The sequence below is a fragment of the Astatotilapia calliptera genome, chromosome 2 (assembly GCF_964374335.1).
Source record: "Astatotilapia calliptera chromosome 2, fAstCal68.1, whole genome shotgun sequence".
NCBI lineage: Eukaryota > Metazoa > Chordata > Actinopteri > Cichliformes > Cichlidae > Astatotilapia > Astatotilapia calliptera.
In genome coordinates this window covers 9,912,640-9,983,532 of record NC_137423.1, presented here as the reverse complement: position 1 = coordinate 9,983,532, position 70,893 = coordinate 9,912,640, and the positions used below count along the sequence as shown (strand labels likewise).

The 70,893-nt window shown below is 42.5% G+C and overlaps 2 long non-coding RNA genes and 3 pseudogenes across 2 annotated transcripts; all 5 read left to right on the top strand.

Moving 5' to 3' along the window:
* Positions 1-10,526: 10,526 nt before the first annotated feature.
* Positions 10,527-13,117, top strand: LOC145420460 (uncharacterized). The gene is made up of 3 exons (XR_013901773.1): positions 10,527-10,859; positions 11,141-11,207; positions 11,375-13,117. It is a non-coding gene; the product is annotated as an uncharacterized LOC145420460 (long non-coding RNA).
* Positions 13,118-18,420: 5,303 nt separating this feature from the next.
* On the top strand, positions 18,421-19,693 carry LOC113018280 (uncharacterized). Its single transcript, XR_003271743.2, has 3 exons — positions 18,421-18,783; positions 19,065-19,131; positions 19,299-19,693. It is a non-coding gene; the product is annotated as an uncharacterized LOC113018280 (long non-coding RNA).
* Positions 19,694-39,274: 19,581 nt separating this feature from the next.
* On the top strand, positions 39,275-43,162 carry LOC113009577 (TBC1 domain family member 2A-like; annotated as a pseudogene).
* An 8,216-nt stretch (positions 43,163-51,378) lies between these two features.
* LOC113009568 (TBC1 domain family member 2A-like) lies at positions 51,379-55,264 on the top strand (annotated as a pseudogene).
* Positions 55,265-63,433: 8,169 nt separating this feature from the next.
* LOC145420634 (TBC1 domain family member 2A-like) lies at positions 63,434-67,314 on the top strand (annotated as a pseudogene).
* Positions 67,315-70,893: the final 3,579 nt, after the last annotated feature.

Genomic DNA, 70,893 nt, shown 5'->3' with positions numbered 1-70,893 from the left:
TGGTTATTGTTGAGTTATCACCTCCAGCTCCTTGCTCATAACCAGGTAGATACTGGGCTGGGCCTGATCTCTGAGCTCAATAACAATGACAAAAATGCCAAACACTTTACTCTTCATGGTAAAAAATGTTTATAATACAGTAAAAACTGGATGTAGCCAAAATCAGTGTTTTATATACAGTGTAAGTGAACAACATTGCTACACTGCTGGTGTTTGATTGATAGAGGCTTTCTTTATAAGAACTATGATATCATTTCTTTTGCTGATTAACAGTTTTTATATAATTTTTATATCATATATAGCTTTCAAGAAGCCAAAGATCACTGGACGAAAAGACTACAGACCTGTGGCTCTGACATCTGGTCAGGAAGTCTTTTGAGCGCCTGGTTCTCTCCTATCTTAAGACCCTCACGGCCCCCCTCCTGGACCCCCTGCAGTTTGCATACAGAGCCAACAGGTCTGTAGACGATGCCATCAACATGGCCCTACACTTTGTCCTGCAGAATCTATGCTAGGATCCTGTTTGTGGACTTCAGCTCTACCTTCAACACCATCCTTTCAGACCTTCTTCAAGGATTGCTTTCCCAGATGAATGTGCCTGATCCCATCTGCCGGTGGATCACTGACTTCCTGACGGACAGGAAGCAACCAGTGAGGCTGGGGAAGAATGTCTTGGACTCCCGGACCATCAGCACCAGCTCCCCTCAGGGCTGTGTTCTTTCTTCTATGCCCTTCTCCCTGTACACCAACTGCCGCACCTCCAACCACCAGTCTGTCAAATTAATTAAGCTTGCAGATGACACCACCATTATTGGACTCCTCTCAGACGGGGATAAGTCTGCCTACAGGATGGAGGCTGAACATCTGGTGTCCTGATGCAGCCGCAACAACCAGGTGCTGAATAAGTGTTATTTTCATTTACCACTGGCCCAAGTACATTTTTATTGGCTTGTGAACAAAGCTGTAGTTTTTGTATTTTTAAATATTAACGCAATTTAATTGAGACATTATTTATATTATTTCACTTTCAATGTGAAAAATGCTGTAAAAACGTTGAAAATAATGGTCACCCCTGTTCGCTGCAATGTAAAATAGTACAACTGCTGTCAGCCTTCATTAAGTTGCATCATTTGAACATTTGCATATTTTTATTCAACTTCTGCAGGATGCTTTGATGAAAGACTCCCTTTTCCCAAGTAGAGGCTTTACTAGAGGTCACAGGAACAGCGCTGCTGTTTTGGATGCGGAAAAATGTTGTCTTTCACTCTACCTGAGCTCAGTGTTTCAGTAAGGGCTCCGCCTCATTGTAGCTGACGCTGAAATGTTTGTGTGGGTTGCCATGACAACACCAGAAGTGCATCTGAGATCGTGTCCAAATTCATGGGCTGCATCCTCCTGAGGACTCGGTGTTCTGACAAAACGTCTTACTTTGGCAAAACGTCCTACCGTAAGTAGTTCATGCATTCTCGGCGGCTCTAGTGACCCTCGAATTCTCGGCTAGCTATCGAGGTGGTGGATAACATACGTCTCCCCCACAAGAGCACGAATCTACAACTTTTCTACTACTGTTTTTACAAGGCGTACACGGTAAAAACATTATGCTGTTATTTGTTAAGCACTTGTGCACCTTGTGAAAAGAAATAAGTGGCTGAGATGGATGTCATATGTGCTATTGATATTATTTTACTCGTTTCTAGTTTTCACGGTGCTCCATGATTGTGAGAGGAATAAAAAAGAATTGTGGACATCAGTACGAAGCATGGATTCTTTTGACCAGAGTAGATACACTGGTCCCTTGAATATACTAATCTTTTTGAGGTGGGTGACTGTTCCTGTGTATTTACAGAAACAATGGTTGTGATAACCTCAGCTGTTTCAGAGGGTGACTGTTCGTTGCTTTGCGCACTTTTAAATCTGTATACAATGGTTTGTTCCCTTTTTGTGTTCTGAGGTTTAAACAAAGATGTACTAGATGTATTATACCGGTCCCTCGAATCTACAAATCTTTTAGATGTGGATGACTGTTCATTTTCATCTAGTTTACAGAAACACTGGGTGTTGGAACCTCAGTAGTTTCTTTTTGGCTGACAGACTCTGGAGCTGTACAAGAGGAATAAAGAGCTGCAATGCTTTTGTGAACCTGACCTGGGAAGGGAGAGAAATATATTTTTGTTTTGTTTTTGTTTGTCTTCTTGTTTTATTTGATTCCTTGTGGGATTTGGATCCAACAAGTAAAGTATGCATATTATGCACACACACAAACACACATGCAGCTATTACCATTTCTTGTATTCTTGAATAAAGACATTGATCTGACACATTTAAAATGCAGCCAATTGTTTTTATTGTTATATTATTAAGAAAAAAGAAAAGGTGGGGTTGGGGGGATGTAAAGAAGAGCTTAAAGGAAAGGGCTAGAGGAGAGAAAACCCCAACAATTAGCAGGGCATTTTTTACTTGGACAAATTGTTAATAAAGTTTCCATATCTGTAACAATGATGACAGTATAATTGTTTATAAACAATTATATTGACAATTATATGTGTCCAGTATGTTGGCTCATTTTCTTTTACTTTTTGCATTTGAAAATAAAAGTTGGGCTGATTTTGACACCATTACAAGAAGTGTTGTTAATGATTCTTTTTGAATTAAAATCAGGTTACCACAAATTGTTTTTTAATTTAATTTAATTTGAAATGTTTGTCAGTGGGTAAACAATTCGTAATGCAAAGTCAGAAACATCGAGTTATTCTTGTACTGCATGCTTGCAATAAATAAGTTGTCCTAACAGTCAGTCAAAGGAGCTTGGAAAGAAAAGCGTCTGGACTTCTTTGAGTTGAAGTGACTGATATATATATTTTTTGTCTGTTTGTTTTGTTGGTTTTTGTTTTTTGCCCTTTATCACCATTCCTCTTCCCTGCTGTTTTTCTTTCCCTCTTTCTTTCTCCCCTTTCTTTCCCCCAGTCATGTCTGTCCTATGTGTAGCAAGTGAAAATAAAATAAACAATAAAAACAAAGGTGAATCAAATAGACCAATACGGCAAGGCCGGGATGGTCCATTTGGTAAAGTAAATCCGTTAGTTATATTTAACATAATGTTAAATGGTAACATTCTGTTTACAATGTTACCATTTTACATTGTGTTAAATGGTAACATTCTGTTTACAATGTTACCATTTTACATTGTGTTAAATGGTAACATTCTGTTTACAATGTTACCATTTTACATTGTGTTAAATGGTAACATTCTGTTTACAATGTTACCATTTTACATTATGTTAAATGGTAACATTCTGTTTACAATGTTACCATTTTACATTGTGTTAAATGGTAACATTCTGTTTACAATGTTACCATTTTACCTTGTGTTAAATGGTAACATTCTGTTTACAATGTTACCATTTCACATTGTGTTAAATGGTAACATTCTGTTTACAATGTTACCATTTTACATTGTGTTAAATGGTAACATTATGTTTACAATGTTACCATTTACATAATGTTAAATGGTAACATTCTGTTTACAATGTTACCATTTTACATTGTGTTAAATGGTAACATTATGTTTACAATGTTACCATTTTACATTGTGTTAAATGGTAACATTCTGTTTACAATGTTACCATTTTACATTGTGTTAAATGGTAACATTCTGTTTACAATGTTACCATTTCACATTATGTTAAATGGTAACATTCTGTTTACAATGTTACCATTTTACATTATGTTAAATGGTAACATTATGTTTACGATGTTACCATTTTACATTATGTTAAATTGTAACATTATGTTTACGATGTTACCATTTTACATTATGTTAAATTGTCAGTAGGCCTGGTACCGGAACCGGTACTGGACCCCCTTTTACTTTCAGCCATCAGAAGAGGGTACACTGTGGTCATAACAATACTCAGACTGTAGCATTTAAAGGTCCCAAAGTGTACCAGGAAAATATCCCCCGCACGATTACACCAGCAGCCTGAATTGTGAATGTGAGGGAGGATGGATCCATGCTTTCATGTTGTTCACTCCAGGCTGATATAAAAATGATATAACTAATACTACTTCTACTAATAATGACAATAACAACAAAATAATAATAATAATGTCAAAAATACCAGTAATAATAATAACAATAACAACATAAACAACAACATTACTACTAATAATAATAAAGATAAACAAATGTATTAAAAAATTAATAATGATAATAATAATAATAAAACTGATCATAACAGTAACAATATCAATCATAACAACAACAGTACTAACAACAATAATAACAATAACAATGAAGGTGTTGCTGCAGATCTGAGTCCCGACTCTGCTGCCTTTCTAGTGCGGCAAAGAAAGTAAGAAATAGAAAAAGAAAAACACAAATAAACTGAGTGTGAGGGTTTTTCTACAAGTTACACTGAATATTTGCACAGACATGCTGACTGTTTGCTGGGAGACGTCACCTGTCTTTTATAGAATAGCAGGTAAGCTGTTCTCTGCCGCTGCTCACACACAGACTCACACGTGGTCTGGCAGACCAACTCGTCATCGTACGTGAGCCGGCTGTCTGTGACGTCGTCTCTTCCGCTCATCTGGTGAACGCCGTCACAGACGTAATGTCCTGAGAGGAGAAGGCGCACTTATTAACGTCTCATAAACTTTCAAAGCTGACCTGCATTCAGCACATGTGTCTGAAAGCACCCACTCACCGCTGTAAGCTGAGGAGCCCAAACGACTGATCACGCTGACCAACAAATAGCGAGCAGTTTAGTGGGAGAGGGCAGCGGCACCACCCGTTAGCTTAGAAATGGGCTCCATCCATACTTGAAATGAACGGTGTGCCTTTTCCCTTACCTCTTCAGTAAAGGCTGTGTCCTGGCTGATCACCAGCTGCTGTGTCAGAACAATGGGGCTGTTCTTCTTCTCCACGGTGAACGATGGAGTGAACGTAAACCACTTCAGCTGGAGGATCAGCACACTGAAAGAGATGAGACAAAGAGGAGAGGCTCAAAGGAAGACGCAAGGAGGACATGACATGAACAAAACTGACACCGACTGAACTGTGGTGGTTTGAGGCCTTTGGGGACCGATTTGAGGTTACTCACTTTGGCAGGTTCAAGAACAGCAGCTCCTCTTTGATCTTCTTAGCTCCGCACTGGCATTCGTAGTCCAACAGGCCGCCCTGCAGCAGGGAGCAGGAGGAACAGGTGCATTAGAGTTAAACTCTTTTACAGATGAATTCACATATTCGTGGGAGCAAGCCTGTTCACAGAATAGAGTCTAAACGAGCTCTTACTTTCAGACTCCAGCCCCGCCCTTCAGCAGCTCCGCAGCATCCTGCTGGCTGGCACAACCTTGCCATTGGCTGCTGCCAGGGACTCAACAGGTTAGAACAAAAATATAAATATTATATCTGAGTTCTTATGTGGACCCGCCTTCCAGACACAACGTCACCTTACATGAATGTCCACAGGTTAGCGGCCCTCGCTCTGCTGGTCCTCCAAAGTAAGAAAAAATGAGAAAAAATAAGGAGCAGACCAAGCAAAAGAGGGTATTTAAAGAGACAGTGCTCTTAAGGTTCATTTTTGGCGAGTTTTATTATCTAAATGTCATTGTGTCACTTTCTTATGAGGCTTCAGTGAACTGAAAAAGCTTCTGGGATGAGAAGCGAAACGTCTTCAAAAAAGTTAAAGAAGTCCGGTTGCTTTTTTTCCCCAAGCTCCTTAGAGTTCTCTGAAAATGGTCAGGTAGAAGGACTGGACTGAAAATGAGTAAAAAAGCAGCCAAAGCCCAAGGAAGTTGAAAGACTGGAAACTATTGCTGAGGTCATGTCAGTGTAAAAAGTTACCTACAAGTCTGGCACCTTGGAAGCAAAACATAAAGAAATAAGGTGTAAGGCCAAATGTTTGGTCCTGCAGCCAACCGGACCATGAAATATAGAGCACAGGTGAACAAAGTGAGGCAGCAGTTTGCTGATTTCCACCTTGTGCCTTTCATGTTGATCAGCTTAGTAGTTTGCCAGCTTTCTAGCTGTTAAAGACTTTTGGCGAGAGGTTATTCATATTTGAACTCTAATTGAACCCCTCTTTTTTTTACTGTTTTTTTGTTTGTTTGTTTTTGGGTTTTTTTGTTGTCTTAGATGGCCTGACTCAGCAGGTGGGGGCAGTTTCTGAGTTTACCTTCGTTCAAACAGTGCAGAAATGGTTTCGCTATGCTCCAGACCGGATGGGTGGTGCAGGACGCCCGATATCCAGCCCCGTCATGGAGTAAACTAAAAACAGTAAATAATACATTTAACAAACAAGCAAGCTCTAAATTTAAGCGGAGAGACTGCAGACATAGCCGCACCATTCCAGGGATTTTTGGTTAGCATGAGGGGTCTAGCCAGGACCCTTACTGGATACTGGGTGGGAATCGAACGTGCGACTCCAAAGATGTGTAGTATTACCACTACACTATCCAGCTGCGCTACACTATCCAACAAAAAAAGTTTTTAGAAAATTTGATAAAGTCTGATGCTTAATATTGTAGGGATATTAATCTCCCTATGATATTAATACGGATTAAAATTGTAACATTATGTTTACAATGTTACAATTTTACATTATGTTAAATTGTAACATAATGCTTAACAGATAATGGTTATCCTCTTTTTATATCATACATCATTGTCTCTGTAGGAGGGTCTGGAGCACCCCCTGCTGAGCCGCTGGGCTCAGTACCTTGCAGGCAGGTCCGACGATGACTTCATCATCTCACCTGAGCTCAAAATTCTGGTGCGTGAAGGCGTCCCTCGGGAGTATCGGCAGAGTGTGGCGCTGTTTGGTCTGAGCCAGAACTTTGACAAGCCAAGAGTGCCACACGCAACGCTATCAGCAGGTACAGCTGTAGAGAGAGAGAGTGTGTTGAAATAAGAAGAGAAAATTCTCTCAATTATGGAGACAGTAGGGTTGCCAACTCCCTGAAAAATAAATAAGGGACACCTCGTGGCCAGGGCCGGGCAACCCAGTTGTCTTCACCCTTCCCAGTGTGGTAGCTCTTTTTTTGTGTGTGAAATTATTTTTTAACCATTTGACTTGAACTTGATTTAAGCAGATGCATATTCTTTGTGATATGACCATATGGGAAACAAATGATCATTTAGCCATTTATTTTTAGCTCACAATGACAACATTAACACAGTAAAACAGGTCTCTTTCTTAAACAGAAGCCTGTCATGCTTAACTTTTGAGAATATAAGTAAATCTTTCTTTAAAAGAACTCTGTCCTGCTTAACTTAAAATTATATAAATTAATAGAAAGCAATAGAACGAAAAATATTCTTGTAACAGTGCACATTTAGTGCATTTAGTACAATTGGCTTCAGTTGAGGTATTATTTCAGCTTTTCTAAAGCTAATCACTAATCGCTAATCTGTTGGCGGCGCGGCAGTAGCACGCAGCGGCCACTCCGGAGCCAAAACTGGTGCTGCATTGTTTATTGTTTACGTTTTTGTGTGTAGCGTGCTTATTTTGCACTATGTATGGATAACGTCGCAACTGGTGTCGGTGTTCGTGCATACAACAGCCAGACACTTTTCAACCTAAATAACCTAGTTGACGACATCCAGGAGGGGCTGCGGGAAACGCTGCGTGAACTCGGCTTGCTCCGCGAACCAGGCCTCGAAGCCTCGGCGTTGCCTGATGCCGGCGGACGGAGGTGGAGACATCGGAAGCGTTGCGCGAGGAAGCGGAAGCGCGGCAAGCGGGCGGGAGTCTGTGCTAGGCTAAAAACAAACCCTAGCCGGCCGGCTCTACCGTCCATCATCTTATCCAACGTCTGCTCCCTGGATAACAAACTGGATTACATCCGACTCCAGCAGGCCACACAGCGTGAGATTAGAGACTGCTGTGTCTTTGTTTTCACGGAAACATGGCTCAGCGAAAGAGTACCGGACGCCGCTATTCAGCTAAACGGGCTGGCCTCGTTTCGCGCCGACAGAAATGCAGCTCTGTGCGGTAAGACTCGCGGTGGCGGCTTGTGTGTTTACATCAATGAGAAATGGTGCAAGAACTCTGTGCTAGTCTCTAGTTATTGCTCATCGCTGGTGGAGTTTGTGACTGTTAGATGCAGACCTTTTTACTTACCACGGGAATTCACCACTGTTTTCATTATCGGAGTGTACATTCCACCTAGCGCTAATGCTAAGGAAGCGCTATGGGAATTGTATACAAAGATCAGTGAACTGCAAAATACACACCCGGATGGACTGTTTATTGTTGCTGGGGACTTCAACCATGCAAATCTCAAGTCAGTGCTTCCTAGATTCCATCAGTATGTGGACTTTGCAACGAGGGGAGAAAACACGCTGGATCTTGTTTACACAAACATCCCCGGCGCATATCGGGCAGAGCCCCGCCCCCACCTCGGCTACTCAGACCACATCTCTGTTATGCTAATTCCAGCATACAGACCACTCGTCAGGCGATCAAAACCGGTTCTGAAGCAGGTGAAAACCTGGCCAGCAGGAGCCATCTCTGCTCTTCAGGACTGTTTTGAGAGCACTGACTGGAACATGTTTAGAGAGGCTGCAACTTACGGCGACTTCACTGACTTGGAGGAGTACACATCATCAGTGTCCAGCTATATCAACAAGTGCACCGATGACGTCACTGTCTCCAAGATCATCATCTCACGACCCAACCAGAAACCGTGGATTACTGCGGAAGTGCGTGCACTTCTAAGGACCCGAGACTCTGCCTTCAAAGAGGGAGATAAGGTGGCGCTTAGAAGAGCGAGGGCTGAACTTTCTCGGGCCATCAGAGAGGCGAAGCGCGCACACGCCCAGAGAATCCACAACCACTTTAAGGACAGCGGCGACACACGACGCATGTGGCAGGGCTTACAAGCCATCGCTAACTACAGGACGACACCACCTGCCTGTGACAGTGACGGCTCCCTCCCAGATGTGCTTAACAACTTCTATGCTCGGTTCGACAGGCAGAACGACGTGGCGGCGAGGAAGACCACCCCTCCTCCGAACGACCAGGTCCTGTGTCTCACTACAGCTGAGGTGAGGAAAACTCTACGCAGAGTCAATCCACGTAAAGCTGCTGGACCAGACAACATCCCAGGCAGAGTGCTCAGAGAATGTGCTGATCAGCTGGCAAATGTTCTCACCGACATCTTCAACATCTCTCTGAGCAGTGCCGTTGTCCCCACGTGCTTCAAGGCCACCACCATCGTCCCCGTGCCCAAGAAGTCTTCTGTGTCCTGTCTCAATGACTACCGCCCTATCGCACTTACACCCACCATCATGAAGTGCTTCGAACGGCTCGTCATGAGACACATCAAGACCCTGCTGCCCCCCTCACTGGACCCAATGCAATTTGCATACCGCCATAACCGCTCAACGGACGACGCCATCTCCACTGCACTCCATCTTGCCCTGACACACTTGGACAAGAAGGACTCACACGTCCGAATGCTGTACATAGATTTCAGCTCAGCATTTAACACGATCATCCCCCAACAACTGATCGGAAAGCTGAGCCTGTTAGGCCTGAACACCTCCCTCTGCAACTGGATCCTGGACTTTCTGACCGGAAGGCCTCAGTCAGTACGGATCGGGAACTGCACCTCCAGCACCACCACACTGAGCACTGGGGCCCCACAAGGCTGTGTGCTCAGTCCTCTGCTGTTCACACTGCTGACTCATGACTGTGTAGCAACACACAGTTCAAATCACATCATTAAATTCGCTGATGACACGACCGTGTTGGGTCTCATTAGCAAGAACGACGAGTCAGCGTACAGAGAGGAAGTGCAGAGACTAACGGACTGGTGTAAGGACAACAACCTGTCTCTGAATGTTGACAAGACAAAAGAGATGGTTGTTGACTTTAGGAGGACACGAGGCGACCACTCACCGCTGAGCATCAACGGCTCCTCTGTGGAGATTGTTGACAGCACCAAATTCCTGGGCGTACACCTGGAGAAGGACCTCGGCTGGTCCCTCAACACCAGCTCCCTGCACAAGAAAGCCCAACAGCGTCTCTTCTTTCTGAGAAGACTGAGAAAGGCCCGGCTTCCACCACCGATCCTGACCACCTTCTATAGAGGAACTATTGAGAGCATCCTGAGCGGCTGCATCACTGTCTGGTTTGGGAGCTGTGCCATATCAGACCGCAAGACCCTACAGCGGATAGTGGGAACAGCAGAGAAGATCATCGGGGTCTCTCTACCCTCTATTGAGGACATCTACACCACACGCTGCATTCGCAAAGCCACCAGCATTGTGGCTGATCGGACACACCCCTCTCACACACTCTTTACACTCCTGCCATCTGGAAAAAGGTACCGAAGCATTCGGGCACGCACATCCAGACTGTGCAACAGCTTTTTTTCCACAAGCCATCCGTCTCCTCAGCAAAAAGGGACTGACTGATAAACATGCACACACACACATACACTAACATTATCACTCAGCTTAACTCAAATACCTCAAAACATTGAGACTGGACTGACTAACCAACATGTAACCCTGGAGAGTTACTAAGGGTTTTAGTGTGTTATGAGTGATGTTAGTATTTTGAGTTCACTGTTAAGTTTTATTAAGTTAAATTATTTTGTTGAGAATTAATAAAATAGAAGATGTCTATAATGTCCTGATGGTCCTTGAAGTATACAGGGGGAAGTACCGCCTCCTGCCGTTCACTGCATAGCAGCTACGGATATCAGGAGAGAGGGAGAGGAAGAAAAGTCAGTTTTTTCCAAGTGAAAAGCGTGGTTTTTTTTATTCAGTCGGATTGTACGGTGGAAATAAACTATCTGGAAATTGTTGTTAACCAGAAAGGAGTTTGTTACTGCTCGGATTCTTCTGGGTGAGTTAATTTGTTGTGAACAAGAATATTGTGAGTTTAAGCCACTAACGATGACATGCTAGCGGCTATCGCGGCTATTGCTATTAGCCATGTGGCTGTACATGTGTGATTGTGAGGATTAAACTGTATGTTAGAGTTTGTTAGCTTCCTATGACGATGCATGTAAAGATTGTAAGTCATATGTATGCTGTAGATGTTGATATGTTCCTATATCAATCCTTAATTGCGTTCATTGTGAGGTGAATACAGTTTAAAGAAAATGGGGTTATGTTTCTTTGTAGTTGTGCTACAACGCTTCACCATCGCCATTTTGAAGCTCCAGGAGAGTCCATTTTATTGGTTACTTTGGTAAGAAGTTATCATTGTCTATGTTTTGGAATATTCTGTCGTTCTTTCTGTATACTGGAAAGGTAAAATGCAAATTTGTTAGTATGTATGAACGAAACATAAGAAAGGATATATGTATAAATGACTAAATATAGATTTTTGAATGTTATTCTGACTGTGTTATACAGGTCAGGTTTTTTTACTTGGGCGTACAGTTCAGTGATGATCCAGTCCAAAGATGGCGAGCCACCCCTCCAGGACCCTTGAGATGATTGCTTTAAGAAGAGAACTAAATTCTTTGGATGAACTGTGAACTGTACAAACTCTACTTAAGTGGTAGGACATTCCTCCTTTGCACATCCTGCAAAGAGAATCCTCATTGCTGGACTCACACTTAAGGGTGTCGGCTGACACGAGAGAGAGAGACTGAGTCAAATCCCCCGGGGTTGTGTGTGTTTTGTTTATTATTTTCCGTGACTTGGGCCCAATTTTTCCTTTCATGTACTGTTATTGTTTTCATTGTATGTATGTAAGATTCTTTAATTGTAAATACAAATTGATCAAACCAAGTTCTCAGAGCGTTTCATTAGTCATCCACTGCTCCAGTAGTCGAACCTCAGCTATTGGCCCAACACACAGGTGACCATTTAAATCTGTATCCCAAGTGTTGAAAGGGGTGTTACAGAAAATTGGCGAGCCAGCCAGGAGCAGGTGGCAGACTATTGACGCTTTGTTTTCATTTTTTCTCCTTTTTGGGCAAAAATTCTTATCTTCAGTCATTATAACAGTAATTTGCCAAATTGGTGACATGGAGGTAGTGACACGTGAGCTGGTAAAGATCCCTAACTCTGTCATGGTTGAAGGGTTAACCTGGACTGAGGTGGACAATGAAGTACAGAGCTATCTAGAGACTCATGGTTCTATTAACCGTGTCTTGCGTATAGATGAACCGAACTCAGAGTTCCATAACAATGCAATTGTTGAGTTCACTTTTGGTACTGCGTTGCAAACGCTTGCCCCTTTGTTGCCATTTAAATACAAAAGCCCCACTCGGCCTGATGTGACTTTCCACGTGTGTGCGCTTGCTAGTGTCTATACCCCTGTGGTTAGCAATAGTGCTACTGAGAGTTACATGTCTGAGTTGCAAAACATTGCTAAGTTAACAGGGAAGTCATTTCAGCTTCTTTTGCAAGATGAACTAACTAAGTTGAGCTCTACAGTTGCAGCCACAGTAGAAAATGCCCCTGTGGACAGGAGTCAACATGAGGGAAGTCAGGCACCTAATTTCAGCTCGGCCTCATTACCGCAAGGTGCAATGCAATCTAGAATTGCTCCTGATACCACTATTCAGGGTGCTGCACTACGCTCAGCTCCAGAGATACAAAACCTGACCAAAGAGCAACATCCGAGAATACCACCAGTGACGGTGAGTTCATGCCCAGATCTAAGCCCCAGTGATCTCAACCCCCCTGAGATACAAAAGGTCGTTGTGGAGCATATTGTGCGAAATGAGGAGGCACCGCCACACCATTATGCTGCCTCACGCCTTCGAGTCTTTTCAGGCCGATTGCCGCGGCCAAATAATGAAACGGATTATGAGACCTGGCGCTCTAGTGTGGAACTTCTTTTAACAGACCCAGCATTGTCTGATTTAAGTCGCTCCAGGAAGATTGTTGACAGCTTGTTGCCCCCTGCTTCAGATTTCATTAGGCATCTTGATTCACAAGCTTTACCTTCTGCATATTTGCAGCTTCTTGACTCAGCTTATGGTGCTGTGGAGGATGGAGATGAGCTGTTTGCTAAGTTTATGGGTACTCTGCAGAATGCTGGTGAGAAACCATCAAACTACCTTCACAGACTCCAAGTTGTGCTTAACACGGCTACAAGGAGAGGAGGGGCCTCTGCTGATGAGTTTGATAAGCAGTTGTTGAAGCAGTTTTGTAGAGGCTGCTGGGATGACTCCTTAATAGCAGAGCTCCAGCTTGAACAAAAAATTAAAAACCCTCCTAGTTTTGCTGAATTATTGCTCCTGTTGCGTACTGAGGAAGACAAGCATGCTAACAAGGCAGTACGTATGAAAAAGCACCTTGGTACTTCCAGACAACAGCCAGCCCCACCCAAACTGCATGTTTGGTCTCAACTGCAAACTGCCTGTGTTTGCTCTGAGTCTAAGGCTGTAGCAGAAACCAATCTCCTGAAGAAACAAGTTATTGAGTTACAGGCTCAAATGGCTCAGTTAACCCCCCACAGGAAAAGCAGGGGTAAGAACGCAAACTCAAATGCAAAGGTGACTGTGCAGACCAATCCTGTTCCTGAGCAGCCCTTGGCAGTGCCTGTTCCAGAGCACCAGCCACCTCCCAGGCCACGCCCGTGGTACTGCTTTCGGTGTGGAGAGGATGGCCATGTAGCCTTGAGATGCAGTAATGAGGCTAACCCCGTGCTAGTAGCAGCAAAAAGGAAGCAATTTCAAAGAAAACGGCAGGAGTGGGAGACGCATAATGGCTCTGTGGATCCACACCATTTAAACTGACAGCAACTCCTGTTGTGGGACAGACAGGAGTTCAGTCTAACACTAGTCCCTCTACCTCCAAGCAAAAAGGCAAAAGACAGCCAAAATGTCAGCCATGTGGGCTGCCACAGAGGTTAGTTGGAAGCAAATGCACTGCTGAAGTGTGTGTTGCAGAGAAAAGGGTAAACTGTCTTTTAGACTCTGGATCTCAAGTTACAACGATCCCCTTGTCCTTCTATGAAAGCAACCTGAGGGACCAAGAAATTAAATCATTAGATGATTTGTTGGAGGTTGAAGGAGCTAATGGACAGCAAGTTCCATATTTTGGCTATGTGGAAATAGATATCACTTTTCCTAAAGAGTTTGTAGGAGAGGAGATTGAGATTTCTACTTTGGCCCTTGTGGTTCCAAACATGAGAGAAAATGCCCAAGAGCAAATTCTCATTGGCACCAATACACTAGACGTGTTGTACTCAAGTGTTGCTACTCACATGAATGAATTTGGCCTACCTGTCCAGTATGGCTACCGAGCAGTCCTCAAAGCCTTGGAGCTTAGGCACAGACAGCAACCCAATGGCAAGCTGGGCCAAGTAAAACTGTCTGGGGGGAAATCTGAGACGATTCCTGCTGGACGGACTGTTGCTTTAGAAGGGGTAGCCCTTGTTGGGAGCTCCTTTAATGAAAAGTGGGCCTTGGTAGAGCAACCAACCACACCCTCCTTGCCTGGTGGCCTACTGGTAGCGAATTGTTTAGTCACATTGCCTAAGAAAAGGGCGAGCACATTGGCAGTGATAGTCAAAAATGAAACCGCCCATGATGTAACGATCACACCAAAAACAGTGATCGCTGAACTCAGTGCTGTTCAACAAATAGTAGCACATAAGTCTGACACAAATGTACCTGACTCTGTCAGAGACAAGAACAATTCTAGTCCAGATTTACAGTTTGACTTTGGAGATTCTCCTTTGTCAGCTGACTGGAAGGAAAGAGTAACACAAACATTGAAGTCAATGCCAGAAGTGTTTGCTCACCATGACCTCGACTTTGGTCATGTAGGTCAGGTCAAGCATCACATCAGACTTCACGACCAGACACCTTTTAAGCAGAGAGCCCGGCCAATACACCCACAGGATGTTGATGCCGTGAGAAAACATTTAAGGGAGCTGTTGGATGCAGGCGTGATTCGCGAATCTGAGTCTCCTTTTGCGTCCCCTATTGTGGTGGTCCGGAAGCGTGATGACTCCATCCGTCTCTGCATCGATTACCGCAAATTGAACTCACAGACAATCAAGGACGCCTATGCCCTTCCCAATCTTGAAGAGGCTTTTTCAGCTCTCACAGGCTCAAAGTGGTTTTCGGTTTTAGACTTGAAATCCGGCTATTACCAAATTGAAATGGAGGAGGCCGATAAGGAGAAGACCGCGTTCGTGTGTCCCTTGGGATTTTATGAATTTAATAGAATGCCGCAAGGAGTCACAAATGCCCCCAGCACCTTCCAGCGCTGCATGGAGCGTTGCATGGGTGATCTGAACCTGAAAGAGGTGTTAGTTTTTATTGATGACCTTATCATTTTTTCAGACACAGTTGAAGAGCACGAGAGGCGCCTTCTGCATGTTCTGAATCGCCTGAAGGAATATGGTCTCAAACTTTCACCAGAGAAGTGTAAGTTCTTTCAGTCTTCTGTCCGATATCTAGGCCATATTGTTTCCCAGAACGGAGTTGAGACTGATCCAGAGAAAACTAGTGCCCTGAAAACCTGGCCAAAGCCATCTAACCTAAAAGAACTGAGGTCCTTCCTTGGGTTCAGCGGTTACTATCGCAGGTTTATTCAGGATTTCTCCAGAATTGTGAAGCCGCTGAATGAGCTAACAACCGGATATCCTCCAACCTGTAAGAACAAGGAAAGAAAGGCCAATGTCAAGTACCGCAATCCTAAAGAACCATTTGGTGAGCGCTGGACTGCTTCTTGTCAACAGGCTTTTGACACCATAATCGAGAGGCTCACTTCAGCACCTGTCTTGGGTTTTGCTAATCCTAAACTTCCCTACCTGCTCCACACAGATGCGAGTACGACTGGGTTAGGTGCAGCCTTATACCAAGAGCAAGATGGTGAGCTTAAGGCTATAGCATTTGCAAGCAGAGGGTTGTCTAGAAGTGAATCTAAGTATCCAGCACATAAGTTGGAGTTCCTAGCCCTTAAGTGGGCTGTCACAGAAAAGTTTAGTGACTACCTTTATGGGGCTAGTTTCACTGTGGTCACCGATAGCAACCCCCTTACATACATTCTAACCTCTGCCAAGCTTGACGCGACTAGTTATAGATGGCTGTCTGCTCTCTCCACCTACTCATTCAAGCTGCAGTATAGGGCTGGAAAACAGAATGTGGACGCAGATGCATTATCACGAAGGCCACATGGTGGACTCATAGATGATCATATCTCAGTGAAAGAGAAGGAAAGGATCTGTAAGTTCACTGCCAACCATCTATCAGAAACGGAAACTTCAGAGGTCATTCAACCAGAGGTGATCAAAGCCATCTGTGAGCGGCATGACATCTATTTTGCTGGTGAAGGTTCTGAGTGCTCTGATCACTCAGTTGCTTTGGTTGAGTCCATAGCACTCAGTCCTGAAGCCCTGCCACCTTGCTTCCAAGGGAATGACAGTCATGGGCTGCCAGTTATCCCCTTTTTCTCATTTGCTGAAATCTCAGAGAAACAGCAAGCAGACGCAAGTATCAGGGAAATAATTACTCAATTGGAAAGTGGTGAGACACCTCCACCTCAAGTGAGAAAGGAGCTCCCTGAGTATGGACTCTTGTTAAGAGAATGGAACCGGCTAGAGCTCAAAAATGGAGTCTTGTTTCGCAAGAGACAGGGAGTGATGGGAGTGACTCATCAACTTGTCTTACCAAGAGAACTGAGAGATATGGTACTTGAAAGTCTACACGACGACATGGGCCATCTTGGTGTTGAACGCACCCTTGATCTAGTGAGAGCTAGATTTTATTGGCCTAAAATGTCCTCAGTGGTTGAAGAAAAGATTAAGACTTGTGATCGCTGTGTGAAAAGAAAAACTCCACCAGAGAGAGCAGCCCCAATGGTTTCAATAGCGACCACCAGACCATTGGAATTAGTCTGCATGGACTTTCTGAGTGTGGAACCAGATCAAAGTAATACCAAGGACATATTAGTAATAACGGATCATTTTACTAAGTATGCCCTCGCAATACCAACGCCAAACCAAAAGGCAACTACCGTGGCTAAGTGTCTGTGGGAACATTTTATATCACATTATGGGTTCCCTGAAAAACTCCATAGTGATCAGGGCCCCGATTTTGAGTCCCGTACCATTAAGGAGCTGTGTGAAATGGCAGGAATCCGGAAGACACGGACAACCCCGTACCATCCAAGGGGTAACCCTGTTGAGCGTTTTAACAGAACGCTGCTGCAGATGCTAGGCACTCTAAATAATAAGGACAAGTCCCGTTGGAGGGACTATGTTAAGCCTCTTGTGCATGCATACAACTGCACAAAGCATGAAGCCACAGGGTTTGCACCTTATGAGCTTATGTTCGGGAGACAACCAAGACTCCCTGTGGACTTAGCTTTCGGGCTTCCTGTTGATCCTCTGCCATTGTCTCATTCACAGTATGTGCAAGGCCTGAAGAACCGCCTGAAAGAGAGTTATGAGCTTTCAAGCAGAAATGCTAAGAAATCTGCAGATCGTAACAAAACTAGGTTCGACCAGAGAGTTACAGGGTCTAGCCTTGAACCAGGGGATCGAGTGCTAGTTCGAAATGTGAGACTGAGGGGAAAGCACAAGCTAGCAGACAAATGGGAGGCAGATGTGTATATAGTTGTGTCACATGCTAATGACCTTCCCGTGTATACAGTGCGGCCTGAGGCTGGAAATGGTCCTTTGCGCACTTTACACAGGGACCTCCTGTTGCCCTGTGGGTTTCTGCCCGTAAGTGCTCCTGAAACCCCAGTACCGCCAACAGTGCGAAGGCCAAGAACCCGTCAAAACCCAGGTCATGTAAACGAATGCTTTGATGATGTCATGTCAGACGAAGAAGAAGTGTATCCTTCAAGGGTTGTACTTTTGGATCCAGCTGCCTCCAACCTAATGCCCAAGGTTGACCACGTTTCATCCGACATTCCACCAGAGCAGCACGCTACTGACAATGTGATCCCTCTTAGCAGAGTGGTTGTTCCCGGAGCAGTTTCAGATGAAATTGAGGTGGAAATTCCCATAGAAGCAGGGGAGGAGTCCCCAGCCACAAGCTCACCTCAGGTCAGCTTTCTTGACCGTGAAGAACCAGGAAGAACTGGAGGTGATGAAAGTGAATCTTCTGGGAAGATTGGTGAGATTTCAGTGCCCCTCATTTCACCTGTTGGGCAATCTCAGCTGCTTGACATTGAAGGTACACAAGATGTTCCTGAAACTGATGACATAGCTAATTTAACCCACATAAAGGAGCCATCAGAGGGGTTAGATGAGGCCGTCAGATGTTCAAACAGGCAGCGAAGTCGACCAAAGAGACTCCATTATGCTGAACTTGGAAACCCTTTAATAGAGGTGGTTCAGTCACTTTTTCATGGTCTGGGTGCTGCTATAATAAGGTCAATGGATGCTGCAGAACCGTTATGGTACAATCAAACCACCATCCCTCCTGTCGATCCAGTAACAACACAGCCGCAGAGAAGGTGCATGGGGACGTGCCACCCTTCAGTGGGGGAGGGTGTAACCCTGGAGAGTTACTAAGGGTTTTAGTGTGTTATGAGTGATGTTAGTATTTTGAGTTCACTGTTAAGTTTTATTAAGTTAAATTATTTTGTTGAGAATTAATAAAATAGAAGATGTCTATAATGTCCTGATGGTCCTTGAAGTATACAGGGGGAAGTACCGCCTCCTGCCGTTCACTGCATAGCAGCTACGGATATCAGGAGAGAGGGAGAGGAAGAAAAGTCAGTTTTTTCCAAGTGAAAAGCGTGGTTGTTTTTATTCAGTCGGATTGTACGGTGGAAATAAACTATCTGGAAATTGTTGTTAACCAGAAAGGAGTTTGTTACTGCTCGGATTCTTCTGGGTGAGTTAATTTGTTGTGAACAAGAATATTGTGAGTTTAAGCCACTAACGATGACATGCTAGCGGCTATCGCGGCTATTGCTATTAGCCATGTGGCTGTACATGTGTGATTGTGAGGATTAAACTGTATGTTAGAGTTTGTTAGCTTCCTATGACGATGCATGTAAAGATTGTAAGTCATATGTATGCTGTAGATGTTGATATGTTCCTATATCAATCCTTAATTGCGTTCATTGTGAGGTGAATACAGTTTAAAGAAAATGGGGTTATGTTTCTTTGTAGTTGTGCTACAACGCTTCACCATCGCCATTTTGAAGCTCCAGGAGAGTCCATTTTATTGGTTACTTTGGTAAGAAGTTATCATTGTCTATGTTTTGGAATATTCTGTCGTTCTTTCTGTATACTGGAAAGGTAAAATGCAAATTTTTTAGTATGTATGAACGAAACATAAGAAAGGATATATGTATAAATGACTAAATATAGATTTTTGAATGTTATTCTGACTGTGTTATACAGGTCAGGTTTTTTTTACTTGGGCGTACAGTTCAGTGATGATCCAGTCCAAAGATGGCGAGCCACCCCTCCAGGACCCTTGAGATGATTGCTTTAAGAAGAGAACTAAATTCTTTGGATGAACTGTGAACTGTACAAACTCTACTTAAGTGGTAGGACAGATTTGCACGTCATTCCTCCTTTGCACATCCTGCAAAGAGAATCCTCATTGCTGGACTCACACTTAAGGGTGTCGGCTGACACAAGAGAGAGAGACTGAGTCAAATCCCCCGGGGTTGTGTGTGTTTTGTTTATTATTTTCCGTGACTTGGGCCCAATTTTTCCTTTCATGTACTGTTATTGTTTTCATTGTATGTATGTAAGATTCTTTAATTGTGAATACAAATTGATCAAACCAAGTTCTCAGAGCGTTTCATTAGTCATCCACTGCTCCAGTAGTCGAACCTCAGCTATTGGCCCAACACACAGGTGACCATTTAAATCTGTATCCCAAGTGTTGAAAGGGGTGTTACAAACACAAAGCGCAAACACACTGACCTACACCACCAAACCATCGCACACACCAACCTGTAAATGCTCTTTTGCACAATATTATTACTAGATATATTATATATTATTTTTTTTTTTTGCACTAACTTGTCTTGTAGCACCTTGGTTCCTGGAGGAACATTGTTTCGCCTCACTGTGTATTTTTAAACTGTATATGGTTGAAGTGACAATAAAGTTGAACTTGAACTTGAACTTGAACTTGATCAGCTGCTCCTGTTTGTAAACCCACTTGTTCCCATGATTACGCATCTTAACTCATCATCATTATTCATCTATGTATTACTTTTATGTATTAGTGATCTATTTGTTGTAATCATCTATCCTTGCAGTTGTTTATTACACAAAATAAATTATATTATTACACTTCTGGCCACATAGCCCTGATATTCACTGCACATGCCCATATTAACCTTAACCAGAGGGTTTTAAAAAAACAAACCAGTGTTTACATACCATATCTGCTTCTGCCATGGCCTGGCGGACAAAAAATTGGTAAAGGGTTCCCCGAGCTTTCACGCCCCTCATGTTCTTCATGTGCCCACCAATAGAAGCATGCCTATGGAAAAAGTGCGCCAGCACACAGTGCAGTGCGCTTTATAGTGCACTTTTCCAGCCAGGTGTTTTCCTTTTCCCATTCCTCCCTGTACTTTTGCAGCCTTTTTTTTTTCTTTCTCTGAGCGAACAAACATTGCTGCTCTAATGCTGGGCTCACACTGTGCGATTTTTGGCCCATTTTGAGCCGATTTTTGAGTCGTGCGACCGATTTGGTGATCAGCCCGATTTTGGCCTTCATCGTGCGTCGTGTAGTATACGTGGGGTAACGAGAAGCGATTAACACCTCACGACCAGCTCCCGATCATCAATCGCTCGTGAGGGTGTCACCGCAGCTGCTCACGCGCAAACACGTTAACGTCGGTGAAAAAGACGTTGCAGCACAGCTGTGCAGCGTGTGATCTGGACACAAGCGATGGAGGCACAACTTGTAGAACTTTGGAAAGCTCATCCGGGCTCAGTACCTTGCAGGCAGGTCCGACGATGACTTCATCATCTCACCTGAGCTCAAAATTCTGGTGCGTGAAGGCGTCCCTCGGGAGTATCGGCAGAGTGTGGCGCTGTTTGGTCCGAGCCAGAACTTTGACAAGCCAAGAGTGCCACACGCAACGCTATCAGCAGGTACAGCTGTAGAGAGAGAGAGTGTGTTGAAATAAGAAGAGAAAATTCTCTCAATTATGGAGACAATCAAATGGTTTATTTATGTTTGATGTGTGCTTTACATTTGTGTGGCTGTTAATAAAGTTAGCGCACTCTAGGGGGCGTATGCGTTCATCAAAAAATGGCCGAAGGCTGATGTGTGATTATTCCTCCCAAAATGTCGTTGATGAAGTTAGCTATGCACGTTAGATTTTACTGCGCATTTTCATACCTCTGCCAACAGGTTATGGGCCCAGGAAGCTAAGAAGTTTTCCAAAAGAGTCCATGTCGTTTTGCCACCGAGAGAAACGCCGCGACGTACTGCGCACTCGGTGAGGATTAGCATACCATGCTAGCGCCATGAGCCGACGAGCCGCTGAGTCAAATAGCCGTTGGGCTCGGCTAGTTTTTGATGGGGATGAAAAGAATTACGAACTATGGGAGACGAAATTTTTGGGCCACCTTCGTCTGCAAGGTTTAAGAGACATTATTTTGAAGCAGCCTACCGACGCGGAGGGAGAAGAAGAGAGAGCAAAGAATGCAGAGGCCTACGCGGAGCTGATCCAGTTTCTGGATGACAAAAGTTTGTCTCTTGTTATGCGAGAAGCAGCGGATGATGGACGGAAGGCGCTGGGGATTCTAAGAAACTATTATGCAGGTAAAGGAAAGCCTCGTATAATTAGCCTGTACACAGAACTCACTTCGCTCCAAAAGTGAGAGTGTGACTGAGTATGTGATACGAGCAGAGACAATAATCACAGCCCTGAGGAATGCTGGTGAAACTTTGAGTGATGGGCTATTGGTAGCAATGGTTTTGAAGGGACTGCCAGAATCGTTCAAACCGTTTGCTATCCATGTCACACAAAGTGAAGTTGAAGTGACTTTTGCTGAATTTAAAACTAAACTGCGAAGCTTTGAAGACACAGAGAAAATGCGCGCCGCAGCGTCAGATGACAACATCATGAAAGCACGTGCACGACTGAGCGACAATCCCACGTTTGAAAAATCGAATGACCGTGGGGCCGGCAACGCAGACATAGTGTGTTTCAGATGCGGACTAAAGGGACACAAAGCCAGGACGTGTCAGCGCAAGCAGTGGTGTAGCGAGCACCACCCATCGGGACTCAACATGCAGACGGAAACGGCGGCAAGACAATGCACGGAAAGTTTCCGAGGAGTGGGGTAGCAAAGACTACGCATTCCGGGTAAGCAGCGAGAGTGCAGCGTTCCAGTCAGAGCATGGCATCAACAAAAAGGGTCTGATGGTGGACACAGGGGCAACTTCGCATATTGTTACAGATATAACGAAGTTCAGGAGATTCGACGACAGTTTCCAGCCCAAGTCACACTACGTAGAGTTGGCTGACGGCACCAAGTGCACTGGAGTTGCAGAGCAAAGAGGGGAGGCAGAGTTTTGCTTGATGGACAGCAGGGGGCAGTGCCACAAAACAACCTTGAAACAGGCACTGTACATCCCATCGTATCCACAAGACATCTTCTCTGTGAAAGCAGCTACCTCAAATGGAGCAACTATGATCTTCAAGCAAGGAAAAGACACCCTGCGACACAAAGACGGTACAAGGTTCCCAATATATGAGTACAACAGACTGTACTACCTACAAACAGTAAACACTGAAGGTAAAGACCAGTGTAAGGGTTGCTATGACATGCAAACATGGCATGAAATTCTTGGTCACTGTAATTATGATGACATTCAGAAATTACAGGGGGTTGTTGATGGTATGGCAATCAAAGGAAAAACAGACAAATCTGTCTTGCATTGTGAAGTGTGCACACAGGGAAAGTTTGTTCAAACTAGAAACAGGGACCCTGATGCACGAGCCAAAACCGCCTTAGAGCTGGTACACACAGATCTAGCTGGTCCAGTAGACTCAGAGTCCAGAGATGGATATAGATTTGCACTATCATTCACTGATGACTATTCCAGTGCAGTGTTTGTGTATTTTCTGAAAAATAAAGAGTGACACAGCAAAAGCAACACAGAAGTTTTTGGCTGATACAGCCCCGTATGGGCAAGTTAAATGTATCAGGTCTGACAATGGAACAGAGTTTATGGGAAATGAGTATCAGGCACTCCTTAGCAAAAATGGAATCAGGCATGAGACCTCAGCACCATACTCACCACACCAAAATGGTACTGCAGAACGCAATTGGCGTACTCTTTTTGATATGGCCAGGTGTATGTTAATAGAGAAACAGTTACCTAAAGAGTTGTGGACTTACGCAGTGCAAACAGCAGCTGTAGTGAGGAATAGATGTTTTAACAGACGCACAGAACAGACACCATATTTAATGCTGACAGGAAGAAGGCCAAACCTTTCCAGGATGCAGACATTTGGGTCAGTGTGTTATGCCTACAGGCAGAACAAGAGAAAACTAGACTCAAGGTGTGAGAAAGGAATTTTTGTTGGATATGACAAGAACAGTCCAGCTTATATGGTCTACTACCCGGGCAGTGGGAAAGTACAGAAGCATAGACTGGTGAAGTTTGAGACTAAAACAAGAGTAGAGAGACAAACACAGACTGACAAGGTGCCAGATGATGAGGGTGACTTTGAGACACCAAACAGGTTCACCAAGACCAGAGAACAGACTGATGTGAGTACAGAACACACAGATACTCAGGAACAGATCCCAGTAAGCATGTCTGAGATGAGCAGCCAGTCACAGGAGAATGAACTCGACTGCGAGGCTGCAAGGTATCCTTCCAGAGTGAGAAAGAGGCCTGGGTATTTAAGTGAATATGTTACTGATAAGGAGGATTGTGATCAAGTACTTACAAACATGGATTATTGTTACAGAGCAATGTGTAACATTCCCCAAACATTCAAGGAAGCAATAACTTCGTCTAACTCAGAGAAATGGGTCAGTGCAATGGATGAAGAGATGCAATCACTAAGAGAAAATGACACATTTACCTTAACCACTTTGCCTGAGGGTAAGAAGACAGTGGGGGGTAGATGGGTGTACGCAGTCAAAAACAATGTTGATGGATCTGAGAAGTACAAGGCACGTTATGTTGCTAAAGGATATAGTCAGAGGATAGGTGTGGATTATGAAGAAACATTTTCCCCTACTGCTAACCTGACTAGTATCAGAGTGTTGATGCAAAAGGCAGCACAAGAAAACATGCTTTTACACCAGATGGATGTTAAAGCTGCCTATCTTCATGCACCAATAGATTGTGAGGTATTCATGGAACAACCTGAGGGTTATGAGGTAAAATCCGACACAAATGAAAAACTGGTGTGCAAGTTGAAAAAGTCGCTATATGGGCTAAAACAATCAGGCCGGAATTGGAACAAGTTGTTGCATGAATATCTGAATGAGAACGACTTTGTGCAAAACCCCGCTGACCATTGTGTTTACACAAAAATGACAGAAAATAAGAAGGTGATTCTGATTGTATGGGTAGATGACCTGATCATTGCTGCTAGTGATGAAAGTGAACTAACTGTTGTGAAGAAAATGCTTGCAGCAAAATTCAAAATGAAGGATTTGGGTAAACTGAGACATTTCATTGGTATAGATTTTGACCAGAGTGATAACTGTGTAAAAATGTCACAAAAACAATATGTGGAAAAAATACTTGAAAGATTCAACATGCAGGATTGTAAAGAAAGACAGACACCTTGTGAGCAAAAACTGAACTATGCTGATGATGCAGAAAAGATGAGTGATGTCAAAAGGTACAGAGAGGCAGTTGGTAGTCTGATCTATTTGGCTACATGCACAAGACCGGACTTGAGTTTTATAGTCAGTAAACTTTCACAGTACTTTACTGAGCCAACTGAAGACAAATGGACTACAGTAAAACATGTACTGAGTAGGGCTGGGCCATATTATACCGTTCACGGTAATACCGGTATAATGTTAGGCAACAATAGGAAAATGAAATATCGCGATAGAATATGAGTAAAACGCGCATGCGCAGTGCCTTTGTTTTCATACGCACATGGCCGATTGTTGAGTGAAACAGATGAACCAGAATTGGTTTGTAAAAATGGTGCAACTTCAGTGATGTGGAACTGGTTTGGTGTTTGTCTGTCAGATACACGACAAAGCACATTTTTTTGCAGAACATGCAAGCGGCCGTCGTTATTGTCGTATTTGTCGGACTAAGATGCTCTTAAATCTGGGAGTAATCTGGGTCCTAAACTCCTTAATTCTTCAGTTCAAACGAACACTGCAGCATCACTGAGCGTTAAAAACTGTCTAAATTCTTTCATCTTTAATAAAACGATCAGCATTGCTGCTTTACCAGGTGTAACTATGAAGTTTAACTTCCAGGCATCCATTAAAACAAAATTTATTACATTTAACAGAGTTAGAAGTTAGCGGGAAGCTAGCGGAAGTTAGCTCGCTAGTTACCTAAGCATGATATTGCATGTTCTGACTGAGAGATTTCTGAAAAAAATCAAACGTACAGCTCTGCTATCACTTCCAACATAAATGAAGACAGGAAACTAAACAGCAGTGACGTTTGTAGGGTTACTGAAGTTGGGCTAGCTGGTATATAATGATGTGCTACGTAATCGCTAGCGACACAGCTATGCTAGCATAACATAAACAGGGAAGCTGGAGGACGAACACTAACACTTTTCCACTTATAAAAGTTAACGTTAAGGTTCCTCATGGTTAGAGACAAATGCAATCGCATGGCAGGGTGCTGTAAACAGACCAAACTTCAGTCAGGAGAACAACTGAGATAATCCATCCACAATACGAGGTTAGTCATTAATATACTGCAACAACATGGGAATAGAGCAGCTGCCAGAGAATTCAACATTAATGAATCAATGGTACAGAAGTGGAGGAAGCAAGAAGAATGAGTTTAATAAAGTTTGATTTATCTGACTGCTTTGTTTCGCTTGATGTGCGTTATAATCCCGTGCACCTTATGGTCCGAAAACTACGTATTGCATACTGCAGTTTAATTTTGCAAAGCACCTCTTTTTAACTTCAGTGGATATTATATATGGTTATGCTCAGGATATGTCAGCCCATTTCTACTGGAAATGCCTTTTGATTAAACTTTCAGCAAGGAATTTGTATTTGCACTGTTACATTTTTATAAAGCTTTAATGTACATAAAAACCAGCTTCTTATTTAAGTGAAAATAAATGGAAGGTTTTCTTTTTGCGCTAGTAATGTTGTGGAGTTGTATTTTGTCTCGCATCAATTATATCGTCAGTTATATCGTTATCGCAAATTTTCAAATATATATCGTGATAAATATTTTTGGCCATATCGCCCTGCTCTAGTACTGAGGTATCTGAAAGGGACAACCGAGAAAGAACTGTGTTACAGGAAATGTGACAACAAAGAACTGAGGTTGTGGGCATACAGCGATGCTGATTGGGCAGCTGATGTAACAGACAGACGGAGTACAACTGGTTATTGCATAAGCTTGTTTGTAGATGGTCCTTTAATCTCATGGAAAACCAAAAGACAACCTACTGTTGCATTATCTACCTGTGAAGCGGAGTACATGGCTTTAGCTGCGACCCTACAAGAAGTTTTGTACCTAATGCAACTGTTACAAGGTATTGATGGACAAAAATATGCACCGCCAAAAGTTCATGAAGATAATCAGGGTGCAATTGCGTTGGCGAAGAATCCTGTGACGAGACAGAGATGTAAACATGTTGACATAAAGTACAACTTTGTGAGATCAACTGTGAGTGCAGGAAAAATAACTCTGGATTATTGTTCAACAGAAGAGATGGTTGCAGATGTAATGACAAAGCCTGCAACAAAAGTTAAGCTGTTCAAGTTTGAGAAGTTTATGTTTGGGCATTAACATGGTATACGAACATGTATACAGTACTGAGGAAGAAACCTTTTGTTTGTTGTTTTTTTTTGTTTACTTAAGAGCATCATAATATGAGAGCAAGTGGGGGTGTTGAAATAAGAAGAGAAAATGCTCTCAATTATGGAGACAGTCAAATGGTTTATTTATGTTTGATGTGTGCTTTACATTTGTGTGGCTGTTAATAAAGTTAGCGCGCTCTAGGGGGCGTATGCGTTCATCAAAAAATGGCTGAAGGCTGATGTGTGATTATTCCTCCCAAAATGTCGTTGATGAAGTTAGCTATGCACGTTAGATTTTACTGCGCATTTTCATACCTCTGCCAACAGAGTGCTTTATCCGCACCTGAGCACAGGTGGCTCCTCCTTCTTCCTGTTGGGAATGCTGGCGAGCACTCAGTAATCCTGTTCTGTTTCCAGCTGTGTGAGAAGAGTCGGACAGCTCCTAATCCTGCCTCCAGGCAGGTCCAGCTGGACCTTCACCGAACCCTGACGACCAATCAGCACTTCTCCTCGCTGTCCAGCCCCGCCCTCCAGCCCCACCCTTCAGCCCTGCCCTCCAGCAGCTCCGCCGCATCCTTCTGGCCTTCTCCACGCATAACCCTGCCATTGGCTACTGCCAGGTACTCAACAGGTCAGAACAAAAGTATAAATTTTATATCTGAGTTCTTATGTGGACCCGCCTTCCAGGCAGAACCTCACCTTCCATCAATGTCCACAGGTTAGCGGCCCTCGCTCTGCTGGTCCTCCAAAGTGACGAAGACGCCTTCTGGTGTCTGGTGGCAGTGGTGGAAGCCATCATGCCTCAGGACTACTACACCAAGAATCTGGTGGCCTCTCAGGTCAGCAGACACACTCACCTGCTTGCCTGCTGTGATCTGTTTTAGTGATCAGTGAGGCTGATCTCTGTGAGTCTTTGTGCTCAGGCGGACCAGCGCGTGCTGAAGGACTTCATGGCGGAGAAGCTTCCTCGCCTGGCATCTCACTTTGAGGATCACAACATTGACGTCTCTCTGGTCACCTTCAACTGGTTCCTGGTGGTTTTTGTGGAGAGTCTGCCCAGCGACATCCTGATGCCTCTGTGGGACGCCTTCCTGTATGAGGGTACCAAGGTACCATACACCCGAACACACCATGACAGAAATGCAGACAACACTTGAATGCACCACAGTAGTGTCCATGGAAACAAAAATGATTTTGTTTTCACCTTTAGATGTCTTTATTTACATTTTAGGAGTAATAAGACATTGTTTACTAAGCATGGGGAACTGTCATGTGACATGAAATAGGAGTGGGAAAGCAGATCATTCTAGTAACGACCTCACAGTCTACCACAAGCAGCGTAAATCCAGACGATGAGCGGGACAATGGCTTTGGGCTTGTTTCTGCAATGTGACAAATGCAGCACAGCTTTTACATCGTTTGTCTCAGGAAATAAAATCACAGTTCAGACACAGAAATATATACCACACAGGGATAAATGCTGACAACAGCTTCAGCCACGTAGATCCAACCCAAAAGTTTAATTTAAACTTAAAGCTCAACTACCAAGTAAGTTAATATTATCTGGCAACTGAGGAACCAAGTGGCTTATTGGAAATCGATCAGAGCTGTAATGAGTAAAGGGCCCAACTGCACCACAACTGAAAGAGTAATTTTATGACTCACCTCCTCAAAGTTTCCAATTAATTGTGTGGCGTGAGTGTCCTGTTATGAAATGCGTGTCTGTGCTGCAGGTGATCTTCAGATACACTCTGGCTCTGTTCAAATACAAAGAGGACGACATCCTGAAGATTCACGACAGCGTGGAGATCTACCAGTACCTACGCTTCTTCACAAAGACCGTCTCCAATGCCAGGTACGCACTCGCCTCCACCCGCCTTAATCTACGAGCTGTTACACTCTCAGAAGTGTAGCGGATGTAGCTGTTGAATCTTTGAGCTTCAAACCCTTTTTACTGAAATTTTGTGAGAAGTTTAAATTTCCCTGATCACAGTAACAACGATTTAAAGATTTTTAAGTATCTGCAGCTCTCGGATACATGTGGTCCAGTCAGTCCAGTATTTCCTGCTCAAACTGCAGTACCTGAAGTATCAAGCAGCATAAAACAGAAACACTCAAGCTGATCAGTTTCCAGTTCCTCTGTGTTGGTGATCGAGTCCTTTCCACCTGCGTGTGTCCATGCAGGAAGCTGACCAGCATCGCCTTCAACGACATGAACCCATTCCCCAGCCGGCTGCTGAGGAACCGGCGAGTGCTCCACCTGGAGCGCCTGCAGGCGGAGCTGCGTGAGCTGGAGGAGCAGCACAAGGAGTTCATCACCGAGAGCATCGTACGGAAAGACAAAGAGCTCGACGTCATGGTGAGCGAGGACGACGAGGACCTCTGATCACACGGGACGCTTCAGCTGCTCACTTCGAGACGACGATGAGTTTTCCATGAGTTCAAGAGAATTTTACTAAACCGGCTGTTAACTGGTTTCCTTCACACCAAACACAGGATTGTGTCAGGTTCACCATCTCTACTAACACTACAAGGAAACAGACGCATACAGATTTAACTGCATCACATCTCTGAAACAAGCTTGCAGTAAACAAATGTGTACTGTGTTCACGTGTGTAATAAGTCAGGCTGCAGAAATGTGCAGATGTATTTCAGTGAATTCATTTGGATTAATATGTGATAGCTTATTTATTTCATTGCATCTTTTGCTTTATACCTAAAAATGCGTGACATTTCTAAATGTAGTCACATCCCTATGAAACATGGTTGATTATCAGCTGTAGTCACAGCTGGTGATAAAGTAATTAAATGTCCAGCTATTCAAAAATAGGGCATTCTGCACAATGAGTACTTTTTGGTACTTGAAGTATATTTTGATGCTGATGCTTCAGGGCATTGTGCTGCATTGTCGAAGCTCTCTGGGCTTCCGGTTAGAACGACCTCACAGTGTTTTATTTTGATCTGGTGTAAAGTGCATTGTGCAGAAATGACAGCATGATAGTCACATGATAAAACTGACTTTTCTTTTCTTTTTTTAAATTTTACTGGGTGTGCATCTTGTTCAAATGTCTTTTTCAGCATTTGTACATAAATATTCTGTATATAAATATTTGATTTTCATTTATTTTACAGAGTCCTTTATTTTGTTTCACAAATATGACATTCATGTCAAATGACATCTGCAGACTTTATAATGACCAGCAGGGGGCAGTGTATTGCAGTCTATGAGAACATTTACTGAGACCTGTTTCATGCACTAGTTTCATGTCTCATTGAATCCAACATGATGTTGATTTTGTAAATTAAGGTCACATCTTCATCACATCTAATTTCAAAACACTGATCATTTTTAAAAAAAAATGAATTCCATACCAATTGCAGGAATAAAATAGGAATAAATAACAAACGAGAAATACATACAAAACAAGAGAAAGGCACACATGAGAGAACAGGTCACATGACAGCACAGCATTATCTACCCACAATTTGAACTAAATAACAGATAGCACAGGCAATGAAAACAAACGGAAATCAGAATAAATTTAAAAACTTTTATTGATGTTAACTTGAAGTGCTGAATTAGCCCTGTTGTCAGTTCAAATCACTTCAATCTATAGCGCACTTTAAGGTCTTTAGACCTTAAAAAGGAATACACTGCAAGGTAAGCTTGCAGCATCTTACTTTAAGGTCAACTGTGAAACTTTGTGGAAAGCCTGAGACAAGTTGATGAGTCAGTGAAGCGCACTTCCTTCTGATGACGGCTATACTGAGGTGAGTTTTTAAGCATATCCTGAACTTTATTCATTATTAGACTTCTGACACCTGGCAAATAAACTCTCACGCGATATGAGAACATAACAGCAAAAAGCCAGTAGCTGGTACATGAATGGATAAAAATTGGATCCCTCAGGGAGGCGCCACAACTTGATCTTCTCCACCGTCGTGGTTGGTGTTCTTCGTCGTCGTTGGCCAAGGTTGAGTCGGAGATCCATCACAAGTAGCCGATGTTGAGGGCCAATATTGGTTGATGGTATGACTTTTACGTTCGTGACTAGGCTGAGATGGGGTCTTCGGACTAGCCAGTAGTCGATTTGGGTGTCTCTGCCGCCGCTGGGGTACGTGATGAGGTGTGCCGGCTTCTTTTTGAAGAAGGTGTTGGTCACGGCAAGATCGTGGGCCTCTGCGTAGTCCAGTACCCGGCAACCGTCGTCGTTTCTGGTCCCAAATCCTTGGCCGCCATGGAATCGGTGATATCCGTCTCTCCCCTTGCCTACATGTCCATTTAGGTCGCCGCCTACCGCCACGTGTTCCTCAGGGCTAATCGTTTGCAGGTGGTCGTCGAGGGCGCGCCAGAATTCTGTCTTCTCCTCGTCGGGGCAGTTGGTCTGTGGTGCATAGCAGGAGATAATCCGTAGGACGGTCGGGTCGGCGTCGATCTTCACTGACATGATGCGATCCGATATGCGGGTAACTTCGACCACGTTGTGCCGGAGCTTTATTATTAGACTTCTGACACCTGGCAAATAAACTCTCACGCGATATGAGAACATAACAGCAAAAAGCCAGTAGCTGGTACATGAATGGATAAAAATTGGATCCCTCTTAGATTGAATTGGTTGCCCTCTTATATTACGTTGTTTTGAACCTAACCGCATCCACTGAATTAATGCAGTTTTCAGGACAGTAAAAACAGAGAACTCTGATATACACAATTTCTGATTGCTGATAGTGTTTCTTAATGCAAAATGGGCTTCCATTTAAAATGCAATTGCTTTATGTTCGATCTTTAGCGAAGAAGGGTCATTTTTGATTCTGTGGACAAGGGATGCAAATGGAATGTGAAGGCAACAGGTAGTAGGGTGAATTAGGGTTTCGTGTGGTCTTCAGTGCATGAATTTTATTGCCACTTTATTTCAACTTTTTATTAATGTACTCAAAAGAAAAACAAGAACCACAAAGGAGATTCTTGTGATTCTTGTTTGTGCTATCTGTTTGTGAAAGAAAGCACATTTTACCACATCATACTGTGTTTGCTGCCATTTATTTTACTCGTCCTGTCTGAGTGTCTGGGCTGCGTTTGTCTGTGCACCTTTGTTCTGGCCTTCTGCTGATGGGTTTCACATGCTGGGCTTTCCCTCTTGGTCCACACCCAGCAGCCTGCTGCTGACCACACACAGCCTACAAACTGATCCATCCATGCATCCATCCATGCATGCATGGCCTGGTTATTGTTGAGTTATCACCTCCAGCTCCTTGCTCATAACCAGGTAGATACTGGGCTGGGCCTGATCTCTGAGCTCAATAACAATGACAAAAATGCCAAACACTTTACTCTTCATGGTAAAAAATGTTTATAATACAGTAAAAACTGGATGTAGCCAAAATCAGTGTTTTATATACAGTGTAAGTGAACAACATTGCTACACTGCTGGTGTTTGATTGATAGAGGCTTTCTTTATAAGAACTATGATATCATTTCTTTTGCTGATTAACAGTTTTTATATAATTTTTATATCATATATAGCTTTCAAGAAGCCAAAGATCACTGGACGAAAAGACTACAGACCTGTGGCTCTGACATCTGGTCAGGAAGTCTTTTGAGCGCCTGGTTCTCTCCTATCTTAAGACCCTCACGGCCCCCCTCCTGGACCCCCTGCAGTTTGCATACAGAGCCAACAGGTCTGTAGACGATGCCATCAACATGGCCCTACACTTTGTCCTGCAGAATCTATGCTAGGATCCTGTTTGTGGACTTCAGCTCTACCTTCAACACCATCCTTTCAGACCTTCTTCAGGGATTGCTTTCCCAGATGAATGTGCCTGATCCCATCTGCCGGTGGATCACTGACTTCCTGACGGACAGGAAGCAACCAGTGAGGCTGGGGAAGAATGTCTTGGACTCCCGGACCATCAGCACCAGCTCCCCTCAGGGCTGTGTTCTTTCTTCTATGCCCTTCTCCCTGTACACCAACTGCCGCACCTCCAACCACCAGTCTGTCAAATTAATTAAGCTTGCAGATGACACCACCATTATTGGACTCCTCTCAGACGGGGATAAGTCTGCCTACAGGATGGAGGCTGAACATCTGGTGTCCTGATGCAGCCGCAACAACCAGGTGCTGAATAAGTGTTATTTTCATTTACCACTGGCCCAAGTACATTTTTATTGGCTTGTGAACAAAGCTGTAGTTTTTGTATTTTTAAATATTAACGCAATTTAATTGACACATTATTTATATTATTTCACTTTCAATGTGAAAAATGCTGTAAAAACGTTGAAACTAATGGTCACCCCTGTTCGCTGCAATGTAAAATAGTACAACTGCTGTCAGCCTTCATTAAGTTGCATCATTTAAACATTTGCATATTTTTATTCAACTTCTGCAGGATGCTTTGATGAAAGACTCCCTTTTCCCAAGTAGAGGCTTTACTAGAGGTCACAGGAACAGCGCTGCTGTTTTGGATGCGGAAAAATGTTGTCTTTCACTCTACCTGAGCTCAGTGTCTCAGTAAGGGCTCCGCCTCATTGTAGCTGACGCTGAAATGTTTGTGTGGGTTGCCATGACAACACCAGAAGTGCATCTGAGATCGTGTCCAAATTCATGGGCTGCATCCTCCTGAGGACTCGGTGTTCTGACAAAACGTCTTACTTTGGCAAAACGTCCTACCGTAAGTAGTTCATGCGTTCTCGGCGGCTCTAGTGACCCTCGAACTCTCGGCTAGCTATTGAGGTGGTGGATAACATACGTCTCCCCCACAAGAGCACGAATCTACAACTTTTCTACTACTGGTTTTACAAGGCGTACACGGTAAAAACATTATGCTGTTATTTGTTAAGCACTTGTGCACCTTGTGAAAAGAAATAAGTGGCTGAGATGGATGTCATATGTGCTATTGATATTATTTTACTCGTTTCTAGTTTTCACGGTGCTCCATGATTGTGAGAGGAATAAAAAAGAATTGTGGACATCAGTACGAAGCATGGATTCTTTTGACCAGAGTAGATACACTGGTCCCTTGAATATACTAATCTTTTTGAGGTGGGTGACTGTTCCTGTGTATTTACAGAAACAATGGTTGTGATAAGCTCAGCTGTTTCAGAGGGTGACTGTTCGTTGCTTTGCGCACTTTTAAATCTGTATACAGTGGTTTGTTCCCTTTATGTGTTCTGAGGTTTAAACAAAGATGTACTAGATGTATTATACCGGTCCCTCGAATCTACAAATCTTTTAGATGTGGATGACTGTTCATTTTCATCTGTGTTTACAGAAACACTGGGTGTTGGAACCTCAGTAGTTTCTTTTTGGCTGACAGACTCTGGAGCTGTACAAGAGGAATAAAGAGCTGCAATGCTTTTGTGAACCTGACCTGGGAAGGGAGAGAAATATATTTTTGTTTTGTTTTTGTTTGTCTTCTTGGTTTTTTTTTTGGTTTTTTTTTATTCATATTTTGAATGGACAGAAACGTTAACAAATATACAACTGGAATAATCATACTGTCAGTTCTCTGTCCGTTTCTTAACAACAACCAACAAATAAGGACTAACAGTAACTAAGACAAACAGACAAACAAACAAACAAAAAAAAAAAAAAAAAAAAAACCCCAAAAAAAAAAACCCAGGAGAAACAAAATGATATACCGCCTCCTGGGAAACATCAGCAAAAACAAAAGTAATGGGGGCAAAACACCCAGGTGCCTAAAAACAAAACATAACCTTGACCACTGATGACATTAAGACAATTTCTTCCCTCTACTGACTTTCAAAGTAAAAAAAAAAGAAAAGAAAAAAAAAGACAACAACAAAAATACCAATGACACATGAAACCCCCCCCCCCCCCCCCCCAAAAGAACATTTATCATAATATCTAGGAGACATTGTCGATGTACACCAAAAAAGGACCCCAGACCTGCTCAAAAATGTCTTCTCTCCCCCTAATTCTGTACATAACCCGTTCATATGATGCCATCTTAGACATTTGTTCAGTCCATTCCCTGAGAGAACAGGGGCTGGATGACTTCCAGTGCCTAAGTATTATCCTGCATCCAGTTATGAAAGCCAGACGCATCCACAATCTCTGTTTTTTTGAAAGGATAATTTGTCTTCTTGTTTTATTTGATTCCTTGTGGGATTTGGATCCAACAAGTAAAGTATGCATATTATGCACACACACAAACACACATGCAGCTATTACCATTTCTTGTATTCTTGAATAAAGACATTGATCTGACACATTTAAAATGCAGCCAATTGTTTTTATTGTTATATTATTAAGAAAAAAGAAAAGGTGGGGGGATGTAAAGAAGAGCTTAAAGGAAAGGGCTAGAGGAGAGAAAACCCCAACAATTAGCAGGGCATTTTTTTACTTGGACAAATTGTTAATAAAGTTTCCATATCTGTAACAATGATGACAGTATAATTGTTTATAAACAATTATATTGACAACTATATGTGTCCAGTATGTTGGCTCATTTTCTTTTACTTTTTGCATTTGAAAATAAAAGTTGGGCTGATTTTGACACCATTACAAGAAGTGTTGTTAATGATTCTTTTTGAATTAAAATCAGGTTACCACAAATTGTTTTTGAATTTAATTTAATTTGAAATGTTTGTCAGTGGGTAAACAATTCGTAATGCAAAGTCAGAAACATCGAGTTATTCTTGTACTGCATGCTTGCAATAAATAAGTTGTCCTAACAGTCAGTCAAAGGAGCTTGGAAAGAAAAGCGTCTGGACTTCTTTGAGTTGAAGTGACTGATATATATATTTTTTATCTGTTTGTTTTGTTGGTTTTTGTTTTTTGCCCTTTATCACCATTCCTCTTCCCTGCTGTTTTTCTTTCCCTCTTTCTTTCTCCCCTTTCTTTCCCCCAGTCATGTCTGTCCTATGTGTAGCAAGTGAAAATAAAATAAACAATAAAAACAAAGGTGAATCAAATAGACCAATACGGCAAGGCCGGGATGGTCCATTTGGTAAAGTAAATCCGTTAGTTATATTTAACATAATGTTAAATGGCAACATTCTGTTTACAATGTTACAATTTCACATTATGTTAAATGGTAACATTCTGTTTACAATGTTACCATTTTACATTGTGTGAAATGGTAACATTCTGTTTACAATGTTACCATTTTACATTATGTTAAATGGTAACATTCTGTTTACAATGTTACCATTTTACATTGTGTTAAATGGTAACATTCTGTTTACAATGTTACCATTTTACATTGTGTTAAATGGTAACATTCTGTTTACAATGTTACCATTTTACATTGTGTTAAATGGTAACATTCTGTTTACAATGTTACCATTTTACATTATGTTAAATGGTAACATTCTGTTTACAATGTTACCATTTTACATTGTGTTAAATGGTAACATTCTGTTTACAATGTTACCATTTTACATTGTGTTAAATGGTAACATTCTGTTTACAATGTTACCATTTCACATTGTGTTAAATGGTAACATTCTGTTTACAATGTTACCATTTAACATTATGTTAAATGGTAACATTCTGTTTACAATGTTACCATTTTACATTGTGTTAAATGGTAACATTCTGTTTACAATGTTACCATTTTACATTATGTTAAATGGTAACATTCTGTTTACAATGTTACCATTTTACATTATGTTAAATGGTAACATTCTGTTTACAATGTTACCATTTTACATTGTGTTAAATGGTAACATTCTGTTTACAATGTTACCATTTCACATTATGTTAAATGGTAACATTCTGTTTACAATGTTACCATTTCACATTATGTTAAATGGTAACATTATGTTTACGATGTTACCATTTACATTATGTTAAATGGTAACATTATGTTTACAATGTTACCATTTTACATTATGTTAAATTGTCAGTAGGCCTGGTATCGGAACCGGTACTGGACCCCCTTTTACTTTCAGCCATCAGAAGAGGGTACACTGTGGTCATAACAATACTCAGACTGTAGCATTTAAAGGTCCCAAAGTGTACCAGGAAAATATCCCCCGCACGATTACACCAGCAGCCTGAATTGTGAATGTGAGGGAGGATGGATCCATGCTTTCATGTTGTTCACTCCAGGCTGATATAAAAATGATATAACTAATACTACTTCTACTAATAATGACAATAACAACAAAATAATAATAATAATGTCAAAAATACCAGTAATAATAATAACAATAACAACATAAACAACAACATTACTACTACTACTAATAAAGATAAACAAATGTATTAAAAAATTAATAATGATAATAATAATAATAAAACTGATCATAACAGTAACAATATCAATCATAACAACAACAGTACTAACAACAATAATAACAATAACAATGAAGGTGTTGCTGCAGATCTGAGTCCCGACTCTGCTGCCTTTCTAGTGCGGCAAAGAAAGTAAGAAATAGAAAAAGAAAAACACAAACTGAGTGTGAGGGTTTTTCTACAAGTTACACTGAATATTTGCACAGACATGCTGACTGTTTGCTGGGAGACGTCACCTGTCTTTTATAGAATAGCAGGTAAGCTGTTCTCTGCCGCTGCTCACACACAGACTCACACGTGGTCTGGCAGACCAACTCGTCATCGTACGTGAGCCGGCTGTCTGTGACGTCGTCTCTTCCGCTCATCTGGTGAACGCCGTCACAGACGTAATGTCCTGAGAGGAGAAGGCGCACTTATTAACGTCTCATAAACTTTCAAAGCTGACCTGCATTCAGCACATGTGTCTGAAAGCACCCACTCACCGCTGTAAGCTGAGGAGCCCAAACGACTGATCACGCTGACCAACAAATAGCGAGCAGTTTACTGGGAGAGGGCAGCGGCACCACCCGTTAGCTTAGAAATGGGCTCCATCCATACTTGAAATGAACGGTGTGCCTTTTCCCTTACCTCTTCAGTAAAGGCTGTGTCCTGGCTGATCACCAGCTGCTGTGTCAGAACAATGGGGCTGTTCTTCTTCTCCACGGTGAACGATGGAGTGAACGTAAACCACTTCAGCTGGAGGATCAGCACACTGAAAGAGATGAGACAAAGAGGAGAGGCTCAAAGGAAGATGCAAGGAGGACATGACATGAACAAAACTGACACCGACTGAACTGTGGTGGTTTGAGGCCTTTGGGGACCGATTTGAGGTTACTCACTTTGGCAGGTTCAAGAACAACAGCTCCTCTTTGATCTTCTTAGCTCCGCACTGGCATTCGTAGTCCAACAGGCCGCCCTGCAGCAGGGAGCAGGAGGAACAGGTGCATTAGAGTTAAACTCTTTTACAGATGAATTCACATATTCGTGGGAGCAAGCCTGTTCACAGAATAGAGTCTAAACGAGCTCTTACTTTCAGACTCCAGCCCCGCCCTTCAGCAGCTCCGCAGCATCCTGCTGGCTGGCACAACCTTGCCATTGGCTGCTGCCAGGGACTCAACAGGTTAGAACAAAAATATAAATATTATATCTGAGTTCTTATGTGGACCCGCCTTCCAGACACAACGTCACCTTCCATGAATGTCCACAGGTTAGCGGCCCTCGCTCTGCTGGTCCTCCAAAGTAAGAAAAAATGAGAAAAAATAAGGAGCAGACCAAGCAAAAGAGGGTATTTAAAGAGACAGTGCTCTTAAGGTGCATTTTTGGCGAGTTTTATTATCTAAATGTCATTGTGTCACTTTCTTATGAGGCTTCAGTGAACTGAAAAAGCTTCTGGGATGAGAAGCGAAACGTCTTCAAAAAAGTTAAAGAAGTCCAGTTGCTTTTTTCCCCCAAGCTCCTTAGAGTTCTCTGAAAATGGTCAGGTAGAAGGACTGGACTGAAAATGAGTAAAAAAGCAGCCAAAGCCCAAGGAAGTTGAAAGACTGGAAACTATTGCTGAGGTCATGTCAGTGTAAAAAGTTACCTACAAGTCTGGCACCTTGGAAGCAAAACATAAAGAAATAAGGTGTAAGGCCAAATGTTTGGTCCTGCAGCCAACCGGACCATGAAATATAGAGCACAGGTGAACAAAGTGAGGCAGCAGTTTGCTGATTTCCACCTTGTGCCTTTCATGTTGATCAGCTTAGTAGTTTGCCAGCTTTCTAGCTGTTAAAGACTTTTGGCGAGAGGTTATTCATATTTGAACTCTAATTGAACCCCTCTTTTTTACTGTTTTTTTGTTTGTTTGTTTTTGGGGTTTTTTGTTGTCTTAGATGGCCTGACTCAGCAGGTGGGGGCAGTTTCTGAGTTTGCCTTCGTTCAAACAGTGCAGAAATGGTTTCGCTATGCTCCAGACCGGATGGGTGGTGCAGGACGCCCGATATCCAGCCCCATCATGGAGTAAACTAAAAACAGTAAATAATACATTTAACAAACAAGCAAGCTCTAAATTTAAGCGGAGAGACAGCAGACATAGCCGCACCATTCCAGGGATTTTTGGTTAGCATGAGGGGTCTAGCCAGGACCCTTACTGGATACTGGGTGGGAATCGAACGTGCGACTCCAAAGATGTGTAGTATTACCACTACACTATCCAGCTGCGCTACACTATCCAACAAAAAAAGTTTTTAGAAAATTTGATAAAGTCTGATGCTTAATATTGTAGGGATATTAATCTCCCTATGATATTAATACGGATTAATAACACAGAGAAGTCATACTTCTGTTATGACAGAATTAATTGGGTAAATTATATTTACAATTGTAACATTGTAAACTTAATGTTACGATTTTACATTATGTTGCAATTTAACATAATGTGAAATTGTAACATTGTAAACATAATGTTACAATTTTACAATTGTAACATCCATCCATCCATCCATCTTCATCCGCTTTATCCGAGGTCGCGGGGGCAGCAGCCTAAGCAAAGAGGCCCAGACCTCCCTCTCCCCAGCCACCTCCTCCAGCTTATCCGGGGGAACACCGAGGCGTTCCCAGGCCAGCCGAGAGATATAATCTCTCCAGCGTGTCCTGGGTCTGCCCCGGGGCCTCCTCCCGGTGGGACATGCCTGGAACACCTCACCCAGGAGGCGCCCAGGGGGCATCCTTGTCAGATGCCCGAACCACCTCAGCTGGCTCCTTTCGATGTGGAGCAGCAGCTGCTCTACTCTGAGCCCCTCCCGGACGGCCGAACTTCTCACCCTATCTCTAAGGGAGAGGCCAGCCACCCTTCGGAGGAAGCTCATTTCTGCCGCTTGTATACGCGATCTCGTTCTTTCGGTCACTACCCACAGCTCGTGGCCATAGGTGAGGGTAGGGATTGTAACATTGTAAACATAATACAATTTTACATTATGTTACTGTCAGAGTCGGACGGTGCCCCGACCGGTCGACCTGTGTGTGTGTGTGTGTTTTTTTGTTCTCCTCTCTCGCTCCGCTTTTTCTCCGCTGCGATTGTTACGCGGTCGCGTAGCAACGGGAGACCTCCGACCCGTAAGTGCTGCCGCTCTGAGCTGCCTACTAAGCCTGGACGCGATCGAGACGGAGAGACGGAAGGGGACACTTCACTGATTCTAGGGAGTTTTGTGGACACACGAGGGGAGACGGGGAGAGGAGCACTGAAGGGACTTGCACTGTGGATAACTGTGGATTGATTTTGGCTTCACTGTAAATAAAGACACTGTTCAACTTAAACGAGAGGTCCGCGTCTAGGTTCGCTAACTCACCACCCTTAACAGCTACAATTTAACATCATGTAAAATTGTAACATCATGTTACAATTTGTAAATTGTAACATTGTAAACATAATGTTACAATTTTATATGATGTTAAACTGTAACATAAAGTAAAATTGTAACATTATGTTTACGATGTTACAATTTTACATTATGTTAAATTGTTACATAATGTAAAATTGTAACATTATGTTTACAATGTTACAATTTGTAAATTGTAACATTGTAAACATAATGTTACAATTTTACTTTATGTTAAACTGTAACATAATGTAAAATTGTAACATTATGTTTACAATGTTACAATTTTACATTATGTTACATTGTAACATAATGCTTAACAGATAATGGTTATCCTCTTTTTATATCATACATCATTGTCTCTGTAGGAGGGTCTGGAGCACTCCCTGCTGAGCCGCTGGGTTCAGTACCTTGCAGGCAGGTCCGACGATGACTTCATCATCTCACCTGAGCTCAAAATTCTGGTGCGTGAAGGCGTCCCTCGGGAGTATCGGCAGAGAGTGTGGCGCTGTTTGGTCCGAGCCAGAACTTTGACAAGCCAAGAGTGCCACACGCAACGCTATCAGCAGGTACAGCTGTAGAGAGAGAGAGTGCTTTATCCGCACCTGAGCACAGGTGGCTCCTCCTTCTTCCTGTTGGGAATGCTGGCGAGCACTCAGTAATCCTGTTCTGTTTCCAGCTGTGTGAGAAGAGTCGGACAGCTCCTAATCCTGCCTCCAGGCAGGTCCAGCTGGACCTTCACCGAACCCTGACGACCAATCAGCACTTCTCCTCGCCGTCCAGCCCCGCCCTCCAGCCCCGCCCTCCAGCAGCTCCGCCGCATCCTTCTGGCCTTCTCCGGGCATAACCCTGCCATTGGCTACTGCCAGGTACTCAACAGGTCAGAACAAAAGTATAAATTTTATATCTGAGTTCTTATGTGGACCCGCCTTCCAGGCAGAACCTCACCTTCCATCAATGTCCACAGGTTAGCGGCCCTCGCTCTGCTGGTCCTCCAAAGTGACGAAGACGCCTTCTGGTGTCTGGTGGCAGTGGTGGAAGCCATCATGCCTCAGGACTACTACACCAAGAATCTGGTGGCCTCTCAGGTCAGCAGACACACTCACCTGCTTGCCTGCTGTGATCTGTTTTAGTGATCAGTGAGGCTGATCTCTGTGAGTCTTTGTGCTCAGGCGGACCAGCGCGTGCTGAAGGACTTCATGGCGGAGAAGCTTCCTCGCCTGGCATCTCACTTTGAGGATCACAACATTGACGTCTCTCTGGTCACCTTCAACTGGTTCCTGGTGGTTTTTGTGGAGAGTCTGCCCAGCGACATCCTGATGCCTCTGTGGGACGCCTTCCTGTATGAGGGTACCAAGGTACCATACACCCGAACGCACCATGACAGAAATGCAGACAACACTTGAATGCACCACAGTAGTGTCCATGGAAACAAAAATGATTTTGTTTTCACCTTTAGATGTCTTTATTTACATTTTAGGAGTAATAAGACATTGTTTACTAAGCATGGGGAACTGTCATGTGACATGAAATAGGAGTGGGAAAGCAGATCATTCTAGTAACGACCTCACAGTCTACCACAAGCAGCGTAAATCCAGACGATGAGCGGGACACTGGCTTTGGGCTTGTTTCTGCAATGTGACAAATGCAGCACAGCTTTTACATCGTTTGTCTCAGGAAATAAAATCACAGTTCAGACACAGAAATATATACCACACAGGGATAAATGCTGACAACAGCTTCAGCCACGTAGATCCAACCCAAAAGTTTAATTTAAACTTAAAGCTCAACTACCAAGTAAGTTAATATTATCTGGCAACTGAGGAACCAAGTGGCTTATTGGAAATCGATCAGAGCTGTAATGAGTAAAGGGCCCAACTGCACCACAACTGAAAGAGTAATTTTATGACTCACCTCCTCAAAGTTTCCAATTAATTGTGTGGCGTGAGTGTCCTGTTATGAAATGCGTGTCTGTGCTGCAGGTGATCTTCAGATACACTCTGGCTCTGTTCAAATACAAAGAGGACGACATCCTGAAGATTCACGACAGCGTGGAGATCTACCAGTACCTACGCTTCTTCACAAAGACCGTCTCCAATGCCAGGTACGCACTCGCCTCCACCCGCCTTAATCTACGAGCTGTTACACTCTCAGAAGTGTAGCGGATGTAGCTGTTGAATCTTTGAGCTTCAAACCCTTTTTACTGAAATTTTGTGAGAAGTTTAAATTTCCCTGATCACAGTAACAACGATTTAAAGATTTTTAAGTATCTGCAGCTCTCGGATACATGTGGTCCAGTCAGTCCAGTATTTCCTGCTCAAACTGCAGTACCTGAAGTATCAAGCAGCATAAAACAGAAACACTCAAGCTGATCAGTTTCCAGTTCCTCTGTGTTGGTGATCGAGTCCTTTCCACCTGCGTGTGTCCATGCAGGAAGCTGACCAGCATCGCCTTCAACGACATGAACCCATTCCCCAGCCGGCTGCTGAGGAACCGGCGAGTGCTCCACCTGGAGCGCCTGCAGGCAGAGCTGCGTGAGCTGGAGGAGCAGCACAAGGAGTTCATCACCGAGAGCGTCGTACGGAAAGACAAAGAGCTCGACGTCATGGTGAGCGAGGATGACGAGGACCTCTGATCACACGGGACGCTTCAGCTGCTCACTTCGAGACGACGATGAGTTTTCCATGAGTTCAAGAGAATTTTACTAAACCGGCTGTTAACTGGTTTCCTTCACACCAAACACAGGATTGTGTCAGGTTCACCATCTCTACTAACACTACAAGGAAACAGACGCATACAGATTTAACTGCATCACATCTCTGAAACAAGCTTGCAGTAAACAAATGTGTACTGTGTTCACGTGTGTAATAAGTCAGGCTGCAGAAATGTGCAGATGTATTTCAGTGAATTCATTTGGATTAATATGTGATAGCTTATTTATTTCATTGCATCTTTTGCTTTATACCTAAAAATGCGTGACATTTCTAAATGTAGTCACATCCCTATGAAACATGGTTGATTATCAGCTGTAGTCACAGCTGGTGATAAAGTAATTAAATGTCCAGCTATTCAAAAATAGGGCATTCTGCACAATGAGTACTTTTTGGTACTTGAAGTATATTTTGATGCTGATGCTTCAGGGCATTGTGCTGCATTGTCGAAGCTCTCTGGGCTTCCGGTTAGAACGACCTCACAGTGTTTTATTTTGATCTGGTGTAAAGTGCATTGTGCAGAAATGACAGCATGATAGTCACATGATAAAACTGACTTTTCTTTTCTTTTTTTTTAATTTTACTGGGTGTGCATCTTGTTCAAATGTCTTTTTCAGCATCATTTGTACATAAATATTCTGTATATAAATATTTGATTTTCATTTATTTTACAGAGTCCTTTATTTTGTTTCACAAATATGACATTCATGTCAAATGACATCTGCAGACTTTATAATGACCAGCAGGGGGCAGTGTATTGCAGTCTATGAGAACATTTACTGAGACCTGTTTCATGCACTAGTTTCATGTCTCATTGAATCCAACATGATGTTGATTTTGTAAATTAAGGTCACATCTTCATCACATCTAATTTCAAAACACTGATCAATTTTTTTTAAAAATGAATTCCATACCAATTGCAGGAATAAAATAGGAATAAATAACAAACGAGAAATACATACAAAACAAGAGAAAGGCACACATGAGAGAACAGGTCACATGACAGCACAGCATTATCTACCCACAATTTGAACTAAATAACAGATAGCACAGGCAATGAAAACAAACGGAAATCAGAATAAATTTAAAAACTTTTATTGATGTTAACTTGAAGTGCTGAATTAGCCCTGTTGTCAGTTCAAATCACTTCAATCTATAGCGCACTTTAAGGTCTTTAGACCTTAAAAAGTAATACACTGCAAGGTAAGCTTGCAGCATCTTACTTTAAGGTCAACTGTGAAACTTTGTGGAAAGCCTGAGACAAGTTGATGAGTCAGTGAAGCGCACTTCCTTCTGATGACGGCTATACTGAGGTGAGTTTTTAAGCATATCCTGAACTTTATTCATTATTAGACTTCTGACACCTGGCAAATAAACTCTAATGCGATATGAGAACATAACAGCAAAAAGCCAGTAGCTGGTACATGAATGGATAAAAATTGGATCCCTCTTATATTACGTTGTTTTGAACCTAACCGCATCCACTGAATTAATGCAGTTTTCAGGACAGTAAAAACAGAGAACTCTGATATACACAATTTCTGATTGCTGATAGTGTTTCTTAATGCAAAATGGGCTTCCATTTAAAATGCAATTGCTTTATGTTCGATCTTTAGCGAAGAAGGGTCATTTTTGATTCTGTGGACAAGGGATGCAAATGGAATGTGAAGGCAACAGGTAGTAGGGTGAATTAGGGTTTCGTGTGGTCTTCAGTGCATGAATTTTATTGCCACTTTATTTCAACTTTTTATTAATGTACTCAAAAGAAAAACAAGAACCACAAAGGAGATTCTTGTGATTCTTGTTTGTGCTATCTGTTTGTGAAAGAAAGCACATTTTACCACATCATACTGTGTTTGCTGCCATTTATTTTACTCGTCCTGCCTGAGTGTCTGGGCTGCGTTTGTCTGTGCACCTTTGTTCTGGCCTTCTGCTGATGGGTTTCACATGCTGGGCTTTCCCTCTTGGTCCACACCCAGCAGCCTGCTGCTGACCACACACAGCCTACAAACTGATCCATCCATGCATCCATCCATGCATGCATGGCCTGGTTATTGTTGAGTTATCACCTCCAGCTCCTTGCTCATAACCAGGTAGATACTGGGCTGGGCCTGATCTCTGAGCTCAATAACAATGACAAAAATGCCAAACACTTTACTCTTCATGGTAAAAAATGTTTATAATACAGTAAAAACTGGATGTAGCCAAAATCAGTGTTTTATATACAGTGTAAGTGAACAACATTGCTACACTGCTGGTGTTTGATTGATAGAGGCTTTCTTTATAAGAACTATGATATCATTTCTTTTGCTGATTAACAGTTTTTATATAATTTTTATATCATATATAGCTTTCAAGAAGCCAAAGATCACTGGACGAAAAGACTACAGACCTGTGGCTCTGACATCTGGTCAGGAAGTCTTTTGAGCGCCTGGTTCTCTCCTATCTTAAGACCCTCACGGCCCCCCTCCTGGACCCCCTGCAGTTTGCATACAGAGCCAACAGGTCTGTAGACGATGCCATCAACATGGCCCTACACTTTGTCCTGCAGAATCTATGCTAGGATCCTGTTTGTGGACTTCAGCTCTACCTTCAACACCATCCTTTCAGACCTTCTTCAAGGATTGCTTTCCCAGATGAATGTGCCTGATCCCATCTGCCGGTGGATCACTGACTTCCTGACGGACAGGAAGCAACCAGTGAGGCTGGGGAAGAATGTCTTGGACTCCCGGACCATCAGCACGAGCTCCCCTCAAGGCTGTGTTCTTTCTTCTATGCCCTTCTCCCTGTACACCAACTGCCGCACCTCCAACCACCAGTCTGTCAAATTAATTAAGCTTGCAGATGACACCACCATTATTGGACTCCTCTCAGACGGGGATAAGTCTGCCTACAGGATGGAGGCTGAACATCTGGTGTCCTGATGCAGCCGCAACAACCAGGTGCTGAATAAGTGTTATTTTCATTTACCACTGGCCCAAGTACATTTTTATTGGCTTGTGAACAAAGCTGTAGTTTTTGTATTTTTAAATATTAACGCAATTTAATTGACACATTATTTATATTATTTCACTTTCAATGTGAAAAATGCTGTAAAAACGTTGAAAACAATGGTCACCCCTGTTCGCTGCAATGTAAAATAGTACAACTGCTGGCAGCCTTCATTAAGTTGCATCATTTAAACATTTTCATATTTTTATTCAACTTCTGCAGGATGCTTTGATGAAAGACTCCCTTTTCCCAAGTAGAGGCTTTACTAGAGGTCACAGGAACAGCGCTGCTGTTTTGGATGCGGAAAAATGTTGTCTTTCACTCTACCTGAGCTCAGTGTCTCAGTAAGGGCTCCGCCTCATTGTAGCTGACGCTGAAATGTTTGTGTGGGTTGCCATGACAACACCAGAAGTGCATCTGAGATCGTGTCCAAATTCATGTGCTGCATCCTCCTGAGGACTCGGTGTTCTGACAAAACGTCTTACTTTGGCAAAACGTCCTACCGTAAGTAGTTCATGCGTTCTCGGCGGCTCTAGTGACCCTCGAACTCTCGGCTAGCTATCGAGGTGGTGGATAACATACGTCTCCCCCACAAGAGCACGAATCTACAACTTTTCTACTACTGGTTTTACAAGGCGTACACGGTAAAAACATTATGCTGTTATTTGTTAAGCACTTGTGCATCTTGTGAAAAGAAATAAGTGGCTGAGATGGATGTCATATGTGCTATTGATATTATTTTACTCGTTTCTAGTTTTCACGGTGCTCCATGATTGTGAGAGGAATAAAAAAGAATTGTGGACATCAGTACGAAGCATGGATTCTTTTGACCAGAGTAGATACACTGGTCCCTTGAATATACTAATCTTTTTGAGGTGGGTGACTGTTCCTGTGTATTTACAGAAACAATGGTTGTGATAACCTCAGCTGTTTCAGAGGGTGACTGTTCGTTGCTTTGCGCACTTTTAAATCTGTATACAATGGTTTGTTCCCTTTATGTGTTCTGAGGTTTAAACAAAGATGTACTAGATGTATTATACCGGTCCCTCGAATCTACAAATCTTTTAGATGTGGATGACTGTTCATTTTCATCTGTGTTTACAGAAACACTGGGTGTTGGAACCTCAGTAGTTTCTTTTTGGCTGACAGACTCTGGAGCTGTACAAGAGGAATAAAGAGCTGCAATGCTTTTGTGAACCTGACCTGGGAAGGGAGAGAAATATATTTTTGTTTTGTTTTTGTTTGTCTTCTTGTTTTATTTGATTCCTTGTGGGATTTGGATCCAACAAGTAAAGTATGCATATTATGCACACACACAAACACACATGCAGCTATTACCATTTCATGTATTCTTGAATAAAGACATTGATCTGACACATTTAAAATGCAGCCAATTGTTTTTATTGTTATATTATTAAGAAAAAAGAAAAGGTGGGGTTGGGGGGATGTAAAGAAGAGCTTAAAGGAAAGGGCTAGAGGAGAGAAAACCCCAACAATTAGCAGGGCATTTTTTTACTTGGACAAATTGTTAATAAAGTTTCCATATCTGTAACAATGATGACAGTATAATTGTTTATAAACAATTATATTGACAACTATATGTGTCCAGTATGTTGGCTCATTTTCTTTTACTTTTTGCATTTGAAAATAAAAGTTGGGCTGATTTTGACACCATTACAAGAAGTGTTGTTAATGATTCTTTTTGAATTAAAATCAGGTTACCACAAATTGTTTTTGAATTTAATTTAATTTGAAATGTTTGTCAGTGGGTAAACAATTCGTAATGCAAAGTCAGAAACATCGAGTTATTCTTGTACTGCATGCTTGCAATAAATAAGTTGTCCTAACAGTCAGTCAAAGAAGCTTGGAAAGAAAAGCGTCTGGACTTCTTTGAGTTGAAGTGACTGATATATATATTTTTTATCTGTTTGTTTTGTTGGTTTTTGTTTTTTGCCCTTTATCACCATTCCTCTTCCCTGCTGTTTTTCTTTCCCTCTTTCTTTCTCCCCTTTCTTTCCCCCAGTCATGTCTGTCCTATGTGTAGCAAGTGAAAATAAAATAAACAATAAAAACAAAGGTGAATCAAATAGACCAATACGGCAAGGCCGGGATGGTCCATTTGGTAAAGTAAATCCGTTAGTTATATTTAACATAATGTTAAATGGCAACATTCTGTTTACAATGTTACCATTTTACATTGTGTTAAATGGTAACATTCTGTTTACAATGTTACCATTTTACATTGTGTTAAATGGTAACATTCTGTTTACAATGTTACCATTTCACATTGTGTTAAATGGTAACATTCTGTTTACAATGTTACCATTTTACATTGTGTTAAATGGTAACATTCTGTTTACAATGTTACCATTTTACATTGTGTTAAATGGTAACATTATGTTTACAATGTTACCATTTTACATTATGTTAAATGGTAACATTCTGTTTACAATGTTACCATTTTACATTATGTTAAATGGTAACATTCTGTTTACAATGTTACCATTTTACATTATGTTAAATGGTAACATTCTGTTTACAATGTTAACATTTACATTATGTTAAATTGTAACATTATGTTTACGATGTTACCATTTTACATTATGTTAAATTGTCAGTAGGCCTGGTACCGGAACCGGTACTGGACCCCCTTTTACTTTCAGCCATCAGAAGAGGGTACACTGTGGTCATAACAATACTCAGACTGTAGCATTTAAAGGTCCCAAAGTGTACCAGGAAAATATCCCCCGCACGATTACACCAGCAGCCTGAATTGTGAATGTGAGGGAGGATGGATCCATGCTTTCATGTTGTTCACTCCAGGCTGATATAAAAATGATATAACTAATACTACTTCTACTAATAATGACAATAACAACATAATAATAATAATGTCAAAAATACCAGTAATAATAATAACAATAACAACATAAACAACAACATTACTACTAATAATAATAAAGATAAACAAATGTATTAAAAAATTAATAATGATAATAATAATAATAATAAAACTGATCATAACAGTAACAATATCAATCATAACAACAACAGTACTAACAACAATAATAACAATAACAATGAAGGTGTTGCTGCAGATCTGAGTCCCGACTCTGCTGCCTTTCTAGTGCGGCAAAGAAAGTAAGAAATAGAAAAAGAAAAACACAAATAAACTGAGTGTGAGGGTTTTTCTACAAGTTACACTGAATATTTGCACAGACATGCTGACTGTTTGCTGGGAGACGTCACCTGTCTTTTATAGAATAGCAGGTAAGCTGTTCTCTGCCGCTGCTCACACACAGACTCACACGTGGTCTGGCAGACCAACTCGTCATCGTACGTGAGCCGGCTGTCTGTGACGTCGTCTCTTCCGCTCATCTGGTGAACGCCGTCACAGACGTAATGTCCTGAGAGGAGAAGGCGCACTTATTAACGTCTCATAAACTTTCAAAGTTGACCTGCATTCAGCACATGTGTCTGAAAGCACCCACTCACCGCTGTAAGCTGCGGAGCCCAAATGACTGATCACGCTGACCAACAAATAGCGAGCAGTTTCCTGGGAGAGGGCAGCGGCACCACCCGTTAGCTTAGAAATGGGCTCCATCCATACTTGAAATGAACGGTGTGCCTTTTCCCTTACCTCTTCAGTAAAGGCTGTGTCCTGGCTGATCACCAGCTGCTGTGTCAGAACAATGGGGCTGTTCTTCTTCTCCACGGTGAACGATGGAGTGAACGTAAACCACTTCAGCTGGAGGATCAGCACACTGAAAGAGATGAGACAAAGAGGAGAGGCTCAAAGGAAGATGCAAGGAGGACATGACATGAACATAACTGACACCGACTGAACTGTGGTGGTTTGAGGCCTTTGGGGACCGATTTGAGGTTACTCACTTTGGCAGGTTCAAGAACAACAGCTCCTCTTTGATCTTCTTAGCTCCGCACTGGCATTCGTAGTCCAACAGGCCGCCCTGCAGCAGGGAGCAGGAGGAACAGGTGCATTAGAGTTAAACTCTTTTACAGATGAATTCACATATTCGTGGGAGCAAGCCTGTTCACAGAATAGAGTCTAAACGAGCTCTTACTTTCAGACTCCAGCCCCGCCCTTCAGCAGCATCCTGCTGGCTGGCACAACCTTGCCATTGGCTGCTGCCAGGGACTCAACAGGTTAGAACAAAAATATAAATATTATATCTGAGTTCTTATGTGGACCCGCCTTCCAGGCAGAACCTCACCTTCCATGAATGTCCACAGGTTAGCGGCCCTCGCTCTGCTGGTCCTCCAAAGTAAGAAAAAATGAGGAAAAAATAAGGAGCAGACCAAGCAAAAGAGGGTATTTAAAGAGACAGTGCTCTTAAGGTGCATTTTTGGCGAGTTTTATTATCTAAATGTCATTGTGTCACTTTCTTATGAGGCTTCAGTGAACTGAAAAAGCTTCTGGGATGAGAGGCGAAACGTCTTCAAAAAAGTTAAAGAAGTCCGGTTGCTTTTTTCCCCCAAGCTCCTTAGAGTTCTCTGAAAATGGTCAGGTAGAAGGACTGGACTGAAAATGAGTAAAAAAGCAGCCAAAGCCCAAGGAAGTTGAAAGACTGGAAACTATTGCTGAGGTCATGTCAGTGTAAAAAGTTACCTACAAGTCTGGCACCTTGGAAGCAAAACATAAAGAAATAAGGTGTAAGGCCAAATGTTTGGTCCTGCAGCCAACCGGACCATGAAATATAGAGCACAGGTGAACAAAGTGAGGCAGCAGTTTGCTGATTTCCACCTTGTGCCTTTCATGTTGATCAGCTTAGTAGTTTGCCAGCTTTCTAGCTGTTAAAGACTTTTGGCGAGAGGTTATTCATATTTGAACTCTAATTGAACCCCTCTTTTTTTACTGTTTTTTTGTTTGTTTGTTTTTGGGGGTTTTTGTTGTCTTAGATGGCCTGACTCAGCAGGTGGGGGCAGTTTCTGAGTTTACCTTCGTTCAAACAGTGCAGAAATGGTTTCGCTATGCTCCAGACCGGATGGGTGGTGCAGGACGCCCGATATCCAGCCCCATCATGGAGTAAACTAAAAACAGTAAATAATACATTTAACAAACAAGCAAGCTCTAAATTTAAGCGGAGAGACTGCAGACATAGCCGCACCATTCCAGGGATTTTTGGTTAGCATGAGGGGTCTAGCCAGGACCCTTACTGGATACTGGGTGGGAATTGAACGTGCGACTCCAAAGATGTGTAGTATTACCACTACACTATCCAGCTGCGCTACACTATCCAACAAAAAAAGTTTTTAGAAAATTTGATAAAGTCTGATGCTTAATATTGTAGGGATATTAATCTCCCTATGATATTAATACGGATTAATAACACAGAGAAGTCATACTTCTGTTATGACAGAATTAATTGGGTAAATTATATTTACAATTGTAACATTGTAAACTTAATGTTACGATTTTACATTATGTTGCAATTTAACATAATGTGAAATTGTAACATTGTAAACATAATGTTACAATTTTACAATTGTAACATCCATCCATCCATCCATCTTCATCCGCTTTATCCGAGGTCGCGGGGGCAGCAGCCTAAGCAAAGAGGCCCAGACCTCCCTCTCCCCAGCCACCTCCTCCAGCTTATCCGGGGGAACACCGAGGCGTTCCCAGGCCAGCCGAGAGATATAATCTCTCCAGCGTGTCCTGGGTCTGCCCCGGGGCCTCCTCCCGGTGGGACATGCCTGGAACACCTCACCCAGGAGGCGCCCAGGGGGCATCCTTGTCAGATGCCCGAACCACCTCAGCTGGCTCCTTTCGATGTGGAGCAGCAGCTGCTCTACTCTGAGCCCCTCCCGGACGGCCGAACTTCTCACCCTATCTCTAAGGGAGAGGCCAGCCACCCTTCGGAGGAAGCTCATTTCTGCCGCTTGTATACGCGATCTCGTTCTTTCGGTCACTACCCACAGCTCGTGGCCATAGGTGAGGGTAGGGATTGTAACATTGTAAACATAATACAATTTTACATTATGTTACTGTCAGAGTCGGACGGTGCCCCGACCGGTCGACCTGTGTGTGTGTGTGTTTTTTTGTTCTCCTCTCTCGCTCCGCTTTTTCTCCGCTGCGATTGTTACGCGGTCGCGTAGCAACGGGAGACCTCCGACCCGTAAGTGCTGCCGCTCTGAGCTGCCTACTAAGCCTGGACGCGATCGAGACGGAGAGACGGAAGGGGACACTTCACTGATTCTAGGGAGTTTTGTGGACACACGAGGGGAGACGGGGAGAGGAGCACTGAAGGGACTTGCACTGTGGATAACTGTGGATTGATTTTGGCTTCACTGTAAATAAAGACACTGTTCAACTTAAACGAGAGGTCCGCGTCTAGGTTCGCTAACTCACCACCCTTAACAGCTACAATTTAACATCATGTAAAATTGTAACATCATGTTACAATTTGTAAATTGTAACATTGTAAACATAATGTTACAATTTTATATGATGTTAAACTGTAACATAAAGTAAAATTGTAACATTATGTTTACGATGTTACAATTTTACATTATGTTAAATTGTTACATAATGTAAAATTGTAACATTATGTTTACAATGTTACAATTTGTAAATTGTAACATTGTAAACATAATGTTACAATTTTACTTTATGTTAAACTGTAACATAATGTAAAATTGTAACATTATGTTTACAATGTTACAATTTTACATTATGTTACATTGTAACATAATGCTTAACAGATAATGGTTATCCTCTTTTTATATCATACATCATTGTCTCTGTAGGAGGGTCTGGAGCACTCCCTGCTGAGCCGCTGGGTTCAGTACCTTGCAGGCAGGTCCGACGATGACTTCATCATCTCACCTGAGCTCAAAATTCTGGTGCGTGAAGGCGTCCCTCGGGAGTATCGGCAGAGAGTGTGGCGCTGTTTGGTCCGAGCCAGAACTTTGACAAGCCAAGAGTGCCACACGCAACGCTATCAGCAGGTACAGCTGTAGAGAGAGAGAGTGCTTTATCCGCACCTGAGCACAGGTGGCTCCTCCTTCTTCCTGTTGGGAATGCTGGCGAGCACTCAGTAATCCTGTTCTGTTTCCAGCTGTGTGAGAAGAGTCGGACAGCTCCTAATCCTGCCTCCAGGCAGGTCCAGCTGGACCTTCACCGAACCCTGACGACCAATCAGCACTTCTCCTCGCCGTCCAGCCCCGCCCTCCAGCCCCGCCCTCCAGCAGCTCCGCCGCATCCTTCTGGCCTTCTCCGGGCATAACCCTGCCATTGGCTACTGCCAGGTACTCAACAGGTCAGAACAAAAGTATAAATTTTATATCTGAGTTCTTATGTGGACCCGCCTTCCAGGCAGAACCTCACCTTCCATCAATGTCCACAGGTTAGCGGCCCTCGCTCTGCTGGTCCTCCAAAGTGACGAAGACGCCTTCTGGTGTCTGGTGGCAGTGGTGGAAGCCATCATGCCTCAGGACTACTACACCAAGAATCTGGTGGCCTCTCAGGTCAGCAGACACACTCACCTGCTTGCCTGCTGTGATCTGTTTTAGTGATCAGTGAGGCTGATCTCTGTGAGTCTTTGTGCTCAGGCGGACCAGCGCGTGCTGAAGGACTTCATGGCGGAGAAGCTTCCTCGCCTGGCATCTCACTTTGAGGATCACAACATTGACGTCTCTCTGGTCACCTTCAACTGGTTCCTGGTGGTTTTTGTGGAGAGTCTGCCCAGCGACATCCTGATGCCTCTGTGGGACGCCTTCCTGTATGAGGGTACCAAGGTACCATACACCCGAACGCACCATGACAGAAATGCAGACAACACTTGAATGCACCACAGTAGTGTCCATGGAAACAAAAATGATTTTGTTTTCACCTTTAGATGTCTTTATTTACATTTTAGGAGTAATAAGACATTGTTTACTAAGCATGGGGAACTGTCATGTGACATGAAATAGGAGTGGGAAAGCAGATCATTCTAGTAACGACCTCACAGTCTACCACAAGCAGCGTAAATCCAGACGATGAGCGGGACAATGGCTTTGGGCTTGTTTCTGCAATGTGACAAATGCAGCACAGCTTTTACATCGTTTGTCTCAGGAAATAAAATCACAGTTCAGACACAGAAATATATACCACACAGGGATAAATGCTGACAACAGCTTCAGCCACGTAGATCCAACCCAAAAGTTTAATTTAAACTTAAAGCTCAACTACCAAGTAAGTTAATATTATCTGGCAACTGAGGAACCAAGTGGCTTATTGGAAATCGATCAGAGCTGTAATGAGTAAAGGGCCCAACTGCACCACAACTGAAAGAGTAATTTTATGACTCACCTCCTCAAAGTTTCCAATTAATTGTGTGGCGTGAGTGTCCTGTTATGAAATGCGTGTCTGTGCTGCAGGTGATCTTCAGATACACTCTGGCTCTGTTCAAATACAAAGAGGACGACATCCTGAAGATTCACGACAGCGTGGAGATCTACCAGTACCTACGCTTCTTCACAAAGACCGTCTCCAATGCCAGGTACGCACTCGCCTCCACCCGCCTTAATCTACGAGCTGTTACACTCTCAGAAGTGTAGCGGATGTAGCTGTTGAATCTTTGAGCTTCAAACCCTTTTTACTGAAATTTTGTGAGAAGTTTAAATTTCCCTGATCACAGTAACAACGATTTAAAGATTTTTAAGTATCTGCAGCTCTCGGATACATGTGGTCCAGTCAGTCCAGTATTTCCTGCTCAAACTGCAGTACCTGAAGTATCAAGCAGCATAAAACAGAAACACTCAAGCTGATCAGTTTCCAGTTCCTCTGTGTTGGTGATCGAGTCCTTTCCACCTGCGTGTGTCCATGCAGGAAGCTGACCAGCATCGCCTTCAACGACATGAACCCATTCCCCAGCCGGCTGCTGAGGAACCGGCGAGTGCTCCACCTGGAGCGCCTGCAGGCAGAGCTGCGTGAGCTGGAGGAGCAGCACAAGGAGTTCATCACCGAGAGCGTCGTACGGAAAGACAAAGAGCTCGACGTCATGGTGAGCGAGGATGACGAGGACCTCTGATCACACGGGACGCTTCAGCTGCTCACTTCGAGACGACGATGAGTTTTCCATGAGTTCAAGAGAATTTTACTAAACCGGCTGTTAACTGGTTTCCTTCACACCAAACACAGGATTGTGTCAGGTTCACCATCTCTACTAACACTACAAGGAAACAGACGCATACAGATTTAACTGCATCACATCTCTGAAACAAGCTTGCAGTAAACAAATGTGTACTGTGTTCACGTGTGTAATAAGTCAGGCTGCAGAAATGTGCAGATGTATTTCAGTGAATTCATTTGGATTAATATGTGATAGCTTATTTATTTCATTGCATCTTTTGCTTTATACCTAAAAATGCGTGACATTTCTAAATGTAGTCACATCCCTATGAAACATGGTTGATTATCAGCTGTAGTCACAGCTGGTGATAAAGTAATTAAATGTCCAGCTATTCAAAAATAGGGCATTCTGCACAATGAGTACTTTTTGGTACTTGAAGTATATTTTGATGCTGATGCTTCAGGGCATTGTGCTGCATTGTCGAAGCTCTCTGGGCTTCCGGTTAGAACGACCTCACAGTGTTTTATTTTGATCTGGTGTAAAGTGCATTGTGCAGAAATGACAGCATGATAGTCACATGATAAAACTGACTTTTCTTTTCTTTTTTTTTAAATTTTACTGGGTGTGCATCTTGTTCAAATGTCTTTTTCAGCATTTGTACATAAATATTCTGTATATAAATATTTGATTTTCATTTATTTTACAGAGTCCTTTATTTTGTTTCACAAATATGACATTCATGTCAAATGACATCTGCAGACTTTATAATGACCAGCAGGGGGCAGTGTATTGCAGTCTATGAGAACATTTACTGAGACCTGTTTCATGCACTAGTTTCATGTCTCATTGAATCCAACATGATGTTGATTTTGTAAATTAAGGTCACATCTTCATCACATCTAATTTCAAAACACTGATCAATTTTTTTTAAAAATGAATTCCATACCAATTGCAGGAATAAAATAGGAATAAATAACAAACGAGAAATACATACAAAACAAGAGAAAGGCACACATGAGAGAACAGGTCACATGACAGCACAGCATTATCTACCCACAATTTGAACTAAATAACAGATAGCACAGGCAATGAAAACAAACGGAAATCAGAATAAATTTAAAAACTTTTATTGATGTTAACTTGAAGTGCTGAATTAGCCCTGTTGTCAGTTCAAATCACTTCAATCTATAGCGCACTTTAAGGTCTTTAGACCTTAAAAAGGAATACACTGCAAGGTAAGCTTGCAGCATCTTACTTTAAGGTCAACTGTGAAACTTTGTGGAAAGCCTGAGACAAGTTGATGAGTCAGTGAAGCGCACTTCCTTCTGATGACGGCTATACTGAGGTGAGTTTTTAAGCATATCCTGAACTTTATTCATTATTAGACTTCTGACACCTGGCAAATAAACTCTAATGCGATATGAGAACATAACAGCAAAAAGCCAGTAGCTGGTACATGAATGGATAAAAATTGGATCCCTCTTATATTACGTTGTTTTGAACCTAACCGCATCCACTGAATTAATGCAGTTTTCAGGACAGTAAAAACAGAGAACTCTGATATACACAATTTCTGATTGCTGATAGTGTTTCTTAATGCAAAATGGGCTTCCATTTAAAATGCAATTGCTTTATGTTCGATCTTTAGCGAAGAAGGGTCATTTTTGATTCTGTGGACAAGGGATGCAAATGGAATGTGAAGGCAACAGGTAGTAGGGTGAATTAGGGTTTCGTGTGGTCTTCAGTGCATGAATTTTATTGCCACTTTATTTCAACTTTTTATTAATGTACTCAAAAGAAAAACAAGAACCACAAAGGAGATTCTTGTGATTCTTGTTTGTGCTATCTGTTTGTGAAAGAAAGCACATTTTACCACATCATACTGTGTTTGCTGCCATTTATTTTACTCGTCCTGCCTGAGTGTCTGGGCTGCGTTTGTCTGTGCACCTTTGTTCTGGCCTTCTGCTGATGGGTTTCACATGCTGGGCTTTCCCTCTTGGTCCACACCCAGCAGCCTGCTGCTGACCACACACAGCCTACAAACTGATCCATCCATGCATCCATCCATGCATGCATGGCCTGGTTATTGTTGAGTTATCACCTCCAGCTCCTTGCTCATAACCAGGTAGATACTGGGCTGGGCCTGATCTCTGAGCTCAATAACAATGACAAAAATGCCAAACACTTTACTCTTCATGGTAAAAAATGTTTATAATACAGTAAAAACTGGATGTAGCCAAAATCAGTGTTTTATATACAGTGTAAGTGAACAACATTGCTACACTGCTGGTGTTTGATTGATAGAGGCTTTCTTTATAAGAACTATGATATCATTTCTTTTGCTGATTAACAGTTTTTATATAATTTTTATATCATATATAGCTTTCAAGAAGCCAAAGATCACTGGACGAAAAGACTACAGACCTGTGGCTCTGACATCTGGTCAGGAAGTCTTTTGAGCGCCTGGTTCTCTCCTATCTTAAGACCCTCACGGCCCCCCTCCTGGACCCCCTGCAGTTTGCATACAGAGCCAACAGGTCTGTAGACGATGCCATCAACATGGCCCTACACTTTGTCCTGCAGAATCTATGCTAGGATCCTGTTTGTGGACTTCAGCTCTACCTTCAACACCATCCTTTCAGACCTTCTTCAAGGATTGCTTTCCCAGATGAATGTGCCTGATCCCATCTGCCGGTGGATCACTGACTTCCTGACGGACAGGAAGCAACCAGTGAGGCTGGGGAAGAATGTCTTGGACTCCCGGACCATCAGCACCAGCTCCCCTCAGGGCTGTGTTCTTTCTTCTATGCCCTTCTCCCTGTACACCAACTGCCGCACCTCCAACCACCAGTCTGTCAAATTAATTAAGCTTGCAGATGACACCACCATTATTGGACTCCTCTCAGACGGGGATAAGTCTGCCTACAGGATGGAGGCTGAACATCTGGTGTCCTGATGCAGCCACAACAACCAAGTGCTGAATAAGTGTTATTTTCATTTACCACTGGCCCAAGTACATTTTTATTGGCTTGTGAACAAAGCTGTAGTTTTTGTATTTTTAAATATTAACGCAATTTAATTGAGACATTATTTATATTATTTCACTTTCAATGTGAAAAATGCTGTAAAAACGTTGAAAATAATGGTCACCCCTGTTCGCTGCAATGTAAAATAGTACAACTGCTGTCAGCCTTCATTAAGTTGCATCATTTAAACATTTTCATATTTTTATTCAACTTCTGCAGGATGCTTTGATGAAAGACTCCCTTTTCCCAAGTAGAGGCTTTACTAGAGGTCACAGGAACAGCGCTGCTGTTTTGGATGCGGAAAAATGTTGTCTTTCACTCTACCTGAGCTCAGTGTCTCAGTAAGGGCTCTGCCTCATTGTAGCTGACGCTGAAATGTTTGTGTGGGTTGCCATGACAACACCAGAAGTGCATCTGAGATCGTGTCCAAATTCATGGGCTGCATCCTCCTGAGGACTCGGTGTTCTGACAAAACGTCTTACTTTGGCAAAACGTCCTACCGTAAGTAGTTCATGCGTTCTCGGCGGCTCTAGTGACCCTCGAACTCTCGGCTAGCTATCGAGGTGGTGGATAACATACGTCTCCCCCACAAGAGCACGAATCTACAACTTTTCTACTACTGGTTTTACAAGGCGTACACGGTAAAAACATTATGCTGTTATTTGTTAAGCACTTGTGCATCTTGTGAAAAGAAATAAGTGGCTGAGATGGATGTCATATGTGCTATTGATATTATTTTACTCGTTTCTAGTTTTCACGGTGCTCCATGATTGTGAGAGGAATAAAAAAGAATTGTGGACATCAGTACGAAGCATGGATTCTTTTGACCAGAGTAGATACACTGGTCCCTTGAATATACTAATCTTTTTGAGGTGGGTGACTGTTCCTGTGTATTTACAGAAACAATGGTTGTGATAACCTCAGCTGTTTCAGAGGGTGACTGTTCGTTGCTTTGCGCACTTTTAAATCTGTACACAATGGTTTGTTCCCTTTATGTGTTCTGAGGTTTAAACAAAGATGTACTAGATGTATTATACCGGTCCCTCGAATCTACAAATCTTTTAGATGTGGATGACTGTTCATTTTCATCTGTGTTTACAGAAACACTGGGTGTTGGAACCTCAGTAGTTTCTTTTTGGCTGACAGACTCTGGAGCTGTACAAGAGGAATAAAGAGCTGCAATGCTTTTGTGAACCTGACCTGGGAAGGGAGAGAAATATATTTTTGTTTTGTTTTTGTTTGTCTTCTTGTTTTATTTGATTCCTTGTGGGATTTGGATCCAACAAGTAAAGTATGCATATTATGCACACACACAAACACACATGCAGCTATTACCATTTCATGTATTCTTGAATAAAGACATTGATCTGACACATTTAAAATGCAGCCAATTGTTTTTATTGTTATATTATTAAGAAAAAAGAAAAGGTGGGGTTGGGGGGATGTAAAGAAGAGCTTAAAGGAAAGGGCTAGAGGAGAGAAAACCCCAACAATTAGCAGGGCATTTTTTTACTTGGACAAATTGTTAATAAAGTTTCCATATCTGTAACAATGATGACAGTATAATTGTTTATAAACAATTATATTGACAATTATATGTGTCCAGTATGTTGGCTCATTTTCTTTTACTTTTTGCATTTGAAAATAAAAGTTGGGCTGATTTTGACACCATTACAAGAAGTGTTGTTAATGATTCTTTTTGAATTAAAATCAGGTTACCACAAATTGTTTTTGAATTTAATTTAATTTGAAATGATTGTCAGTGGGTAAACAATTCGTAATGCAAAGTCAGAAACATCGAGTTATTCTTGTACTGCATGCTTGCAATAAATAAGTTGTCCTAACAGTCAGTCAAAGGAGCTTGGAAAGAAAAGCGTCTGGACTTCTTTGAGTTGAAGTGACTGATATATATATTTTTTATCTGTTTGTTTTGTTGGTTTTTGTTTTTTGCCCTTTATCACCATTCCTCTTCCCTGCTGTTTTTCTTTCCCTCTTTCTTTCTCCCCTTTCTTTCCCCCAGTCATGTCTGTCCTATGTGTAGCAAGTGAAAATAAAATAAACAATAAAAACAAAGGTGAATCAAATAGACCAATACGGCAAGGCCGGGATGGTCCATTTGGTAAAGTAAATCCGTTAGTTATATTTAACATAATGTTAAATGGCAACATTCTGTTTACAATGTTACCATTTTACATTGTGTTAAATGGTAACATTCTGTTTACAATGTTACCATTTCACATTGTGTTAAATGGTAACATTCTGTTTACAATGTTACCATTTTACATTGTGTTAAATGGTAACATTCTGTTTACAATGTTACCATTTTACATTGTGTTAAATGGTAACATTCTGTTTACAATGTTACCATTTTACATTGTGTTAAATGGTAACATTATGTTTACAATGTTACCATTTTACATTATGTTAAATGGTAACATTCTGTTTACAATGTTACCATTTTACATTATGTTAAATGGTAACATTCTGTTTACAATGTTAACATTTACATTATGTTAAATTGTAACATTATGTTTACGATGTTACCATTTTACATTATGTTAAATTGTCAGTAGGCCTGGTACCGGAACCGGTACTGGACCCCCTTTTACTTTCAGCCATCAGAAGAGGGTACACTGTGGTCATAACAATACTCAGACTGTAGCATTTAAAGGTCCCAAAGTGTACCAGGAAAATATCCCCCGCACGATTACACCAGCAGCCTGAATTGTGAATGTGAGGGAGGATGGATCCATGCTTTCATGTTGTTCACTCCAGGCTGATATAAAAATGATATAACTAATACTACTTCTACTAATAATGACAATAACAACATAATAATAATAATGTCAAAAATACCAGTAATAATAATAACAATAACAACATAAACAACAACATTACTACTAATAATAATAAAGATAAACAAATGTATTAAAAAATTAATAATGATAATAATAATAATAATAAAACTGATCATAACAGTAACAATATCAATCATAACAACAACAGTACTAACAACAATAATAACAATAACAATGAAGGTGTTGCTGCAGATCTGAGTCCCGACTCTGCTGCCTTTCTAGTGCGGCAAAGAAAGTAAGAAATAGAAAAAGAAAAACACAAATAAACTGAGTGTGAGGGTTTTTCTACAAGTTACACTGAATATTTGCACAGACATGCTGACTGTTTGCTGGGAGACGTCACCTGTCTTTTATAGAATAGCAGGTAAGCTGTTCTCTGCCGCTGCTCACACACAGACTCACACGTGGTCTGGCAGACCAACTCGTCATCGTACGTGAGCCGGCTGTCTGTGACGTCGTCTCTTCCGCTCATCTGGTGAACGCCGTCACAGACGTAATGTCCTGAGAGGAGAAGGCGCACTTATTAACGTCTCATAAACTTTCAAAGTTGACCTGCATTCAGCACATGTGTCTGAAAGCACCCACTCACCGCTGTAAGCTGCGGAGCCCAAACGACTGATCACGCTGACCAACAAATAGCGAGCAGTTTCCTGGGAGAGGGCAGCGGCACCACCCGTTAGCTTAGAAATGGGCTCCATCCATACTTGAAATGAACGGTGTGCCTTTTCCCTTACCTCTTCAGTAAAGGCTGTGTCCTGGCTGATCACCAGCTGCTGTGTCAGAACAATGGGGCTGTTCTTCTTCTCCACGGTGAACGATGGAGTGAACGTAAACCACTTCAGCTGGAGGATCAGCACACTGAAAGAGATGAGACAAAGAGGAGAGGCTCAAAGGAAGACGCAAGGAGGACATGACATGAACAAAACTGACACCGACTGAACTGTGGTGGTTTGAGGCCTTTGGGGACCGATTTGAGGTTACTCACTTTGGCAGGTTCAAGAACAACAGCTCCTCTTTGATCTTCTTAGCTCCGCACTGGCATTCGTAGTCCAACAGGCCGCCCTGCAGCAGGGAGCAGGAGGAACAGGTGCATTAGAGTTAAACTCTTTTACAGATGAATTCACATATTCGTGGGAGCAAGCCTGTTCACAGAATAGAGTCTAAACGAGCTCTTACTTTCAGACTCCAGCCCCGCCCTTCAGCAGCATCCTGCTGGCTGGCACAACCTTGCCATTGGCTGCTGCCAGGGACTCAACAGGTTAGAACAAAAATATAAATATTATATCTGAGTTCTTATGTGGACCCGCCTTCCAGGCAGAACCTCACCTTCCATGAATGTCCACAGGTTAGCGGCCCTCGCTCTGCTGGTCCTCCAAAGTAAGAAAAAATGAGGAAAAAATAAGGAGCAGACCAAGCAAAAGAGGGTATTTAAAGAGACAGTGCTCTTAAGGTGCATTTTTGGCGAGTTTTATTATCTAAATGTCATTGTGTCACTTTCTTATGAGGCTTCAGTGAACTGAAAAAGCTTCTGGGATGAGAGGCGAAACGTCTTCAAAAAAGTTAAAGAAGTCCGGTTGCTTTTTTCCCCCAAGCTCCTTAGAGTTCTCTGAAAATGGTCAGGTAGAAGGACTGGACTGAAAATGAGTAAAAAAGCAGCCAAAGCCCAAGGAAGTTGAAAGACTGGAAACTATTGCTGAGGTCATGTCAGTGTAAAAAGTTACCTACAAGTCTGGCACCTTGGAAGCAAAACATAAAGAAATAAGGTGTAAGGCCAAAGGTTTGGTCCTGCAGCCAACCGGACCATGAAATATAGAGCACAGGTGAACAAAGTGAGGCAGCAGTTTGCTGATTTCCACCTTGTGCCTTTCATGTTGATCAGCTTAGTAGTTTGCCAGCTTTCTAGCTGTTAAAGACTTTTGGCGAGAGGTTATTCATATTTGAACTCTAATTGAACCCCTCTTTTTTTACTGTTTTTTTGTTTGTTTGTTTTTGGGGGTTTTTGTTGTCTTAGATGGCCTGACTCAGCAGGTGGGGGCAGTTTCTGAGTTTACCTTCGTTCAAACAGTGCAGAAATGGTTTCGCTATGCTCCAGACCGGATGGGTGGTGCAGGACGCCCGATATCCAGCCCCATCATGGAGTAAACTAAAAACAGTAAATAATACATTTAACAAACAAGCAAGCTCTAAATTTAAGCGGAGAGACTGCAGACATAGCCGCACCATTCCAGGGATTTTTGGTTAGCATGAGGGGTCTAGCCAGGACCCTTACTGGATACTGGGTGGGAATCGAACGTGCGACTCCAAAGATGTGTAGTATTACCACTACACTATCCAGCTGCCGCTACACTATCCAACAAAAAAAGTTTTTAGAAAATTTGATAAAGTCTGATGCTTAATATTGTAGGGATATTAATCTCCCTATGATATTAATACGGATTAATAACACAGAGAAGTCATACTTCTGTTATGACAGAATTAATTGGGTAAATTATATTTACAATTGTAACATTGTAAACTTAATGTTACGATTTTACATTATGTTGCAATTTAACATAATGTGAAATTGTAACATTGTAAACATAATGTTACAATTTTACAATTGTAACATCCATCCAGCCATCCATCTTCATCCGCTTTATCCGAGGTCGCGGGGGCAGCAGCAAAGAGGCCCAGACCTCCCTCTCCCCAGCCACCTCCTCCAGCTTATCCGGGGGAACACCGAGGCGTTCCCAGGCCAGCCGAGAGATATAATCTCTCCAGCGTGTCCTGGGTCTGCCCCGGGGCCTCCTCCCGGTGGGACATGCCTGGAACACCTCACCCAGGAGGCGCCCAGGGGGCATCCTTGTCAGATGCCCGAACCACCTCAGCTGGCTCCTTTCGATGTGGAGCAGCAGCTGCTCTACTCTGAGCCCCTCCCGGACGGCCGAACTTCTCACCCTATCTCTAAGGGAGAGGCCAGCCACCCTTCGGAGGAAGCTCATTTCTGCCGCTTGTATACGCGATCTCGTTCTTTCGGTCACTACCCACAGCTCATGGCCATAGGTGAGGGTAGGGATTGTAACATTGTAAACATAATACAATTTTACATTATGTTACTGTCAGAGTCGGACGGTGCCCCGACCGGTCGACCTGTGTGTGTGTGTGTTTTTTTGTTCTCCTCTCTCGCTCCGCTTTTTCTCCGCTGCGATTGTTACGCGGTCGCGTAGCAACGGGAGACCTCCGACCCGTAAGTGCTGCCGCTCTGAGCTGCCTACTAAGCCTGGACGCGATCGAGACGGAGAGACGGAAGGGGACACTTCACTGATTCTAGGGAGTTTTGTGGACACACGAGGGGAGACGGGGAGAGGAGCACTGAAGGGACTTGCACTGTGGATAACTGTGGATTGATTTTGGCTTCACTGTAAATAAAGACACTGTTCAACTTAAACGAGAGGTCCGCGTCTAGGTTCGCTAACTCACCACCCTTAACAGCTACAATTTAACATCATGTAAAATTGTAACATCATGTTACAATTTGTAAATTGTAACATTGTAAACATAATGTTACAATTTTATATGATGTTAAACTGTAACATAAAGTAAAATTGTAACATTATGTTTACGATGTTACAATTTTACATTATGTTAAATTGTTACATAATGTAAAATTGTAACATTATGTTTACAATGTTACAATTTGTAAATTGTAACATTGTAAACATAATGTTACAATTTTACTTTATGTTAAACTGTAACATAATGTAAAATTGTAACATTATGTTTACAATGTTACAATTTTACATTATGTTACATTGTAACATAATGCTTAACAGATAATGGTTATCCTCTTTTTATATCATACATCATTGTCTCTGTAGGAGGGTCTGGAGCACTCCCTGCTGAGCCGCTGGGTTCAGTACCTTGCAGGCAGGTCCGACGATGACTTCATCATCTCACCTGAGCTCAAAATTCTGGTGCGTGAAGGCGTCCCTCGGGAGTATCGGCAGAGAGTGTGGCGCTGTTTGGTCCGAGCCAGAACTTTGACAAGCCAAGAGTGCCACACGCAACGCTATCAGCAGGTACAGCTGTAGAGAGAGAGAGTGCTTTATCCGCACCTGAGCACAGGTGGCTCCTCCTTCTTCCTGTTGGGAATGCTGGCGAGCACTCAGTAATCCTGTTCTGTTTCCAGCTGTGTGAGAAGAGTCGGACAGCTCCTAATCCTGCCTCCAGGCAGGTCCAGCTGGACCTTCACCGAACCCTGACGACCAATCAGCACTTCTCCTCGCCGTCCAGCCCCGCCCTCCAGCCCCGCCCTCCAGCAGCTCCGCCGCATCCTTCTGGCCTTCTCCGGGCATAACCCTGCCATTGGCTACTGCCAGGTACTCAACAGGTCAGAACAAAAGTATAAATTTTATATCTGAGTTCTTATGTGGACCCGCCTTCCAGGCAGAACCTCACCTTCCATCAATGTCCACAGGTTAGCGGCCCTCGCTCTGCTGGTCCTCCAAAGTGACGAAGACGCCTTCTGGTGTCTGGTGGCAGTGGTGGAAGCCATCATGCCTCAGGACTACTACACCAAGAATCTGGTGGCCTCTCAGGTCAGCAGACACACTCACCTGCTTGCCTGCTGTGATCTGTTTTAGTGATCAGTGAGGCTGATCTCTGTGAGTCTTTGTGCTCAGGCGGACCAGCGCGTGCTGAAGGACTTCATGGCGGAGAAGCTTCCTCGCCTGGCATCTCACTTTGAGGATCACAACATTGACGTCTCTCTGGTCACCTTCAACTGGTTCCTGGTGGTTTTTGTGGAGAGTCTGCCCAGCGACATCCTGATGCCTCTGTGGGACGCCTTCCTGTATGAGGGTACCAAGGTACCATACACCCGAACACACCATGACAGAAATGCAGACAACACTTGAATGCACCACAGTAGTGTCCATGGAAACAAAAATGATTTTGTTTTCACCTTTAGATGTCTTTATTTACATTTTAGGAGTAATAAGACATTGTTTACTAAGCATGGGGAACTGTCATGTGACATGAAATAGGAGTGGGAAAGCAGATCATTCTAGTAACAACCTCACAGTCTACCACAAGCAGCGTAAATCCAGACGATGAGCGGGACAATGGCTTTGGGCTTGTTTCTGCAATGTGACAAATGCAGCGCAGCTTTTACATCGTTTGTCTCAGGAAATAAAATCACAGTTCAGACACAGAAATATATACCACACAGGGATAAATGCTGACAACAGCTTCAGCCACGTAGATCCAACCCAAAAGTTTAATTTAAACTTAAAGCTCAACTACCAAGTAAGTTAATATTATCTGGCAACTGAGGAACCAAGTGGCTTATTGGAAATCGATCAGAGCTGTAATGAGTAAAGGGCCCAACTGCACCACAACTGAAAGAGTAATTTTATGACTCACCTCCTCAAAGTTTCCAATTAATTGTGTGGCGTGAGTGTCCTGTTATGAAATGCGTGTCTGTGCTGCAGGTGATCTTCAGATACACTCTGGCTCTGTTCAAATACAAAGAGGACGACATCCTGAAGATTCACGACAGCGTGGAGATCTACCAGTACCTACGCTTCTTCACAAAGACCGTCTCCAATGCCAGGTACGCACTCGCCTCCACCCGCCTTAATCTACGAGCTGTTACACTCTCAGAAGTGTAGCGGATGTAGCTGTTGAATCTTTGAGCTTCAAACCCTTTTTACTGAAATTTTGTGAGAAGTTTAAATTTCCCTGATCACAGTAACAACGATTTAAAGATTTTTAAGTATCTGCAGCTCTCGGATACATGTGGTCCAGTCAGTCCAGTATTTCCTGCTCAAACTGCAGTACCTGAAGTATCAAGCAGCATAAAACAGAAACACTCAAGCTGATCAGTTTCCAGTTCCTCTGTGTTGGTGATCGAGTCCTTTCCACCTGCGTGTGTCCATGCAGGAAGCTGACCAGCATCGCCTTCAACGACATGAACCCATTCCCCAGCCGGCTGCTGAGGAACCGGCGAGTGCTCCACCTGGAGCGCCTGCAGGCAGAGCTGCGTGAGCTGGAGGAGCAGCACAAGGAGTTCATCACCGAGAGCGTCGTACGGAAAGACAAAGAGCTCGACGTCATGGTGAGCGAGGATGACGAGGACCTCTGATCACACGGGACGCTTCAGCTGCTCACTTCGAGACGACGATGAGTTTTCCATGAGTTCAAGAGAATTTTACTAAACCGGCTGTTAACTGGTTTCCTTCACACCAAACACAGGATTGTGTCAGGTTCACCATCTCTACTAACACTACAAGGAAACAGACGCATACAGATTTAACTGCATCACATCTCTGAAACAAGCTTGCAGTAAACAAATGTGTACTGTGTTCACGTGTGTAATAAGTCAGGCTGCAGAAATGTGCAGATGTATTTCAGTGAATTCATTTGGATTAATATGTGATAGCTTATTTATTTCATTGCATCTTTTGCTTTATACCTAAAAATGCGTGACATTTCTAAATGTAGTCACATCCCTATGAAACATGGTTGATTATCAGCTGTAGTCACAGCTGGTGATAAAGTAATTAAATGTCCAGCTATTCAAAAATAGGGCATTCTGCACAATGAGTACTTTTTGGTACTTGAAGTATATTTTGATGCTGATGCTTCAGGGCATTGTGCTGCATTGTCGAAGCTCTCTGGGCTTCCGGTTAGAACGACCTCACAGTGTTTTATTTTGATCTGGTGTAAAGTGCATTGTGCAGAAATGACAGCATGATAGTCACATGATAAAACTGACTTTTCTTTTCTTTTTTTTTAAATTTTACTGGGTGTGCATCTTGTTCAAATGTCTTTTTCAGCATTTGTACATAAATATTCTGTATATAAATATTTGATTTTCATTTATTTTACAGAGTCCTTTATTTTGTTTCACAAATATGACATTCATGTCAAATGACATCTGCAGACTTTATAATGACCAGCAGGGGGCAGTGTATTGCAGTCTATGAGAACATTTACTGAGACCTGTTTCATGCACTAGTTTCATGTCTCATTGAATCCAACATGATGTTGATTTTGTAAATTAAGGTCACATCTTCATCACATCTAATTTCAAAACACTGATCAATTTTTTTTAAAAATGAATTCCATACCAATTGCAGGAATAAAATAGGAATAAATAACAAACGAGAAATACATACAAAACAAGAGAAAGGCACACATGAGAGAACAGGTCACATGACAGCACAGCATTATCTACCCACAATTTGAACTAAATAACAGATAGCACAGGCAATGAAAACAAACGGAAATCAGAATAAATTTAAAAACTTTTATTGATGTTAACTTGAAGTGCTGAATTAGCCCTGTTGTCAGTTCAAATCACTTCAATCTATAGCGCACTTTAAGGTCTTTAGACCTTAAAAAGGAATACACTGCAAGGTAAGCTTGCAGCATCTTACTTTAAGGTCAACTGTGAAACTTTGTGGAAAGCCTGAGACAAGTTGATGAGTCAGTGAAGCGCACTTCCTTCTGATGACGGCTATACTGAGGTGAGTTTTTAAGCATATCCTGAACTTTATTCATTATTAGACTTCTGACACCTGGCAAATAAACTCTAATGCGATATGAGAACATAACAGCAAAAAGCCAGTAGCTGGTACATGAATGGATAAAAATTGGATCCCTCTTATATTACGTTGTTTTGAACCTAACCGCATCCACTGAATTAATGCAGTTTTCAGGACAGTAAAAACAGAGAACTCTGATATACACAATTTCTGATTGCTGATAGTGTTTCTTAATGCAAAATGGGCTTCCATTTAAAATGCAATTGCTTTATGTTCGATCTTTAGCGAAGAAGGGTCATTTTTGATTCTGTGGACAAGGGATGCAAATGGAATGTGAAGGCAACAGGTAGTAGGGTGAATTAGGGTTTCGTGTGGTCTTCAGTGCATGAATTTTATTGCCACTTTATTTCAACTTTTTATTAATGTACTCAAAAGAAAAACAAGAACCACAAAGGAGATTCTTGTGATTCTTGTTTGTGCTATCTGTTTGTGAAAGAAAGCACATTTTACCACATCATACTGTGTTTGCTGCCATTTATTTTACTCGTCCTGCCTGAGTGTCTGGGCTGCGTTTGTCTGTGCACCTTTGTTCTGGCCTTCTGCTGATGGGTTTCACATGCTGGGCTTTCCCTCTTGGTCCACACCCAGCAGCCTGCTGCTGACCACACACAGCCTACAAACTGATCCATCCATGCATCCATCCATGCATGCATGGCCTGGTTATTGTTGAGTTATCACCTCCAGCTCCTTGCTCATAACCAGGTAGATACTGGGCTGGGCCTGATCTCTGAGCTCAATAACAATGACAAAAATGCCAAACACTTTACTCTTCATGGTAAAAAATGTTTATAATACAGTAAAAACTGGATGTAGCCAAAATCAGTGTTTTATATACAGTGTAAGTGAACAACATTGCTACACTGCTGGTGTTTGATTGATAGAGGCTTTCTTTATAAGAACTATGATATCATTTCTTTTGCTGATTAACAGTTTTTATATAATTTTTATATCATATATAGCTTTCAAGAAGCCAAAGATCACTGGACGAAAAGACTACAGACCTGTGGCTCTGACATCTGGTCAGGAAGTCTTTTGAGCGCCTGGTTCTCTCCTATCTTAAGACCCTCACGGCCCCCCTCCTGGACCCCCTGCAGTTTGCATACAGAGCCAACAGGTCTGTAGACGATGCCATCAACATGGCCCTACACTTTGTCCTGCAGAATCTATGCTAGGATCCTGTTTGTGGACTTCAGCTCTACCTTCAACACCATCCTTTCAGACCTTCTTCAAGGATTGCTTTCCCAGATGAATGTGCCTGATCCCATCTGCCGGTGGATCACTGACTTCCTGACGGACAGGAAGCAACCAGTGAGGCTGGGGAAGAATGTCTTGGACTCCCGGACCATCAGCACCAGCTCCCCTCAGGGCTGTGTTCTTTCTTCTATGCCCTTCTCCCTGTACACCAACTGCCGCACCTCCAACCACCAGTCTGTCAAATTAATTAAGCTTGCAGATGACACCACCATTATTGGACTCCTCTCAGACGGGGATAAGTCTGCCTACAGGATGGAGGCTGAACATCTGGTGTCCTGATGCAGCCACAACAACCAGGTGCTGAATAAGTGTTATTTTCATTTACCACTGGCCCAAGTACATTTTTATTGGCTTGTGAACAAAGCTGTAGTTTTTGTATTTTTAAATATTAACGCAATTTAATTGAGACATTATTTATATTATTTCACTTTCAATGTGAAAAATGCTGTAAAAACGTTGAAAATAATGGTCACCCCTGTTCGCTGCAATGTAAAATAGTACAACTGCTGTCAGCCTTCATTAAGTTGCATCATTTAAACATTTTCATATTTTTATTCAACTTCTGCAGGATGCTTTGATGAAAGACTCCCTTTTCCCAAGTAGAGGCTTTACTAGAGGTCACAGGAACAGCGCTGCTGTTTTGGATGCGGAAAAATGTTGTCTTTCACTCTACCTGAGCTCAGTGTCTCAGTAAGGGCTCTGCCTCATTGTAGCTGACGCTGAAATGTTTGTGTGGGTTGCCATGACAACACCAGAAGTGCATCTGAGATCGTGTCCAAATTCATGGGCTGCATCCTCCTGAGGACTCGGTGTTCTGACAAAACGTCTTACTTTGGCAAAACGTCCTACCGTAAGTAGTT